General features: G+C 48.2%; 2 protein-coding genes across 2 annotated transcripts; both read left to right on the plus strand.

Annotated features, from left to right (window-relative positions):
• The first annotated feature begins 184 nt into the window (after positions 1-184).
• LOC137562013 (zona pellucida sperm-binding protein 3-like) lies at positions 185-11,097 on the plus strand. The gene is made up of 8 exons (XM_068273356.1): positions 185-747; positions 4,482-4,594; positions 6,028-6,131; positions 6,202-6,379; positions 6,913-7,033; positions 7,114-7,205; positions 9,859-9,992; positions 10,862-11,097. Exons 1-8 carry the CDS (start codon positions 268-270, stop codon positions 11,095-11,097), a joined length of 1,458 nt encoding a protein of 485 aa, XP_068129457.1. The 5' UTR covers positions 185-267.
• Positions 11,098-16,858: 5,761 nt separating this feature from the next.
• Positions 16,859-44,643, plus strand: LOC137562534 (platelet glycoprotein Ib alpha chain-like). The gene is made up of 3 exons (XM_068273964.1): positions 16,859-16,868; positions 40,689-41,197; positions 43,127-44,643. Exons 2-3 carry the CDS (start codon positions 40,706-40,708, stop codon positions 43,676-43,678), a joined length of 1,044 nt encoding a protein of 347 aa, XP_068130065.1. The 5' UTR covers positions 16,859-16,868; positions 40,689-40,705; the 3' UTR covers positions 43,679-44,643.
• Positions 44,644-60,948: the final 16,305 nt, after the last annotated feature.

A 60,948-nucleotide genomic window follows, 5' to 3' on the forward strand; every position in this document is an offset into this window, starting at 1 on the left:
CTAGCGCTAGGCTAGCTACATGAATTAAGAAAAAATTAAAATAAAAAAAAAAGTGCTGCACCGCCCCCTTGCCGTCAGAATTGGAACGGCAAGGGGGTTAAACTGAATTGTTTGCATGTCAATTACCATCTCCAATTAGGAGAGCAATGCCAAGAAAGGCCTTCAGCTAGATGTGATGAGCTGGGGGAGGGGTAATCAGCTGCTGGGAGGGGTATAAAGAGAAGGTCTCTGCTCCTCCCTCATTGTGCTGTTTCTCCTGCAGTCAGAATGGGTCTGGGTGGAAGTAGATGGTGCAGTTGGCTGCTGGTCCTGACTCTGGTCTATGGGCCGGGGTATGGCAGTGCTAGGGATGGGGGCTTGGCCAGAGACAGGCGGCAGCAGGATTGGTGGAGGGAGTACCAGAGGTTCTCACCTGCTCAGGGCTCTGCTAGAGCTTCTGCTAGGGACTTTGCTCGCCCAGTGGTTGGGTTTGGCTCCAGAAGAGGTGGTTCTCCCTCTGGGTGGGGGGCTAGCTTTGGTGGTCTCCCCAGGCAAGCAGTGCAGCAAGTGTCCCAGTCTTCTCCCATCAGCCTCCAGTGTGGAGAGGATGTCATGGTGGTCAGTGTGAGCAGGAATTTCTATGGCAATGGGAAGCTGGTGAAGCCCTCTGATCTGACTCTGGGACCCCAATCCTGCCAGCCCACCTCCCAGACTGCTGATACTGTCGTCTTCCAGAACGCCCTGCAGGACTGCAGCAACCCTGTCCAGGTAATGGTCAGCTGACTTATCTTCTATTCCTGTCAGGGAAGAGACTGAGCCCTGATAGAGGCAGTGTCTAAAGAGGCCCTGTAGTGATCTATAGTCAACTATTCTGGATGCCCTTTTTATGGTAATTTTCCTGGTTTTCCCCATCAGAAATCCTTCCTATGTTTTTTATATATTGAATGTATCCTGGCACTCCCAGTGATACTTAGCCTATGCTGACTAGCTATGTGGAATTCTCTTCTGACCAGCACCTGACAGAAATAAAGATGTCACCACACATGTACTAAATGTCAGTAAGGGCTTTTTCACACCACAAGAGCTTTTTAAAAGTTACAGATCTTAAAAGCTCTTGCTAATGATCCAATCTTTTTCATCCAATCTTACCAAATCTATGTAGTAGAAGGGTAAATTGAGTGAATATACTGAATGTATACTTCAGGCAGTTACATTATATTACATAGAAATAGAAAGATTGGATTATTAGTGGCCAGCTTAATGCAATGCTATGGGGGATTTTTACAAAATCCCATCGCTCCAGTATGAGCACACACATAGGATAACATTAGCTGAAGCTTTTAAAATCACAAAGCGTTCAGAAAAGCTCTTCTGGCGTGCGCCGGCCCTTAGTGATGGTCAATTAGATGCAAATTTTTAGTTGATGCAGCATCATGTGAATTTTGTATGCAAATTTTATGCAGTTTGAAAAGGACTAATTGAATTTTTACCTCAGCAGGGTTTGATTAGTTGCTTTAGGCCTCTTTTTCCAGACTGTTAATAGGCAGTGAAAATGCCTCTCAAACTCTCACAACAGGTAACTGCTTGCTGAGCACACAGCTCAACAGTCCATGGAAAAGAGGCCTAAGCAAGCTGCCTCAACTTGCAATTATTTACATCTCATTGATCACTAGTCAGAATGTAAATTGGAGTGAGGAAGCAGGAAAATTCTAACTAATTTTCCTTTCCTGTTGATGCTCTATGGCAGCCTACAGATGGGCAGTTCTATACCCACATGTATCCTGCCATGGAGTCATGAGGGAAAGGCTTTTCAGTGGGCAAGAGAGGGTGTGATGTGACAAAAACCCAAATAGTGCAATATGCCAAAGGTGCATGAGAGGCAACCAGCCACTTGATGCAGAAAACCGTCTCCACTCTGTGTCCAGAGCATCCTGGATGTGGTCACTCTCTGGGGGCGGGAACAAAACTGCCAGCAGATGTGGCAGAGCTACAATGGGCAAACTACAATTTATAAATGCTTGTATGTAGTTTGAAATGTAGAAGTGGGGTGCCCCCAAATTCTGAACTACATACAATCTACATTGAAACAGGAAATTACCTCCTGAGTATCCTGGTTTTCTTAATAAGTATAGCATGAGGCTGGGGTTCATTACATATATTGCACATCTGAGCAGAGGAGTAGCTATGGGGGGCGGGGGGGCACATGTCCCCAGGTACAGCACTGTAAGGGGGCTCAGCCTCAGCATGGCCGCTGCATCTCCACAAGCATGAGGCAGCTTGCTGGCTGCCCAAAGTGCCCCTGCTTCTCTCCCTGCCTCTGCAGAGGAGTGCATAAGTGTTAACAGCAATAGGAAAACTGGGGCACATCTGGCTATTTATAGGGGGCACATCTGGCTATTTATAGGGCCACATCTGGCTATATAATTTGGTTATTTGAAGGGTGGCACATGTGGCTGTTTAGAATAAGTGTGCCCCTTCCCCCTGTTCAAACAGCATTTCCTCATTGAAGCCACCAAAGAGTGTGACCACATTCTGATGCATGGCCACGCCCATTTCATCTGGGGGTTGCAAAAACCTGTCTTTGGCCCAGTGCACACCAAAAACATCTAGCAGATCTGCAAAACATTAGTGGTTTTTGAAGCAGATTTTCAGAGCGCTACTAGGCATGTTTAAAGGTCTTCTAAACATGCCAAGTGTTTTTTGGAGCAGATTTCATATATTTTTACAGTAAAATTGTTATTAAACAGCTTCTGTAACAAACGCCTGAAAACTGCTGATCTAGAGTTTTTTCAGAGCGGTTTTCCACTTTCCTATACTTTAACATTGAGGCAGAAATGCCTCAGATCATAAAAATGGTACAGCCCTCGAGTTTGCGTCTTGTGGAAAATGAATCGCTCTGGTTTGCTCCATCCCACCATCCCATTCACTTTCATTACCCAAGCGGTTTTCCCCTTGCATAGTTTTAAAACCGCTCTGGTGTGCACTAGCCCTTGTCCCTGGGCGCTGAAAACCCTAGATGCGCCTCTGCAGTTTGCATCAGCAGAAATGGAATCTTGTGTGGAGCTGATCAGCTTCAAACTGACCTTGTAAACTTTGAGTTCTGTTGAATGGATCAGAATCAGATTTCTAGCTCATCACTTCTAAGTCAACCTTCCTGGTGGTAACGTAGTTCGGGGTAAGCCGCGCAGGAGGTTTTCTCCGTCCCTGCTTGGCCGAGTTTTTTTTTTTTTTTTTTTTTTCTGGACGCAGCTAACACTTTGCTAGCTGCGCCAGCACACCGGTCGCCGCTATCCATCGCGGCGCGTGCCCCCCCCCCCAGACCCCGTGCGCTGCCTGGCCAATCAGTACCAGGCAGCGGCGAGGGGTGGATCGGGACTCCCAATGACGGGGGAAGCCCTCCAGGAAATCCCGTTCTTTGAACGGGATTTCCTGATCGAAGCGGGGGGATGCCGCTGAACTGCCGCACTGCCTCTTGGCGGAATTTTTCATACCGCCAGGAGGGTTAACACTTACAGCTTTTTTTAGTGTTACTGTAGACAGTAAAGGTGACCATATGTCACTTCACTTGGCCAATCGAACATCCCATTCAATTAGTTTTGGATCAGATGAGAATCGGTGCCACCAAGCGCATACCTTATTGACCGTGACCAATTCTGAGCTGAAATTGATCACATAGCAACTGGACATTAGAGTTGGGCGAACTGTTAGCGCAACTGCAGCCGAACTGTTCGGCTGCCCAACCTGTCATGTGGCTGTGGCTCTTACTACTTCCGGGTCGCAGTGACCCGGAGTAGTACGTCTGCGCTGGCCCGGTGGAGCGTGTCCTAGATCGCGCTCCCGTTGCCGGGCACTCTCTGCGCATGTGTGACGTCACACATGCACAGAGTGCCCGGCAACGGGAGCGCAATCTAGGACGCGCTCCGCCGGGCCAGCGCAGACGTACTACTCCGGGTCATTGCGACCCGGATGTAGTAAGAGCCACAGCCACATGACAGGTTGGGCAGCCGAACAGTTCGGCTGCAGTTGCGCTAACAGTTCGCCCAACTGTACTGGACATGCTGGGCTGATGTGCATAGCGGTAACAGTGTGTGACTTCAGGCAGAATGTGGTGGAATCCCTGGTGGTCCCTTAGTGTAAATATGCCTGCCCTGTATATGAATTTATACTTCATCCGTTTGGTGTCCCCTCGCTGCAGTACTCATCCGTCTTCCACAGCTTATATACACTGACATACAGAGGAGAAACATGTTTCTCCTCTGTATGTCAGTGTATATAAAAGCTGTGTTTTTCAGTTCTGGCCAGGAACCAGTCCGACGAAGGCTTTTTATAAGTCGAAAGCTCACTGTTTATCCATCTCTAAGTTAGCCAATAAATGGTATCATCCTGATTCAAAACTTCTTGCCAGAGAGTCCAGATGTGCATCTTGGGAAAGTGACCCAATTCTGCTTTTGGTAGAACAGTGGCGTCATAATCTAAGCTTGTGATCTGGTTTGGCTCCACAGATGACTTCAGATTTCCTGATCTACTCCACCAGCCTGCTGTACAACCCTACCTCTAATGTCCCAATTATTAGGACCAACTCAGCTGTTGTGCCCATCACCTGCTACTACTTCCGGTAAGTCTGTGCTCAGTTTCCTCAATTGTTGAAGGTCCTTTATTATAAGGCCAAATTGAAGTGAGAAGAACACGGAGGCTGCAATCATTTTCTCATTTTAAACATAACAGTTGCCTGGCAGCCCTGCTGGTCTATTTGGCTGCAGTAATGTCAGAATAAGGCTCCATTTCCACTAGCAATTAGGATGCAAGGTGGTGGCTATGGGGGCTCTGATGCTATCCATGATTTCCCTGCATCACACCAAATCGCGTAGGTAAATTCACATCAATGGAAACTACTCCATTGACATGAATTGGTTGTGGTTTCCGCAATGCATCTAGTGGAAACGGGCCCTAATTCCAGAGACTAGCATGCAGCTAACCTCAGATCTGACAATGTCAAATGCCTGATCTGCTGCATGCTTGTTCAGGGTCTATGGCTAAAAGTATTAGAGGCAGAGGATCAGCAGGACAGCCAAAGATGTTAAAAAAATGGATCAAGAAATATTCGCCATGTAATTCATTTGTTTGAGCCTACAGGTCATCTTTACTATCCTAGCCAACTACTGGCAAACAAGAGAAGCTAGACAGTACAAACTGCCATATATAACCACACCCCCTAACAATGCAATAGGCTAAAAGGTTTAGATCTACTTATGCAGAGGGAGATACTGGTTGCTTGGCACTTTGAAACGGATCCATCTGAAAATGGCACCTGCGAATAATGGCGCACGGTGTTGCTGCTAATCCGTTTGTCGCTTATCGCTATTTAATGTTAAAGCCTTATCGTTTAGCATTAACACACAGAACCCTCTCTGTACCTATCCCTAACCCCTAGACTCCCCTGGTGGTGCCTAACCTTGACAGTGTTACATTAAAGAGGAACTCCAGTGAAAATAATGTAGTAAAAAAAGTGCTTCATTTTTTTTACCATAATGATGTATAAATTATTTAGTCAGTGTTTGCTCATTGTAAAATCTTTCCTCTCCCAGATTCACATTCTGACATTTATTACATGGTGACATTGTTACTGTGGGCAGGTTATGTAGCTGCTCCTAGCTGTTTTGGCTGTTAGAGACAGCTGTAAACAGCTAATTCCTGTCTGTGAACCTTGTTACATTGTGGCAGTTTGCCCAGAGTACCGCTGTACTCAGAGCTTCTTGTGGGAGGGGTTTCAGCACAAAATCAGACTGATTTTGAGGAAACTGAAGGTAGACTTGATGTCAGTGTTTAGCATACATTGAAACCTACCAAACTCTGAAGATAGAGGAGCACAAGGACATGAAGTGCTGCCAACACTCTGTAGCTACTAACTGCAGATGGCCAGGTCTGAAAACTGTGCCAGAGGGAACTTTTCCATAGCTTCAGGTTGGGTACTGTGACACTGAATGTTACAAATGCACAAAGTTTTTAATCCCAACCCTGAACACTTAATTTTTTTATTTTTTATTTTAGACATGACAATGTGAGCAGCAAAGCAATCAGGCCTACATGGTCTCCATTCAGCACCACCATCTCCACAGAAGAGAAGTTGTCCTTTAACTTGCAGCTAATGACTGGTAAGTGGAACTAGCTAAAGGGGAACTCTGACAAGCTTGGCCTCTCCTAATCTTTGTGTTTTCTCCACAGATGACTGGTCAGGCCCCAGAAATTCCATTGTCTACCAGCTGGGAGATACTTTCAACATAGAGGCCTCAGTGCAAACTCAGAACCATATTGGTCTGATCCTGTTTGTTGACAGCTGTGTGGCCACCCAGTCTCCTGATCCCACCTCCAAGCCAAGCTATGACATTATCTCAGCAAATGGGTATGTTCTAGGCAAGGACTGTGGGTCACAAACTGGATTAAAAGATAGGACAAGTGTCCAAGCAAACCTGAACAGGGTCATCAAGTCATAGATGGGAAAAGTGGTAACTACTTAAACCATAGCTCCCAACTGTCCCTCTTTGGGAGCCCTGTCTCTCTGCCCCTTTCCTCCTCTATTGTCCCTCTTGCAGGACTTTGTCCCGCTTTCTATGTAAATATATATTTCTCTACTGAAAAGTTTGACTAAACTTTATTCCAATCCTTCAAATAAATATATTACTAATTTTAAAATGTTAGCATGAAGGAAAATAATCCGGGATAGAAAGGACCAGTGTAATTTGAATTATAAAACATATTTTTCCATAGGAAAGCTTTATGGTATGCGATGGGGTGTGGCTTAAGTGTCTGTCTTTGAAAAAGTTGGGAGATATGTTTAAAGAGGAACTCCAGTGAAAATAATGTAGAAAAGTGCTTCACTTTTCCAATTATGAGCTCTAGTTCTGCTTTTAGTTACAATGTTGCGCTTTTCTGCAGGTGCCTCATGGATGGGATGCTGGAGGACTCCTCTTCATCATTTGTATCTCCAAGAATCCAACCAGACAAGCTGCAGTTTACTGTGGATGCCTTCCTCTTTGTAGATGCTGCTCAGTCTGAGGTGAGGACTGGAAGTTTCCTGTACTGGGTTTTGGCTCAAAGTCTAAGATCAGACTTTTCTAATGTTACAATCCCTCTTAGGTCTACATCACCTGTAATCTGAGAGCTGCACCAGCAACTCAGGTCCCTGACTCCATGAACAAGGCCTGCTCCTTCAACAAGGCCACTAACAGGTAAGATGTGGATGGAAGCAAGTCTAATGGAGCCTGTCACAACAGGGATGGCACAAACTGGTATGTCACTGAGTAAATTCTTAAGATTTGGTAGTAAGGTCTTGTATACAAGGGCAGTGCTGTTCCTCCAGCTAGATAATTTGCTACAGTTGTCTAAACTTCACCTGTGAGTGTTGCTAATGCGACAGATGTTAGTGCCAAAGCTACTAGGCTGTTTTTGTGGATTTTTTTTTTTTTTTTTTTTTTTTTTTTAACCTGAAATTGATGTAAAAGACTTTCACTTTACCTGGGGCTTCTGCCAGCCACCCTGTGCCCACAGTTTTCATTGTCAACATCCACTGGACCCAGCCACGTGCAGTTATTAACTCTCCTGTTGCCAGGAGCATCCTGCTCAGTAAGGCCTAGTGCACACCGGAGCGTTTCCGCTGCGGTTTGCAATCTGCTTGCGGGTGCGGATCCGCTAGGGTAATGTATTTCAATGGGCTGGTGCACACCCGAGCTGGAGGTGTTTTGCAGAAACGCATACTCCCGGGCTGCTGCAGATTTTGGATTGCGGATGCGTTTCTGCCTCAATGTTAAAGAGAACCCGAGGTGGGAATTACTAATACTATTGGGGCACAGAGGCTGGTTGCGCACACTAAGACCAGCCTCTGTTGCCCCATCGTATGCCTCCATGTCCCATCTGCTCGCCGCTATAGACCCCACAGTGCTGGCAACACGCAGCGTGTCGCCAGCACAATGTTTACCTTAGCGCTGTCTGTCAGCGCCGCTCCCCCGCCTCCTCCGCATCGCCGCTACCCGCCCGTGTCACTTCCCTCCTATCAGCGGGAGGGAAGGGACACGGGCGGGTGCGCCGATGCGGGGGAGCATCGCTGACAGACAGCGCTAAGGTAAACATTGTGCTGGCGACACGCTGCATGTCGCCAGCACTGCGGGGTCTATAGCGGCGAGCAGGGGGGACATGGAGGCATACGATGGGGCAACAGAGGCTGGTCTTAGTGTGCGCAACCAGCCTCTGTGCCCCAATAGTATTAGTAATTCCCACCTCGGGTTCTCTAAGTATAGGAAAACCGCAAACCGCTCTGAAACTGCACTTCAGAGCGGTTTTGCAGGCGTTCTTTGTTACAGTAGCTGTTCAGTAACAGCTTTACTGTAACAATATATAACACGTTACAGATAAAATTCAAACAGTGTAGTTCCACCCCTAGTTAAACATACAAATTGCAAACATGACAAAGTGGGGCTTTAAATGAACCAATATTCGTCTTATTTATTTCTTCATATCAAAAGGTCTTCATAACGGATACACAGACATAACTTCCAGAACTCTCAGTAAAACCACAACGACTGCCTGACACGTGTTTCACGATCAAAGATCGCTTCCTCAGAGGCATACAGTATACATGTATATCACTAGAGTCCAAAAAAACGAACCCCGACCACAATCTGTAGAGATATGAAGATAAACACATGGACCAAGGTCCAGAGATAACCAGCGGCTGCCTGATCCGCTTAGCCCTGTGGATCAGGTAGGGTTTTTGTTTGTTCCACCCACTGTTTTAATCTAGTGGCAGTAAAGCTGAATCTCTCATGGACCAATCAAGTGCAGAGAGAACCTTGAATTTGCCAGCTGTGATTTCACTCATCCGAAGTCCATTACTGGAGACTTGTGTGCCACTTGGGCAGCTGAAGATGTTTTGTCTAAGTGGTTCTGCAGGTTACTAATCGGTAGTAAATGCAGAGGGGGGTCAGTGAGATGCAAGTTTTGTATACAAGTTGCATGCAGCTCAGAACTGGACTAATGCCCTTCATGTCTTCATTGGCCAAGTTCCGTCAAAACATCAGTTCCCAGGGGCGTAGCAATAGGGGGTGCAGAGGTAGCGACCACATAGGGGCCCCAAAGGGCCCTCCCACAACTACAGTATTAGCTCTTTATTGGTCCTATGCTCATAATATCTTCTAGAGATACTTTGAATAGTGGTAATCATTAACAAACTGTTCCCCATCCCCTTCTTGCACCCCTGACACTGTAGTTGCCATTGGCAGATTTTGATGCGCCGTATCAATTGTATAGAGTGCTATATTATATATAATATATATATTGTATAGAGTGCTTGGGGGGCCCCATTGTAAAACTTGCATAGGGGCCCACAGCTCCTTAGCTACGCCACTGTCAGTTCCCATCTCGAGGTAGAACTCTAGTGATGACCACCTGGTGACCCATTATGTAGACTTAGGTATGCAGTTTTGAGCTGTAAAAGAGGAACTTCAGCCTAAACATACTGACATTAGTTGTTAATTAAAATAGGTCATATAATCTCTTACCCACCCAGTTTAAAAAGAACAGGCAAAGGTTTGATTTCATGGGGCTGCCATCTTTTTGGTTGAAAGGAGGTGAAGGGGAGCATGAGACACAGTTCCAACTGTTCTGTGTCCTGATCGCCCCTCCCAGCTGCACACTAGGAAACGAGAACACCAGAAATCCCATCATGCTTTGCACAGAATCAGGGGAAACATGCCCAGGCAGATTACTTTGATAGGAAGAGCTTAGCTTTTGCAGCTAAAAATGAAACTTGTGGAAGACAAAGTTCTGATGCTGTGAAACTGAACAAAGCCTTTAGTCTGGATGTTCACTTTAATCTTCTTCCTACAGCTGGTCTCCAGTGGAAGGCTCTAATAGCATCTGCCAATGCTGCACTGCCGGGCTCTGTAGCATGCCTTCCGGTCAGGCCAGAGGATGGGGCTCTGTACAAGGAAGACCACGAGGATTTGGCAAGCGAGAAGCTGGTGAGTCTACTCCATCCAGTAATGGTCTCCAACTAGAACCTGAATACAACTGAGGGGCTAAATCTAAATTCTTTCCCAGCAACCAGAGATGGCGGCTGGCCAGCAGGATAATTCCAGATTGGGACAATCCCCAGGAAGTGCATATGGCAAAATTCCTGCTGCAGCATGGATGGGCAATTGGCCACCAGTGGAGGGATAGGCAAGGATGTGTCATGAGTTAGAATTGGAGTCTGACAGCCCATGCTGTGTTGGTGCTTCATAGTTACTACAGTCTATAAAAACCCAACACCTTCATATTATGCAGAATAGATGAATGGGGAGACTCTGCATAATGCAATGGAGCTAAAGTCTTACACCACCTAGTTCTAGTCAGTCTGCAGGAAGGATACCTCAGTTCATCAGAGCCGGTACAAGGTCCGCCAGCACCCAAGGCTGAGACACCTAAGTGTGCCCCTCCATCTCTCACCCCAGCTGTCACATACTGATTGCTATTAGACTAAGAGGCACCCCAGGGCCCCCAACGCCTTAATCTCTAGTTATCTGGATTGCAGTCACTGCTATATATCCCTTTTAATTTATCTCTGCTTCAAAAACAATAGGGGAATGATAGCTGAGTGAGTTGTGCCCCTCCTACACTTCGCCCTGAAGCTGGAGCCTCTCTAGCCTCTGCCTGGCCCTCCGGATCATGATCAAAGACGGATGCTGTAGGGGGAGGGCCCTGCCAGAGGCTCACTCTAAAGGGAGGGAATCTCCAAGCTGTTGCATAAGTTTGAAGAAATTAAATCCACTCTGAATTCTCTAATGGCTAATTGTGACCTTGTTACAATTTCTCAATGGCTGGCCCATACACTTAACCCTTTATATTTCAGTTCCTGCAGGTCTTCAGTCTGAAGTGGTCCGCCAGGCTGTCCTTGGTCCCCTCCTCATAGCTGGAGAAGAGTCTCGCCTGTATCGTCGCAATCTGTCCTCCAGAATGTCTCCTCCTGAAGCCCAGCCCTTGGAGCTGTGGGTGTTGGTGGCCGTGGCCTCAGTCAGTTTAGTGGTTGTCATTGCTGGTGTTGCTATGACTGCAAAAAGTATTATGAACAAGTTCTGTAACAAGTAAAAGAATAAATTAACATTTTGTAAACTGGGTTTTCTTCTTTTTTTTTTTTTTTTTTTAAATTCAGAACTTGGTATCTGAAGCTGCTGTCACTAGTGTCAGATTGGAAATGTTGGTAATAACCCCCTGATCTCTATGGGTGAAAAACCTGAGGCATGCCAGTGAGAATGGGGAGACTGACCAGCACAATCCTACCTGTCAGTCTTGGGGAGCTTGTGCCAATTCCACCACCCTGTAGGCTTGTTATAGGTGGGTTTACAACACCTCTACTGGCTAAATTTGTGCAGAAGCCCAGGCCTTGGGTGGCTGGAGATGGGAGGATTTGATGCAGATGGAAACAAGAGGCTGCAAATCTGTTAGGACAACCGGGCACAATGATCAGCAAGCTTCTATTAGACACCTGTGTTCATTTTCAGTAATTGGGTGACTAGGTGGTCATTAGAGTGCCTGATATTGGCTAGTAGCTGATCAGCTATGTATAGTTTGGAAGCCCAATTTCTAGGCTTGTCTTGGGCACTTACCAAGGGTGGTGGGGGGAGTAAGGCTTTCCACTTACAGGGAGGGCTAGACACTGGGGAAGGGGGGGGGGGGGGGAATTAGGCACTTAAAAGGGTTAAAGAGAACCTGTCACAAAGAAGCTCCCCTTGTGGGTACTCGCCTCAGGAGGGGGAAGTCTCTGGATCCTATTGCAGTGGCAAAAAAGCTCAAACAGCAGGGATGAAAATTTACCTTCCCGGCTCCAGCACAGGCGCAGTATCTGCTCTCTGCTCAGATGGTCTCCTGTGTCTGCATAGTAGAGCGGACCTGACAGACCTGCTATTTCCACATGACAGCCCAGGGGCCCCAGGTCTCTCTCACTCACTGGGGCCCCCAGACCACCATGCGACACCTAGAGGGAAGTGCGGGCAAGCCCTGGACCTCTCACCTCCAGGGAACTCACCCCACCACCTCTAAACTGAATGCCAACTGCAACAAACACAATTGCTAACTTCCAGTCAGAGCAATATCCTGCCTCTATCTGGCCAGCAGACGCTTGTCAGCCAATCAGGTGCACTCAGGCTCGGACAGAGCCGCCGAACCACCGACGGTCCCATCGGTGGGCCCCGACTGCCCCTCCTCCTGGGGGCCCCTAGAAGGCGTGCGCTGCATGGGAGAGCCGGGGAGGGCAGCCCGACTGTTTTTTTTTTTTTTATGTCCCTTAAAAAAAACTATTTTCCCCGGGGGGGCCCCCTCCTATCCTCCCCCTCCCTCACCTCGGAGGGCCCCCCTCCTGTTACCGGCGGCGGCGGTTACAGCAAAGTTCCTGCGAGGTATAGCAGAAGATAGAGGTCCAGCTGCCTCCCGGGCTACGCTGTCTCCTCTATGCCGCTCGCACTGCTTCCTGGTTTAGTGCGAGCGGCATAGAGGAGACAGCGACTGGGAGGCAGCTGGACCTCTATCTTCTGCCTTACCTCCCCGGAAGTTTGCTGTACCCGCCGGCGCCGCTCGTAACAGGAGGGGGCCCTCCGAGTCCGAGGTGAGGGAGGGGGAGGATAGGAGGGGGCCCCCGGGGAAAATAGTTTTTTTTAAGGGAAAAAAAACAAAAAAAAAAACAGTCGGGCTGCCCTCCCCGCGGCTTGTAAGGAGGGGGGACACCCAGGTGAGGGGGAGCATAGGAGTCGGGGCCCCCACTGGCTACCCACTCGGCTACCTAACTGCCCACCCTCCCACCTGGCTACCTAACTGCCCACCCGGCTACCTATCTGCCTACCCTCCCACCCGGCTACCTATCTGCCCACCCGGCTACCTATCTGCCCACCCGGCTACCTATCTACCCACCCAGCTACCTATCTGCCTACCCTCCCACCCGGCTACCTATCTACCCACCCGGCTACCTAACTGGCTGCCCACCCGGCTACCTATCTACCCACCCAGCTACCTCCCACCCGGCTACCTATCTGCCCACCCGGCTACCTATCTACCCACCCGGCTGCCTATCTACCCACCCAGCTACCTATCTGCCTACCCTCCCACCCGGCTACCTAACTGCCCACCCGGCTACCTAACTGCCTACCCTCCCACCCGGCTACCTATCTACCCACCCAGCTACCTATCTGCCTACCCTCCCACCCGGCTACCTAATTGCCCACCCGGCTACCTATCTGCCCACCTGGATACCTATCTACCCACCTGGATACCTATCTACCCACCCAGCTACCTATCTGCCCACCCGGCTACCTAACTGCCTACCCTCCCACCTGGCTACCTAACTGCCCACCCGGCTACCTATCTACCCACCCAGCTACCGATCTGCCTACCCTCCCACCCGGCTACCTATCTGCCCACCCGGCTACCTATCTACCCACCCAGCTACCTATCTGCCTACCCTCCCACCTGGCTACCTAACTGCCCACCCGGCTACCTAACTGCCCACCCAGCTACCTATCTGCCCACCTGGCTACCTAACTGCCTACCCTCCCACCCGGCTACCTAACTGCCCACCCAGCTACCTATCTGCCCACCTGGCTACCTAACTGCCTACCCTCCCACCCGGCTACCTAACTGCCCACCCAGCTACCTATCTGCCTACCCTCCCACCCGGCTACATAACTGCCTACCCGGCTACCTATCTGCCCACCATGCCATGGGCGTCCCTACATAGGGCAAAATGGGGCATGCGCGCTCCCCTGGCTAGCTGCTGCCCCCCCCTAGCTACCCGGACGTGGCTGGCCCGCCCGCCCTGGGGTGGCAGCGGAGAGAGAAAAGAAGCGGCAGGCACAGCGGCGCTGCCTGCCACATCACTTAATTCTAAAGGGGGGAGCGAGAGAGGGGGAGCCCCAAGGTGAGGGAAGGGGGAGGGGGAAACGTCCTCCCTTCCCCACCGCTTCTCTTCTCTCTCCGCTGCCACTGAGGACACCTATAGATCTGGCTATTTAAACTGGGGACACCTATAGACCTGTCTATCTATACTGGGGGGCCCTGTCACTACCTAAACTAGGGGCTCCTGTCACTATATACACTGGGGGGGGGTCCCTGTCACTGCATACACTGGGGGGCTCCTGTCATACCTAAACTGGGGGTACCTGTCACTAACTGAACTGGGGGGGCGCCTGTCAATACCTGAACTGGGGGCACCTGTCACTACCTAAACTGGGGGCACCTGTCACTACATACCCTGGGGGGCACCTGTCACTACAAACACTGGGGGCTCCTGTCACTACATACCCTGGGGGGCACCTGTTACTACCTTAACTGGGGGGCACCTGTCACTACAAACACTGGGGGCTCCTGTCACTACCTAAACTGGGGGGTATCTGTCACTAACTAAACTGGGGGGCTCCTGTCGCTACCTAAACTTGGGGGTCCTGTCACTACCTAAGCTGGGAGGCTCCTGGTGCTACCTAAACTAGGGTGCACCTGTCACTACCTAAACTATCCAGGCCAGCCCAGCATCACCACCAGCCAACCAGCCCAGAATCACTGTCAAAAAGGCCACAGCATCACCACCAACAGTCAGGCCAACATTTACTTCAACCAGCCAAGTACAGCCCAGCATCACCGCCAGGCCGGCCACAGCATCACCGCCAGGCCTTTCAGCCCACACATCATCCCCAATCCAGCCAAAAACAGTATTGCCTGGCACAGCAGCCAGTAGAGGAGAATTCAGAATCCAGGTGAGAGGTGTCTACCATATTAAGTGGGCATTCTGCCTATTTATGTGAAATGCTGTTTATTTATGTGCCTCATGACTGCTGAATTTGTCTTGTTGGGCGCCTCATGGTTACTGAATGTCTTGTTGGGGGCCTCATGATTGCTGAATTTGTCTTGTTGGGGGCCTCAAGATTGCTGAATTTGTCATGTTGTCATATTTGTCATATCTAACCTATGCTGAGGGAAACTATTCTGGCTACCTATATTAGCCCACTGCCTTACTGTTACAGTTACATTACAATTACCCCCCACCCATGTGATGTCATGTCCACACCCATTTTTTTTGTCGCTGCGCGCTTTGCTTTTTTTGGGGGGGGGGGGGGTGTTGGTAAATTATCCGCACCTGGTGTCAAACACCCTAGCTACGCCACTGGAGGGGGGCACAGCTTGGAAGGGGGGGAATTGGGCACAGAGCGGCGGGGAGGGGGGGAAGCGTCCCCCCCTCCCTCACCTAGGGCCCCCCCCTTCCGCGCACCCCCCTCCTCCAGAAGTGCAGCCAGCAGCGAGCGGAGAATAGCTACAGAGATGATGCTATCTCCGCTCCGAGTCCGCATGCCGCTGCCCTGCTGGTCTCTGACTGTAGTGTGTGACGCTGTCCAATCACGTTCTCGCAGTACTTCCTGCTAGAGCGTGATTGGACAGCGTCACTACAGGAGACAGAGACCAGCAGGGCAGCAGCGGCATGCGGAGCGGAGCGGAGATAGCATCATCTGAAGCTGGTAAGCTATACTCCGCTCGCTGCTGGCTGCACTTCTCGAGGAGGGGGGGTGCGCGGAAGGGGGGGCCCTAGGTGAGGGAGGGGGGGGAGGCTTCCCCGCTGATCTGTGCCCTCTGCCCCCCCTTCCAAGCTGGGGGGGACTTGCATTGTGTGGGGGTATCTCTGCCACCAACCTGATTGCATTGTGTGGGGGTATCTGCAGCCAACCTGATTGCATTGTGTGGGGGTATCTGCAGCCAAACTGATTGCATTTTGTGGGGGTATCTGCAGCCAAACTGATTGCATTTTGTGGGGGTATCTGCCATCAACCTGATTGCATTTTGTGGGGGTATCTGCCGTTAACCTGATTGCATTGTGTGGGGGTATCTGCCGTCAACCTGATTGCATTTTGTGGGGGTATCTGCTGCCATTTGACTACTTGATGAATTATCATGAGGCATGTAACTACTTGAATATACAATGTATCTGGTCGGACCTAATCTCTGTGAATAACGCCGCTACTTATTTTGTGTTTTGTATTTTTTTTTTTTAAGTCTGCCCATGACTCATCATGACCACGCCGATGTTCCAGTGCGTGGTGACACCCATTTAGTTTTGCATTTAGACATATCCCTATTGGAGACTGTCCTCAGAATTGCTCACAATCTATTCCCTACCATAAAGTCATGCAAAATTTCTAGAGTACATGTGTTTGTGAGCCCAAAATGGGGGGGGGGGGGGAGGGAGGAGGAGGAGAGGGGGGTGGGCCCCTGGCTGAAACTTCCTCGGTGGGCCCTTGGTGTCCCAGTCCGACCCTGGGTGCACTGTCATACACCCTTTGCCTGCTGTACCATACCTAGCAGGAATTACATAGATTAGCATTCAGGTGGGAGGCTTTGGTTGGACGCAATCGTGAATTGCGTCGTTTAAACAGGGACGCCCCGTGTAGGCACATCTCTCACACGGTCCCCTCAGTGGGGACGTGTTAAACGACGCAATTCACGATTGCGTCCAACCGAAGCCTCCCACCTGAATGCTAATCTATGTAATTCCTGCTAGGTATGGTACAGCAGGCAAAGGGTGTATGACAGTGCACCTGATTGGCTGACAAGCGTCTGCTGGCCAGATAGAAGCAGGAGATTGCTCTGACTGGAAGTTAACAATTGTGTGTGTTGCAGACCTGCTATTTCCGCCTATCTCTATGCTGAGAGCCACAAGCTCCTCCCACTGGAGCTGGGGAAGGTAAATATATCACGCCTTGTCAGGCTTACCAATCACTGATTGCCAGACATCAGGGGAGCCAGCACTGGACTGCCTGCAGCTACAGGGGAGGGGGAAGCCTCATTTGGGGACCCTGAGACTTCCTCCCCCCCCCTCCCTTCCCAAGGTGAGTACCCCCAGGGGAACTTTTTTGGGGATGGGAATCTCTTTGCCTGTTCAGTGGGCACTGGGCACTTGTGTACAGCCCCAGCCTCTCCACCCCCTCCCCAAGAGCTCTGGAGTCTGCAGAGCCAGTCCTGCTCTATCAGAGCTGGACAGTGTAAGCTGAGGCTGGGAGCACACTGTCTGTTTTCTGTATACATTTTCTGCACACCACCATGTGTGCAGTGGCGTAGCTAAGGAGCTTTGGGCCCCGATGCAAGTTTTACAATGGGGCCCCCTAAGCACTCTATACATAACAATTAATATGGCGCAACAAAACCTGCCAATGTCAACTACAGTGTCAGAGGTGCAAGAAGGGGATGGGGAACAGTTTGTTAATGGTTACTACTATTCAAAGTATCTATAGAAGTGTGTTTTTTTTTTTGTTTTTTTTTTTAGCACAGGATCAATAGACAGCTAATACTGTAGTTGAGGGAGGGCCCCGATGCGGTCGCTACCTCTGCACCCCCTATTGCTACACCCCTGCATGTGTGCCTGAAACTATACACATTTTTATCCAGAAGCTAATGTAATAGAGAAAATGCCTGCAGTGGGTTTTTTTTAATGGGGAAAATATTCAAGTGTGCACTAGCCAATTAACATTGGTCCTCAGTTTAACTGGGCAGAAAGCAGAGCAGCCCTATCCAGTTTCATAGGGGACCTATTGTGTTCTAGTTCTGCCCCTGCTGAAGGCCTTCAAAGAGAATCTGTAAGGGCCCGTTCACACTGCAAGCGTTTCCAGCCGCGTTTTGGAAACGCGTGCAGGTGGCCGATACGCACGACATCAGACATTGCATAGAGTGCAATGTCTGATGTTCACACTGCATGCGTTCCGGACCTGTGCGGTCCGGGAACGCATGCTGCATGCAGATTTTGCTAAAACGCGTGGCTGTCCCATTCACTTTTCAGTGATGGGATCAGCCACGCAACGCACACAAACGCGGATGGCCATGCGGTCGGACACGTTGCGTTCCACGCGCGTGGCCATCCGCATTTGTGATCTGAACGGGCCCTAACATCAAAATGTCCGTCAGCATCAATTCAGCAGATTGCAGTAAGGGCCCATTTCCACTATCGCAAATTTGCATGTGTTTTTCGCATGCAAATTCGCATAGCAATACAAGTGAATGGGACTGTTTCCACTTGTCAGGATTCCTTTGCGTTTTTCTGTGCAGAAAAAATTCGTATGGCAGAGCCATCAGAATTCGCATACCGCTATGCGAATCGCGTACAATGTATATAATAGGAAATTCGCATGTGGTTTGGGTATGCAAATTTTCATGCAAAATGTGTGGTGTTGGATCATTCTAGCCCCCTGGACATTCACATAGCTTTACAGGTTCAAATGCCCCACCCCAGCAGCTCGTGATCACATGATGTGCATTTGGAGTCAGAAGTATGTCATAGCTCCCAACTGTCCCTCTTTGGGAGCCCTGTCCCTCTTTCCTCCTCATTTGTCCCTCTTTCAGAACTTTGTCCCTCGTTCTATGCAAATATATGTATTACTCTACTAAAAGTTTGACTCTAAACTTTATGCCTATCCTTTAAATTGATCTATTACTAATTTTAAAATGTTAAAATAAAGGAATGAGCGAGGATAGAAAGGACCAGTGTGGTTTGAATTATAAAACATTTTTTTTTTATAAAACCTTGATAGTTTTAGTGACTAGGGGCATGGCTTAAATGTCCCTCTTTCTCGTCTCAAAGTTGGGAGGTATGGTATGTAGCAGTGTGGCTGCTGAGGACAGAGGAGACCCGCAGCCGCACTGGAGTGTGTAAATATTACATTGCTACTCTGCCTGTAACCTACACGGTTTTAGATTGTGGCCCATTATGTGACTGAGTATGACACCCCTGCTTTAAGCCACTGCAATGTTTAACAGTTTAAAGGACCTATAACAAACTGTAAAATTTTAAGTTGATGCATTTTGTCCCAGAGTAAAAAATGCATTTTTTTTTAATGCACACAAAAGCAGCTCCCCAGGAAGAAAATCCCCAGGAGCTGAGCTTTAGCATAGGAGATAGGGGAGCATGACTGGTGGGCCCAGGGATAGAATGAGGGATTGTGGGAAGAATTGCAGGTCTAGCTAGGTGTTGAAAAAGGGTGACCCAGGTAGGGGGGACGGGGACTGTGCAGACAGCCTTTTGAATGAGAACTCCCAATTTGCGCACTGGGCATCAAGGGTGACCCCCTCATCTGGAGGGAAATCCCAAGACTCAGGTCCAGTCACCCCAGGAGTAATGAACAGCACCACAATAAAGACAGAAGCATTATCTACAAGCTAGGGGGATAACTACACCATAGGCTGCTGGAAAGGCCCCCTGGAAAATCCGGAGGTGACGGGGTGCACCTCAACGGGAACAACATTTTTGTATTTGGTCTGAGGGAAGTGTTGGAAGCCGTGCTTGGTAGGTGGGTGAGTATTTGGCCCTGAGGGTCAGGCCTGAAGTGCTGTGGCGGGTCGTTGACTATGCCGGCTTTCTTGTGTTCAGGGAAGTACCCACTGAGCCAATTCAGCCAACATCAGATGGCAGAATGGAATAAATGATGGATTACGGTAATAAGGAATTTGGTAGGCTAGTGGCTGGTAGTGTTTTAAAATCAAGGAAAGGAGAGGCATTTGTCAAGGGACTTGCAGTGCACATGCTTTTATACTACTGTTAACTGGTGAGTGTTTTTGTTGGTGTTTTGGTACAAATGGATGGCAGGCCCTCCCAATTGGTTCTTGCCCCGGTCAAGAGTCTAGAAAAAGATGCTGTCCAGCTTCCCAATAGTTTGCACACTATTGTTGCTGTTGGACTGAGCAACTGCTTTTTAGTAAGACTTTTGTAAATAAACACTTAAGAATTCCCCCCCCCCCCCCCCCCCCATGACCAGTTGGACTAGTCCAAAACTTGTCAGATGTTTGCTACTTGGTGAGCAGTATAGGATAAAGGTCATTCATAGTGCATTTTATTCTGGGAGACATCTACATTTTGTAGTTAAAGGACAACTGAAGTGGCAACATGGAGGCTGCCATATTGATTTCCTTTTAAACAATACCAGTTGCCTGGCAGCACTTCTGATCTATTCAGCTGCAGTAGTGCCTGCAGCTAATCTCGCCAGATCTGACAATGTCCGAAACGCCTGATCTGCTGCATGTCCATCATGAATGCAGCACAAAAACAGTTTGAGCACAATAATGGTACAATAAAGTAAATCCATGTTCATGGACCAACCAAACACTAAAGTACAAAACAAAGGTCCATACTGAACCAAGCAGTAACAAAGAATGGGTGCAGCTCCATATACAATTGATAATAAACTTTATTTAAGGAATGCACATAAAAACAATTAAAGGACTTCCGGTTCCGGCGCCTGGATGGAAGGAGGCTGACTCAGGAGCTCCGCTAGCCGAGTCCGCAGCCAGTGATCCGCAGAGCCTGCACAGCGCCCCCGCTCTTTGGCAAACTTCTCTGGAAGCCACCCAGACTCGCCAACCGCCCGTCTCATGGACCGCTATCTTACGCGGTCCACAACAAAACAGGCCCCAGTTGTGGAAGAAGCCGCTCCCAACATGGCTGCCGCCCCTCCTCCCCGGCAGCATGATCAACCGCAGTCTCCCGTGATGGACCATGAGTCCCAGCGCCTACAAGCCTCCGAACATCCAGAGGACTCTCAGATGCCAAACCAAGGTGAGAGAGGACAGGGGGGCATTGATTATCAGCAACTGGCCGCGGCGGTGGTGGAGAGGCTGGCGCCAGAGCTGCACTCAGTTATACAGGCAGCCATAGATCATTCACTGGGGGAAATAAAACAGACTGCAGTCCCATGATCAGCGGTTAGATCAAGCTGAGACTCGCATACAAAAGTTAGAGGAAAGAGCCAACGAGGAGAAAGGAAATAAAAAGATGCAAGCAGAACATAAGCAAATGCAGGAAAAGCTGCAGGATCTGGAAAACCGCTCACGACGTAACAATCTCAGAGTGGTGGGCCTCCCTGAGTCCATGACAGCCCAAGCTTTGCGAGATTTCTGCGCCTCCACACTCCCCAAAATGCTAGGCTTTAAAAGAGGATGCAAAGTGGAACGTGCCCACAGAGTGGGACCCCCACGATCCCTCTCAGATAAACTAGGGTGACCATATTTTGATTTCCAAAAAAGAGGACGATCACAACAGCATGTGGGCGTGGTCATGGGTGGGGCCAAATATACAAGACCTTAGCAGTGTGCTGTCCAACTTCGCAGGCATGGAGGGCCTTAATTTCCCAGACCACATGGTAAGGGGCTGGCTGACCACAAAATGCAATCAGATTCGCAGAAGATTTCCCCACAAAATGCAATCTTATTGGCAGCAGATTTCCCCACAAATGCAATGTTATTGGCAGCTTTCCCCACAAATGCAATCTTATTGGCAGCAGATTTCCCCACAAATGCAATCATATTGGCAGCAGATTTCCCCACAAATGCAATCTTATTGGCAGCAGATTTCCCCACAAATGCAATCATATTGGCAGCAGATTTCCCCACAAATGCAATCTTATTGGCAGCAGATTTCCCCACAAATGCAATCTTATTGGCGGCACATTTCCCCACACATGCCATGAGATTGGCAGCATACACACCCAGGGCCGGATTTACAGCTCTGGAGCCTATAGGCACAAAAGCTCTGGCGCTCTAAACTCCACCCCTTAACTCAGGCCACGCCTTCACATCACACCCACTTTTTCATTTTAAATAAAACCACAAAGGATAATGCATATATTACCAAAGACAATACATGCATATATTACCAAAGAATGCCAACAATGTGCAGATGTTTCCAATGACACATAGAATTGACCAAATATATGCTGATATTTCCAACAACAAGCAGATTATACATGTCACAAGGGCAATAATATATACAAATACAAATCAAACCACTACGTCACCGTGCTGCTCACTGAAGATGTCACCTCCTGAGCAGTATGCCCGACACTCAGTGGCGGACACAGCCAGCAGTGGGCCCCTGTGCAAAATTGTAATTGTGGGCCCCCTATGACCTGCGGCGCGCGTGGCTACAACCTGCGCCGCGGCAAAAAATAGTGGATAGAGGCAAAAAAATGGGCGTGGCAATGACCGGATGAGGGCGGAGCTAACTGTAACTTAAAGCGAACCCGGGGTGAGGGTTTATTTCCTTTTAAACAATACTAGTTGCCTGGCGGCCCTGCTGATCTATTTGGCTGCAGTAATAAACTGAATTACACCAGCAACAAGCATGCAGCTAATCTTCTCAGTTCTGACAATATTGTCAGAAACCCCTGACCTGCTGCATGCTTGTTCAGGGTCTATGGTTGAAAGAATAAGAGGCAGAGGACCAGCACGGCAACCAGGCAACTGGTATTGCTTAAAAGGAGAGAAATATGGCAGCCTCAATATTATTCTCACCTCCGGTTCCCTTGAAAAGTGCAACGCAAAGACAGTGGGCACAAGTTTTGGTGACCCTTTCCCCAGAAAATTCACATAATTGTGCAGGTTTTCTCAAGAAAATACACATATATGCCCAGAAAATACGTGCAATCATGTCGGCAGATATGCCCAGAAAATACGTGCAATCATGTCGGCAGATATGCCCAGAAAATACGTGCAATCAAGTCGGCAGATATGCCCAGAAAATACGTGCAATCAAGTCGGCAGATATGCCCAGAAAATACGTGCAAACAAGTCGGCAGATATGCCCAGAAAATACATGCAATCAAGTCGGCAGATATGCCCAGAAAATACGTGCAAACAAGTCGGCAGATATGCCCAGAAAATACGTGCAATCATGTCGGCAGATATGCCCAGAAAATACATGCAATCATGTGGCAGACCTGCCCAGAACATACACCTGCTAATATAAATAAAACAAAAACATTTACTCACCTGCAGCAGCAGACCTCCTGTCCCAGCCTCCATCCGGCGCGCAGCTCCCATGGGTGGTTGGGTGGATAGGTAGCCTAGTGGGTGGGTGAGTGGGTGGGTGGGTTGGTAGCCTGGTGGGTGGGTGGGTAGGTAGCCTGGTGGGTAGGTAGCCTGGTGGGTGGGTGGGTAACTAGCCCGGTAGGTAGGTAGGTAGCCCGGTGGGTGGGTAGGTAGGTAGCCTGGTGGGTGGGTGGGTGGGTAGGTAGGTAGCCTGGTGGGTGGGTTGGTAACTAGCCCGGAAGGTAGCCGGGTGGGTGGTTAGGTAGGTAGTCTGGTGGGTGGGTAGGTAGGTAGCCTGGTGGGTTGGTAACTAGCCCGGTAGGTAGCCGGGTGGGTGGTTAGGTAGGTAGCCTGGTGGGTGTGTGGGTAGCCGGGTGGGTGGGTAGGTAGCCTGGTGGGTGGGTTGGTAACTAGCCCGGTAGGTAGCCGGGTGGGTGGTTAGGTAGGTAGCCAGGGGGGTGGTTAGGTAGGTAGCCGGGTGGGTAGGTAGGTAGCCGGGTGGGTAGGTAGGAAGCCTGGTGGGTGGGTAGGTAGCCTGGTGGGTGGGTAGGTAGGTAGCCTGGTGGGTGGGTAGGTAGCCTGGTGGGTGGGTTGGTAACTAGCCCGGTAGGTAGCCGGGTGGGTGGTTAGGTAGGTAGCCGGGTGGGTGGTTAGGTAGGTAGCCGGGTGGGTGGTTAGGTAGGTAGCCGGGTGGGTAGGTAGGTAGGTAGCCTGGTGGGTGGGTGGGTAGCCGGGTGGGTGGGTAGGTAGCCTGGTGGGTGGGTTGGTAACTAGCCCGGTAGGTAGCCGGGTGGGTGGTTAGGTAGGTAGCCGGGTGGGTGATTAGGTAGGTAGCCGGGTGGGTGATTAGGTAGGTAGCCGGGTGGGTAGGTAGGTAGGTAGCCGGGTGGGTAGGTAGCCGGGTGGGTAGGTGGGTAGGTAGCCGGGTGGGTGGTTAGGTAGTTGGGTGGGTGGTTAGGTAGGAAGCCTGGTGGGTGGGTAGGTAGCCGGGTGGGTAGGTAGCCGGTGGGTGGTTAGGTAGGTAGCCGGGTGGGTGGTTAGGTAGGTAGCCGGATGGGTGGTTAGGTAGGTAGCTGGGTGGGTAGGTAGCCGGGTGGGTAGGTAGCCGGGTGGATAGGTGGGTAGGTAGCCGGGTGGGTGGTTAGGTAGTTGGGTGGGTGGTTAGGTAGGAAGCCTGGTGGGTGGGTAGGTAGCCGGGTGGGTAGGTAGCCGGTGGGTGGTTAGGTAGTTGGGTGGGTGGTTAGGTAGGAAGCCTGGTGGGTGGGTAGGTAGCCGGGTGGGTAGGTAGCCGGTGGGTGGTTAGGTAGTTGGGTGGGTGGTTAGGTAGGAAGCCTGGTGGGTGGGTAGGTAGCCGGGTGGGTAGGTAGCCGGTGGGTGGTTAGGTAGTTGGGTGGGTGGTTAGGTAGGAAGCCTGGTGGGTGGGTAGGTAGCCGGGTGGGTAGGTAGGTAGGAAACCTGGTGGGTGGTTAGGTAGTCGGGTGGGTAGGTAGGAAGCCTGGTGGGTGGGTAGGTAGGTAGCCGGGTGGGTAGGTGGTTAGGTAGCCGGGTGGGTAGCTATCTGGGTGGGGGGCCCGACTCCTATCCTCCCTCCCTCCCTTCCTCACCTCGGGGGGCCCCCTCCCGATATGCGCGGCGGGAGAGCGAGCGGCAAATGCAGGAAGTCTTCAGGGCTCTCCAGGCATCCGCTAGAGGCCCAGCCGCTGAGTCTCCAATATGTCTCCAACTGGAGACATATTGGAGACTAAGCGGCTGGGCCTCTAGCGGATGCCTGGAGAGCCCTGAAGACTTCCTGCATTTGCCGCTCGCTCGCTCGCTCTCCCGCCGCGCATATCGGGAGGGGGGCCCCCCGAGGGGAGGGAGGGAGGATAGGAGTCGGGGGGCCCCCGGGGGAATAAAATAATAAAAAAAAAATATAAAAAAAAAAAAAATACTTAATGGGCCCCTGAAGAAAACGGAACTTCAGGGGCCCTTGTGCGGCGGCACGGCCTGAACGGCCGTATGTCCGCCACTGCCGACACTGTTTTAGGCATGTCGCACAAGAGGTTTTTCTGGCCTCAGGAGTCTCCCCCTATAAAACTAGTAGGATATCCGGTTGTATAAGATGTAAGCTAGCACTAGGCTAATTAGTACATGTGGCCACAACCCCCCAATTGCCTTCGATCCCCCCGATCTATCCGCTTACACATTACTCAGCCTGGTTCCAGTGATCGGCACAGCCTCCCGCACACAGCTACGGTCTTCTCTATGGGGAGGATCGGGTCTGCGCATGATGTCGTGTACGTTTGTTCCCATAGAGGAGACAGAAGAGCAGAGCTGTGCGGGGAGGCTGCGTGGATCGCTGGAACCAGGCTGGGTAATGTATAAGCGGCTGCATGGGGGGCAATCAGGGGGTTGTGGCCACATTAACTAGCTAGCCTAGTGCTAGTTAACATCTTATTCAGCCGGATAACCTAATAGTTTTATAGGGGGAGACTCAGGCTAGCAAAACCTGAGCCGCGTAACGCTCAGTTGATAAATTAGCAGTTATACAGTAGTTTCACTTGAGTATTGCAGATGCTAGGAGCTGCAGTGCAAGTCTCTGGCAGCCTGAAAGCCGTCCAGCTGTTGGAGCACTACAAGTCCCAGACAGCATAAAAAAATGCCTATACCTATGCCCTGAAGCTTTCTTTGAAGCCTGAAGCAGTTCCTGGTGTTTAGGTGTCAGGGATGCTTGCCAGAAGTGACTTCAGTGAAGTAGCAAGCCTGCAGTGCTAAACCCATGCTTGCTCAAATTCACAATTAATATCCTGCACCCCTTGTGAGTAAGCTGGGCTAATATGTACTATAGGGTGCTCTGCTGCCATTCTCCGTTGTGAAAACTAGACATGGCCCATAAGAAAGCTGCTACACATCTCCTTGTGTAAGCAGAGCCCCTCTAGTAGTTAGGAATGTGAGCCCCCCTCACCTCCTCCTCCCTCTCACCACCTCTGCTCCTGGAAAGTGCACAGCCGCTGCCTAGGGAGTGACTCTGACTGTCCCGTGCTGGATGTGGAGATGAATCCCTGCCGCCTGTGTTGGAGAGGAGAGCGCTGGGAGTCGCTGTTTTTTGTTTTTTTTTCTCTTTTCTTTTACAGACAGAGCGGGCTCACCTGCAGCCTGAGCGGCTCCCTCTCAGATACACAAGCCTGGAAGGAGGGAGCCGCTGCACACCAGCCCGCACTGTCTGCCTCTATATACCCACACATCTTCCCCCTGCACTTATTTCCAGAGCCGCTCGGCTCCCTTAAAGAGCCGGCTCGTGTTCGGCTCCGAAAGGCTCTTCCCCGGACTTTTCTAAAAACCGGCCGGACACCCCGGACAGGTCTGAAAAAGAGGACCTGTCCGGGGAAAAGAGGACGCATGGTCACCCTAAGATAAACGCCCTCCACGCCTAGTCCTTGCTCGATACCTAGACTTTGCAGAAAAAAACGAGCTACTGCGATCATACAGGGAGCTAGATCACCCCTTGGAGCATCAAAATACCCAGGTCCGAATATTCAACGACTATTCAGTTGAAGTCTCTAAGAAACGCCAGGCTTTTAATCCAGCATGCGCACTATGCATTGAAAAAAAATGGAAGTTTGCTTTACAATATCCAGCTATTTTGAGAGTTACAGATGACACTGAGGAAACTCATGTATTTCATTCAGTCACTGAGGCCCTTACTTTTCTGCGAAGAAATAATGCTGATCCGGACTGATCCTGTGAGCTCCTTTTTTGTTCACTACAATGTTCAAATTTAACAGGCAGGGGGCGCTGCCACACTTTTTAGTTTGCTCACCCTTCAAAATTCAGAAGTCATGTTGACTTTTCTTTTTCACACAGCTCAGAGACTGTTTTCTCTCGCTGAAAACTTTCTATTTCGATTGGAGGTTCGAGCTCTATAATATTATTTACAGCTAAGGACAGGACGTTGGCTGGAATATCGGCATGGAGCAAAGAAGAAAGGACGACGTCCAGGTTAGAAGTGAAGTCACGTAGCTATGTTCTTTGTTGCTTCTTTTTTTGTGTTTTTTTAATTGTTTTCTTTTTTTCCTCGAAAGGCATTGACATTACTCCTGACAGTGAAGCCATGGAGTAGTTTAACTCCTGCATGTCAATTTCTGCTAAGAGGGGAGGGGGTTAGGGATGAAGGGAGGGAAACTTTGGGAGGGTTCTGTCACCTCGGAAATGAGAGCATTTTCAAATCATTTAGTATATGTATACTGCCATCCGGCCTGATCCATGGTACAGCTCCCCCATGACGCTGAATGTTACATCCTGGAATGTCAAAGGCTTACGCTCTCCAGGGAAGCGCTCTATAGTGCTTCGCCACCTTAAAGGGAACCAGAGACGAAGCACCCTTGTGTATTTTACCATGTATATCAGTAAGAACATTAGAGAAAACACTTACCATGCTCTCTTGTTTCCTCCTCACTGCTAAAAGTGTCTGTTATCAGCAGTCACAAGAATCCCAGACTGAGCAATTAAATCTGGCTTTGCTGGGAATGATTATAGCTGAGTCATTATAGCAAAGCCACAAGGGGGCAGGCTTGGGCTTGAAATAACACCACAGAATACAGACTTAGCTATAATCTTTCTGTAGCAAAGCTAGACGGAGCAGCCTGACTTCTCAGTCGGGGATTCTTATCAGACGTGATAACAGTCAGATTACACAGAGAACAATGAAACAAAGGGCAGATTAGGTGTTTACTGTCATGTTCCCACTGATTTATAAGGTAAAATACAAGAGGGTGCTTCATCTCTGGTTCTCTTTAAAAAGATAAAAACTGACATAGCAATGCTCCAAGAATGCCACCTAGCACAGGACCAGTTTAAATACATGGCCAAATCATGGGTGGGACAAGTCTTTGGTTCCCCAGCCCAGGGATGTAAAGCTGGAGTGCTAATCCTACTTCATAAATCCCTGCAGGGACAAATTGTGAATCACAAGTCGGACGATGGGGGAAGGTGGATATGGATAAGGTTGCGTTTGGCTGGGGAGGAATTGGTTCTCTTTAATGTATATGCCCCAAATGAGGAGGATAAATCATTCTATAATGAAGTTAAAAAAGAGGTGTTGGTGCTGGGGGAAGCTAAAATAATACAAGGGGGAGATTTTAATGCCATCATGAACACTTATGAAGATAGATCCAAGAGAGTTCCAGCGAGTAAACTCACTACCTCCAAATCATTGATCTTGAACGATTATATAGACTCCACGTTCCTTTGCGATAGCTGGAGAGTATTACACCCAGATAGTGAAGAGTTCACTTTCCACTCTAACCCCCATGATATCTGGTCTCGCTTGGACTACCTCTTTGTTACACCCTCAGCTCTATCACAGATAACACGAACAGAGATTCTAGATCTAGTGATTTCTGACCATGCCCCCATACAATTAACATACTCTCCCACAATCCCCAGGGGCACTGACATCATCTGGCGTTTTCCATCATATCTCTATGAAGACGAGGGTTTCACTCAGCTGCTTTTGCAGTGGTGGTTGGAATATAAAGATGATAATGCTTTACACGCTAAAGATATCTTCTTATTTTGGGAAGCAGCCAAACCCACGCTCAGAGGGAGAATAATTAGTTATGTAGCAGGCAAAAAGAAGAAATCCCACGAATCATATATCTATTCTATGGTGGAACTGCGTTCCGCTCACAAAAAATTCCTTAGCAACCCCACCCCGGAGTCACGGTTACAATGGCTTACAGCTAAAAAGAAATCTGACACAGACTTTAAAATCAGAGAAAGGTATCTAAAATCCTATAGGGACCTATACTACTATAAATTCGGGAATAAGATGGGGAATCTCCTCTCGAGAATAGCGAGACCACCTCAACTGACCACAGTTATTACCAGCCTTAAATCCCCTTCAGGCCAAATTCTAAACGACCCCAAATCCATAAATACCGCCTTTAGCAACTTTTATAAAAGCTTGTATAAGCAAACCCAAAGCCATAACTCAGAGAATCCCATCCCTCCCTGGTTTGATAAACTATCTATACCAACTCTTTCGGAGGAAGATCTTTCCTTCTTAAATGCAACCATCACCCCAGACGAAGTTAAAGGCACAATCAAAGCTTTATCTAATAAAAAAGCTCCGGGCCCAGACGGGTTTACCCCGGAGTTTTATAAAATACTGAAGCAGGAGTTGGCACCATATCTTGCCTCCCTATTCAACAAGATCTTAGAACTGGGGCAATATCCTTCGTCAGCGAACATGGCCTATCAAACTGATCCCAAAACCAGGTAAAGATTTGCTAGACCCGGGCTCCTACCGACCCATCTCTCTAATAAATCAAGACCTCAAAATTTTATCAAAAATAATGGCTGACAGGTTGGCAGACCTGCTCCCCAAACTGGTGAGCCCTAACCAGGTGGGGTTTGTACGACAACGATCTGCTATAGCTAATATCCGTAAAGTTCTGATAGCTCAAGACCACGTGAGAGCCTATCCTAAATCATGTAGCACCTATGCGCTACTGCTGATTGACGCGGAAAAGGCCTTTGATAATGTTAACTGGGATTGGTTGGAGAAAATTCTAGACAAAATGAATTTCCAGGGGGGCATTAGACGACTACTTAAAGCAATGCATATCAACCCGAAAGCGCGGATATATACCCCGGGATTCCTATCAGACGAAATTGCGCTCGAAAAGGGAACTAGACAAGGCTGCCCTTTGTCTCCCCTCCTGTTTAACCTAGCATTGGAACCTCTAACCCAGATGCTTAACAGAAATATAGATGGGATGGAAATAGGGGATGCAGTGATCTCTCAGGCCATGTTCGCTGACGATATCTTACTATTTTTGAGGAACCCGGAGTCCCAGCTTGAAAAGGCTTTTGACATCATTCAAGAAGTGGGATCATTTAGCGCCTAGGTTCTCAACATGCGGTACGCGTACCCCAGGGGGTACTTCTGATGGTTCCAGTCGGTACTTCGGCTTGATATAATTAACCAAGTATAACAAATTTAGAGTTTTAGAAAATGATAAATCCTATATAAACAACACCAAATTAGTATTATAGCTAATTAAAACCAATAGTAAATGCTTGATAATTGTTTAGAACAAATTATTATGTACTAGGATTAAAAATATATTTGTCAAGGGGTACTTGAGATAATGTTTACTATGCTAGGGGGTACTTGGTGAGTACAGGGTTTTAAAAGGGGTACATACCAATAAAATGTTGAGAAACACTGATTTTAGCGGATTCAAAGTTAATATTACTAAATGTGAACTGTTATACCTTTCTCCCTGTGCACCCAAACACACTTTGTCACATCTTCCTGTCAAACTTAGATCAGTGATCACGTATCTAGGCATCAAGATACATAAAGACCCGACCATGCTATATTCCCTGAACTATGCCCCACTAATTGCAAGCCTAAAAAGGCAATTAATCAGTTGGGAGAATTAGCCTATCAATCTCCCGGGAAGAGCTGCTTTAACCGCTCGGAGACTGAAGGCGGGGCGGAGCTCCGCCCCCCAAGCAGGAGATGCGCGCGCAGCCTGCGCGCGATCTCCTGCAAAACAGAGCCCCAGGACTTTACGCCAATTGGCGTTAGGCGGTCCTGGGGCTGCCGCCGCGGCCACGCCTACTGGCGTGACGCGGTCGGCAAGAGGTTAAAGAGTAACTGTCAGGCTGCAGAAGCTAATTTAAACCTCTATTCTCCTGTGTTAAACAGTTTAGAAGGAAGCTCAAAAGCCATTAGTGAAGATAAACATTTCAGTTACCTTTGATGTGTGCTTATCTTAGTCTGTTATAGACCCATAAAGACGCAAGCCGCAGCTAAACTGCAAAGCATTCTGGGGCCCTCCCCTCGGCTGCTAATGAGACGGTACAGCAGCTTGTGTAATCAGTCCAGAGCGTAGCACTGATAAATCTCCGGGCAGAGTGCACTGCAGGAGTCAGCTATTGTTCCTAGCCACATGGCTCATTAATATTCACTGCACACCGTGTTGTTCAAGAACGAGCTTATCTGTGACCAGAAGCAGGCAGGACATGACGACACATTTGGCTTCACAAACATGGAGCCTGCCATGAGCTGTCAGGAGCATCTATCTCTGCATATACTATATACAAATTCTGTGAAATCCAAACGTGGACAGTGAAATGCATATGTAATGTAAGTACAGCCAATCTTTAGCTACTGATATATGTGTTTATTTTCTCTGAGACCCTATACCTAACAGCTCCTCTTTAATTAAATCGATCACTTTTGGTAGGTTGCTATATCCACTACAGACAATTCCTCTGCTAAAACATACAGATATACAGGACATAAATAGAGCCCTGACTAGATTCCTATGGAAAAATAAAAAGCCGAGGATAGCACTCTCGAAATTGACACTTCCTAGACTATGGGGGGGCCTAGCAATCCCAGACATTCGGCGATATAACCTAGCATGTCTGAGTAGACATATCAGAGACTGGCTGAACAAGACCAGCAATCATTCAAATTATTACGTAGAAGCATCTTTCTCTGACCCATGGTCGCTGCCTGGTCTTCTCCATACCACACAAAAATATATGCCCCCAAAACTCAAAACCAGTAGAGTAATTAGAGACACAGTGATGGCCTGGAGAGCCCTTAGGGAGGTATTCTATGTACCCCAGCAAATATCTAAGTACATGCCATTATGGGGTCTAGCAAGCTTCTCAGCCAGTCTGGCTCACGTGGGTTTCCTAACCTGGAAAGCAAAAGGAATTGAATGTCTGGGACATCTTTATGATATGCGCAGGGGGAGGCTGTTGACATTTCCCGAGATTAGAGCAAAATTTGGGATACCTAGAGGCCACTTTCTATACCTCGGACAACTACAATCATATATAAGAAGCAAAATAAAAGATTTGTCAGTGGTAGCCTGCTTGGACTCCTTTGATAAGTTTATTTCCCCTCACCGCCCCCAATTATCTTTATCAGAAATTCACGCTAGACTACAAGAAATTAACTTGGAGACCAAAGCTCAGAACAATTTCATTAAATGGAAAAAAGACATAACATGTGAAAACCTAGAAAAAAAAATACTGGCGGGATATAGAGTGATCCACAACATAGTACCGGGGGAAACATGGAGGGAATCACAGCTTAAATTGATCCACAGGGCAAAATTTGCCTTCAACATAAAGTATCAAACCCCTCCTGCGCATTACTCACCGAGATGTCCTAAATGCTCCCTGCAAAATGCGGATTTGTTCCATTGTTTGTATTCCTGTCCGTCAATAGTAAAATTTTGGGATGATATCTTGGTATATATCAAACGGGTATGTAACCTAAACTTGACTCCATGCCCGCTTATGCTCCTGTTTAACTATGTGGAATCCGACAAGACAGATCCCAATGCAAAAAATAGCCAAAACTTTAGTAAGTTAGCACATCTGATCATTATCGCTTCTCGAAAAGTGATTGGACTTCCGTCCTTCGTCGTTCATCATGAATGCGGCAGCCAGAATTATCCACTGCTCCCATCGCTCCACCATGGCGGATCCCCTCCTTGAATCCCTCCACTGGCTTCCTATCCAGTCCAGAATCAGATTCAAGATACTGACCTACAAATCTGTCCACAAAACCTGTCCAACCTACATTTCCGATCTTACTCAGAGGTACACACCTAGCTGCTCACTCCGCTCTTCCAATGAACTTCGCCTAACCGCCCCTCGCATCACCCAGTCCCATGCACGCCTCCAGGACTTCTCAAGAGCTGCTCCAACACTATGGAACTCCCTACCTTCACCCATTAGGGCAGCCCCCTCCTTCAACATCTTCAAGAAAGCCCTCAAAACTCACCTTTTCACTCTGGCCTACATACTACCCCTCACAAGTGCTCTAAACCCACAGCTGAACTCTGGTCCCCTACCTTTCGTGTCCCTACCTCTCCCTTTAGATTGTAAGCCTTTGGGCAGGGTCCTCCTCCTTTTGTGTCCTACCTGATCTTGCACCTCCATTACTGTGAACCCATGCTATGCATCTGAGTGTACCTAACTTGCCTAATCTTCATGCTCCCATTCAGTGACTGACTAAGCATTGCCTTGTACTCATACTGTGCTGTGTGATCTGGTTTTCTTGTATTCCTGTATTGTCATATTGCTGTATGTCACCCCTAAATATTGTCTGTAACCTAAACTAATGTCCAGCGCTGCGTAATATGTTGGCGCTTTATAAATACAATAAATAAATAATGCTTGTTCAGGGTCTATAGCTAAAAGTATTTGAGGCAGAGGATCAGCAGGGCAGCCAGGAAACTCGTATTGCTTAAAAATAAATATGGCAGCCTCCATATAACATTAGCTTCAGTTGTCCTTAAAGGACACCTGAGATGGTAAATATTGCTGTATTTATTCTTACCTGGGGCTTTGGGGCGCATGCAGTTGCGCATGACATATCTTCAAGGCTACGCAGCTAACAGAAGCACCAGCAGGAAAAAACGGAGGGAGCCCAGAGGACGCTGAGGGACCTAATGGACTATGAGGGCTGGAGGAAGCCCCAGGTAAGTCCAGTATTGCATTTTTTTTTCTAGTTGTGTTCAGGGCTTCTTTAAAGGGAACCTAAACTTAGGCTATGGATTTTTCCTTTTAAAGTATTACCAGTTGCCTGAATCTCCTGCTGATCCTGTGTCTCTAATGCTTTTAGCCACAGCCCCTGAACAAGCATGCAGATCAGGTGCTCTGACTGAAGTCAGACTGGATTAGCTGCATGCTTGTTTCAGGTGCGATATTCAGACACCACTGCAGCCAAAGAGATCAGCACGACTGCCAGGCAACTGGTATTGTTTAAAAGGAAACCTCCATATCCCTCTCAGTTAAAGAAAACTGTAATGAGAAAAAACTCCCATGGGGGGTACTCACCTGGGGTGGGGGAAGTTACTGGATCCTATTGAGGCTTCCCCCGTCTTGTGTCCCACGACGGCGGCGATAAGGCTCCCCGAACAGTGGGATGTAAATATTTACCTTCCCCGCTCCAGCGCAGGCGCATTATCGGCTCTCCGCTCGGAGATAGGCGGAAATAGCCGATCGCTGTCGGGGCACTCTACTGCGCAGGTGCAAGTCTCCTGCGTCTGAGCAGTACAGCGGACCCAACAGAGATCGGCTATTTTCGCCTATCTTCGTGCGGAGAGCTGCAACAGCGCCCCCACTGGAGGCAGGGAAGGTAAATAAATCAGCGCTTGTCAGGGGAGGATTCCAGGACACTTCGGGGAGCCAGTGCTGGACTGCCTGCAGCTACAGGGGAGGGGGAAGCCTCATTGGGACCCTGAGGCTTCCCCCACCCGAAGTGAGTACCCCCCAGAGAAACCTTTTTTTTGTTACAGGTTCTCTTCTAAGGTTCCCTTTAAGTTTCCAGAAGGCATCATTGTACTCTGCAGCATTGGCAGAAGTTGGGAAACATTCTGAGCCTCAGGAATAGAGCAGCTCCCACCCCACAGACAGTGATAGAAGATGCAGGAAACAGCAGAGACTAAAGATAATTGTTTGGAAGCTATAAGAAGAGGCAAACAGGAATTACTGCCGACACTGCACGGCGTCTTCTGAAGGAGGTGAGTGCAAAAACTGCTGCGGCTTTCTAAACTCTTAAAGGGAACCTGGAGTGAGGGATATGGAGGCTGCCATATTTATTTCCATTTAAGGAACACCAGTTGCCTGGCAGCCCTGCTGATCCTCTGCCCCTTATGTGTACTTTTATCAATAGACCCTGAACATGCATGCATGTGAGATGTTCAACTGCAGTGTGACTGGGTTAGCTGCCTGTATGCTTGTTTCGGGTGTGTGATTCAGACACTTCTGCAGCCAAAGATCAGGAGGATTACCAGGCAACTGGTATTATTCAAAAGGGTATAAATATGGCAGCCTCCATATCTCTCTCACTTGAGGTTCCTTTTAAAGTACTTCTGAACTGAGGGCTGTGGAGGCTGCCATATGTATTTCCATTTAAACAATATATTTTTCAACTTTTTCACATAAAAAAAAAAAATAGGGAATTTTTTATGCAAATATATGCAGCTTGAAAGTGGACCAGTCAATTAAAAATGTGTGCTTAAATTGCGCTGCATGTATTTGCATACAAATTTGCATAAACTTGGAAGCATTTGCATCTCTTTGATCACCCCTAATAAAAAAGAGGGACAATTAAGCCACACCCCTAATCACGGCACCGCCCCTCTCTTTGTCATTTAAGCCACACTGGTCCTTTCTATCCTGGTTCATTTTCCTTCACATTAACATTTGAAAATGAGAACTCTGAACTTTATTCCCATCCTTTACATTGATAGTCAATTCAACATATTTTCAGTAGAACATACATACATTTCCATACAGTAGATCTGTACATCAGTCCTGAAACAGGGATAAAGGAGGAAGATGGACTGGGTTCCCAGTGAGGGACCATTTGGAGCTATGAAACCATACCAGTTGCCTGGCAGCCCTGCTGATCTCTTTGGCTGCAGTAGTGTCTGATTCAAACATGATTATGTAAAATTGTGATGAGGCTTAAAAGTGATGGTCTCCATTGCAAGTATCATATTGGAGGTTATGCTTGGTTCTCCTGCTACTGTAGGGGACCCAGCAGGAAACCTTATAGGGAACACTTCTCCGATCAGAGCACCCTCTACACAGCACAAAGCATTGTGATTGGCTAAATAGTGTGGGTGGAGTTTACTACAACCTATCTGTAACCTAGCGGTTTGAGAGGGTGGCGCACACCCAATCACATTGGCTGAACTTCCCTATGAGGTTTCCTGCTGGGTCCCCTAAACTAGACTAGCGCCAAAAAAGATGATATGGTGGGCAGGGCTACTCAAAACCGGATCCAGGAGATATCCGGATATCTCCGTTACCTGGGCGGGGGGGGAGGGGGGTGTCATTCTTACCTGTCTGTCTTCTCCGGTCAGTCCCTTGGCACCTCCCCCGATGCGGTCACGTGATTACAAACACTTCCTCCTTCCGGGTTGAAGGAGGAAGTGTTTGTAATCACGTGACGCGCGTGGAGCGCATCGTGGGAGGCGCCGAGGGACGGACGAAGAAGACGCCAGGCAGGTAAAATTGACCCTCCCGCCCACCCCGCACAGGTAACAGGGAGATATGCGGATAGCAACTATCCAGGTATCACCCGGATCCGGATTTGAGCAGCCCTAATGGTGAGTGCTCTAAGCACTTCTAGTGAATGACGCCGCCAAGATAATTTAAGCTCCAGAACTACAAAGTAGTGTCAGCATTTTTTGTAATTATTTTATTACCTGAAGAAACTAGTGTTTTGAGATCGCCTGGGTCCCTTTCTCAAGGTAACAATTGCAGAATGATGTCCCTGGCCTTCTGGACATAAGTCACACATTGGTGCTGTTAGGTTTTGTTCACATCTAAAATTAAAATCGTTGATGGCCGCGTTTAGCGATTTTGAGAGTGTTTTCTTTTTTTCTCCCTCCTGGCGCATACCAGCGCGCTTTTCAAAGCGCTTTTTCAGAGCAATTTTTTTTTCACTTTCTGACGCAAGTCAGTAAGTGAACTCTTTGACCTGGAAAATAATAAATACAATGTATTCATTCTTAAAAGCGTGAACGCAATCGCCGCAAAAGTGATTTTGTGAGCGTTTTTCCTATACCTTCCATTGTAGCAAAATCGCCCCAAAAAATGGTGCAGGCAGCGCTTTGGTCAGCGGAAAGCTGACAAAACGCGCAGATATAAACAGTCCCATAAGGATTCATTGCACAAGCGCTTTTAGGCCTCCTCCACACTACATGCGATTCCCATTTCTGATTTTTAATCGGTACAGCATGCTGTGTTTTTTTTTCTGCATTTTTCTTTTGATAGCATCCAGGGTAAAAAGGAAACGCAAATCGGATTTGCAGTGTGCAGGGAGCTTTAACCTCCCTGGCGGTAAGCCCGAGCTGAGCTCGGGCTATGCCGCGCAGGAGGATATCTCAGGCCCTGCTGGGCCGATTTACTTACTTTTTTTTGCAACACGCAGCTAGCACTTTGCTAGCTGCGTGTGCATTCCGATCGCCGCCGCTCCGCGTTCGATCGCCGCTGTTCGCCTCGCCGCTGAGGGGTGGATCAGGACTCCCTTAGACTCCCTTCAGGAAATCCCGTTCTTTGAACGGGATTTCCTGATCAAAGATCGCCGGAGGCGATCAAAGCAGGCGGGGGGATGCCGCTGTACAGCGGCTATCATGTAGCGAGCCCTAGGCTCGCTACATGATATAAAAAATTTTTTTTAAAATAGTGTTGCGCTGCCCCCTGGCGGTTCCTAATAGACCGCCAGGGAGGTTAAAGGAGTCATCAGGGAAATTGTAATAAAATAAGTGCTACTTACCGGGGGCTTCCTCCAGCCCCAAGCTCCCAGCACGTCCCTCGCCGCAGCTCTGCAGTCAGCCGTTCGATGCAGCTCCGTCCCGGTCCCCGGCGATGACGTCAGGGCGACCTCCAGGTCGGCCTGTACTGTGCCTGCGCGAGTGGTGCTGTCAATCACCGCCACGTGGGCCGGAGCGGACTGCGCAGGTGGTAGTAGTTCTGCGCCTGCGCGGTCCGCTCCGGCCCATGTGGTGGTGATTGACAGCACCGCTCGCGCAGGCACAGTACAGGCCGACCTGGAGGTCGCCCTGGCGTCATCGCCGGGGACCGGGACGGAGCTGCATCGAACGGCTGCGGGGAGAGCTGCGGCGAGGGACGTGCTGGGAGCTTGGGGCTGGAGGAAGCCCCCGGTAAGTAGCACTTATTTTATTACAATTTCCCTGATGACTCCTTTAAGGCGATTTTCAAAATCGCCGGCGCTTAAAAAAAAGGGAAAACGCCCTAGGTGTGAAGTGAACAAGTCCTCATGGCGGTGGCTGCTGCACGAGTGCCAATTCACCTTTTTTTTTTTTTTTTTTTCATTGAATCCTAATTTCAAGTATGGTGATTAAAAAAAAAATTGTCCTTTGACACAAATCCTGTATGTGCCTGATGGGTGAAGTACAGATCATTCTGCAGAGAGTGGGGAGAAGAGCTGTGATGTCCGGGGAGGGGTGAAGAGTTTGCAGTGGAAATTAGGTAGAGGGTAATCAATGTATTGGCTGTTTTAGGGCCCTTCTCTACCAGCGACGCTTGCGATCTTGCTTTCGAGATCACCGCAATTTTCTGAACACAAGGGCACCGTGATTAACATGGTAATTTCAGTGTCCCTTTTCCACCGATGCACTTCGATTTTTGGCCGATCACAAAAGCGCTGCATGCTGCATTCTCTGCGCGATTGCCATTGGCCTGTATTAGGTTTTAAAATAGCCGCAGCGAATCATCGGTAACACACTTGTTTAAATGCTGAAGACAACAATCGGCATTGCAGCACTTTGCACCGCCAATCACGATTTTCAGGCGTAAAAAGGCCCTAAAGGACACATCCAAGCACTATAAAAATAAAAAAATCCTTACTTACCAGGGGCTTCCTCCAGCCCCTGCCAGACATCCTGTGCCCTCCCTGCAGCTCCACTCACCGATGGTGGCCCGGGGTCCCCTCCGACGCAAGATCCCCACTGCACATGCGCAAGCGGCTCTCAGAGCCGCACTGACATCATTCGGCCGTCTGGATGACGTCAGCGCGACCAGTGAGCCGCATGCTGGAGCGCAGAAGAAGCTGACCTGGAAGCCAACCTGGCGAGGTCGGCATCTCCACCAGAGGGGACCTGGAGCCACCGCAGCTCCGGTATAGGCACCAGGGGCTGGAGGAACCCCGAGGTAAGTGAATTTTTTATTTTCCGGTTGCTCGACCTTCCCTTTAAGTCATGGAGATTTAAAACCATTAATATTTTTGTATTGAGACAAATTAAGTAAAGCAGTAATCACGTTAGTTTTAAAAAATGGTTATCTAAGCACTAGGTTCTAAACGTGTGGTACGCGCACCCTGGGGGGGGGGGGGTACTTCTGATGGTTCCAGGAGGTACTCGGGCTTGATATACTTAACCAAGAATAACAAACTTAGAGTTTTAGACAATGATAAATCTTATTTAAACACCAAGTTAGTATTTTAGCTAATTGAAAGCAATAGTAAATGTTTGGAAATGGCTTAGAACCAATTATCATGTCCTACGATTAAATTATATATTTGTCAAGGGGTACGTGTGATAATGTTTACTATGCTACGGGGTACTTGATGAGTACAGGTAAAAGGGGTACATACCAATAAAATGTTGAGAAACACTGATCTAAGCAACCTGTGCTACCCAGTGTCATTTGTGATTTTCCACCAAAGTCATTTTCACATTGAAAAAGCTATTTTCGATTTCAAGAAAAATGTGAAAAATTGTTATTTTACTGGAAAAAATCACAAAGTGCAAAATCTTTTATTATTTTAACCTCCTGAGCGGTATGGACGAGCTCAGCTCGTCCATTACCGCCGGAGGGTGCCGCTCATGCCCTGCTGGGCCGATTTTCTCCAAATAAAAAGGTGCACACGCAGCCAGCACTTTGCCAGCCGCGTGTGCTACCTGATCGCCGCCGCTTTGCGGCGATCCACCGCGAGCAGCGGCAAAAGAGGGTCCCCCCAGCCGCCCGAGCCCAGCGCAGCCGGACCAATCAGTTCCGGCCAGCGCTAAGGGCTGGATCAGAGGCGACGTCACTCCGCTCGTCGCCATGTCGATGAGGAAAGCCAAACAAGGAAGGCCGCTCATCGCGGCCTTCCTTGTTACTTCTGATCGCCAGAGGCGATCAGAAGTACGCATCAGGAACGCCCTCTAGAGGGCTTTCATAGCGTCAGGAGCGCCCTCTGGAGGGCTTTCATAGATTTTTTATTTTTTTTTATTGAAAAAAAAAAACCTCCCGCAGCCGCCCTGGCGATCTTAATAGAAAGCCAGGGAGGTTAAATTACAAATTGATTTCCGGTGGTATTTTCACTCTTAAAGAGTAACTGTCAGGCTGCAGAAGCTAATTTAAACCTCTATTCTCCTGTGTTAAACAGTTTAGACAGAAGCCAAAAGACATTACTAAAGATAAAAATCTTTCTTACATTTAATGTGTGCTTATCACCAAAGCTAAGCTCCTAAGGAGGACGCAAGCCGCATTCCATACTGCAAAGCATTCTGGGGCCCTCCCCTCGGCTGCTAAGGAGAAGACGGGATCAAGTTTCAGCAGCTTCTAAACTCACAGCACAGATAAATCTCCGGGAAGATTACTCTGCAGGAGTCCGCTATTGTTCCTAGCCACATGGCTCATTAATATTCACTGCACACTGTGTTATTCTGTACGAGCTGTTCTGTGATCAGAAGCAGGCAGGACATGACGACACATTTGGCTTCACAAACATGGAACCTGCCATGGGCTGTCAGGAGCATCATTCTCTGCATATACTATATACAAATTCTGTGAAATCCAAACGTGGACAGTGAAATGCATATGTAATGTAAGTACAGCCAATCTTTAGCTACTGATATATGTGTTTATTTTCTCTGAGACCTTATACCTAACAGCTCCTCTTTAAGTTAAATTTAACATTTTTGCAGAAATTAATGTGGAAACAATATTGGTATTTTCACTCATCACTGGTTCTGTCATATGGAGAGGAAGAGGAGGAGCAGAAGGCCTCTCACCGCTACTTGCAGCAGGAAATACAATAGAGGTCAGCCAAGCTACCGTAAGTGTTACACAACTATGTGAATCACTGAAGAGTAGCCCACCAACCAAGGGACACACTTGTATTCACACTAGATTGTGACACTAAACTATCCCAAATTCTTGTTTTGGGCAATGAAAATCTAGCATGAGTTGGTAGTTTAAGACTTGGCTGTTATTACAGTAGAACTTTGAGGATTCATTTTATTACAATTACAAAGTTTTTTTTAACAATTTTGACCAATGAATCTATTCCTTTTTCTTACAATAATTTTTTTTAGCCTACTTGATCCTCACCATGGCCATCATGAATTTGGTCCTGCCTTACATGTTAGTTGGCCTCCTATTTGCATCCAAAGTCTTCTCTCAGTCATCTTGTGTCACAAAGAAGGACAAGAACATGCAAGAGACATCTTGCGTCCATCTTGGCTTAACTGATGTACCCTTAAAGGAAATACCCCCGGACACCGCTGTCCTCGTCCTGAGTTTTAACGCCTTGAAGGCAGTCTCCACCTCAAGCTTTAAGAACATGAGGAAGCTGGTACGGCTGGACTTGTCTGACAATTCTTTGACCAGTTTTCAGGTGGACTTTCCAGTCATGTTACAAGAACTCATCCTGGCCAACAATTCACTGAAGAGTGTCCCAGATCTGTCTCGCCTCTCCAGCCTGACCAAGCTTGACTTGTCCAACAACCACATCTCCAGCCTCCAGGATACAGATTTTAAAGGACTTAAAAAACTAAAATCCCTGGAGCTCCAGAAGAACAGAATTGATTCTGTTTCAGAAAAGGTAATCTTAAGTAAACTTTGCTAACTTTTTTAATTGTGCACGTCGTGTCTTTACCTCTAAACATTATAGTTAAAGTGGGATGAAACTCCATATCAACTGAAAAAAAAAATAATAATCCCATGAGAAATTAATTAAGACTACCTATCCTGTTTTTTGTTGTTTTTTTGGGAGAAACGGGATATGAAAAAATAATTATATACAGTATATATATTTGGGGCGATAACAATTCTTAACATTTTATTTTTGGAGGTTACAGCCCCCTTTATCTATCCATGGGGCTGAACCAATAAGCTCTTAATGAGAACTTTAATAGGAATGATATGCATAATTGGAACCTCCATTTAGATTAGATCTGTAGATGAATCCCTTCTCTCCACCATTCCATGGGCCTCAGCAGAGATTGAGATTGGTTGGACCCCACCTCTCCATCTTGACCAAATCTCAAGAATCCAACAATCTCCCCCCCCCCCCCCCCCACGAACCCCAACCCCCCCATCATTCCTGACACAGAAGAGCAGAAGAACAGAGTCACCTTTCTTTCTGAAAAAGGTGTTTTCATTTATACTTTCTATAATAAGGAGTGTCCAAACCAAATAAAGTAATTAAACCTTCAAAATATCCCCTTTAGGGATGTAACACAATATGGGGTAAGTACAAGCAATTCTCATTAGGCAGACATGATGCATTTTGTGGGTATACTCTTGTTTCCTCAGCTTCATCTTCACATGCCCACACAGTGGCAAATTGTGAAGCAATTTTTATCATTTGAAAATGTTGTGGTTTGTTAGGTATATCCAGGGCTGTTTTTAGATATAGGCAGACCAGGCAGCTGTCTAGGATGACACCTGCTGTAGGGGCACCACAGGGTCATTATTATCATCACGCTGTGCTTAGGGGAATTCTTATACACAGCTGCTAGTTCCATGAAGAAAGAGATGGGTGGCAGTTTTATCGCCCAAATGGGCTCTTCTGACAGCATAAAAGGCCTGAATAGCATAACAATGAAGTAAAGGCCATCCTTTACTAGCACATTCATTGTTATGCTATTCAGGCAGTTACAGTTGGCATGCCGGTTGCAACCACTAGCCACCCTATTGCATACATTTCAATGGTGAGGGTGTGACCATGAGCAGTGAGCAAAGGGCATTCCAATGCGGCACTGCTGTTTCTAGGGTGTGCTGAGACGTCAGCTGACTACCTGGGCAGTCTGCACCACTCAACACCTTTCCAGCTCTGTTTAGAAAAGACACAGTCTGGCCAACATAAGTAGTATGACCCAGGACTGTGGAGTTGGAGCAATTTTTGGGTACCTGAAGTCGTTGTCGGGGGTTGAGGAGTAAGAGTTGGAGTCGGATGAGTTTTGTACCCACTCTACAGCCCTGGTATTATTATTATTAATATTATTTATATAGAGCCGACATCTTCCGCAGCGCTGTACAGAGTATATATAGTCTTGTCACTAACTGTCCCTCGAAGGAGCTCACAATCTAGTCCCTACCATAGTCATATGTCTATATTGTGTAGTATATGTACTGTAGTCTAGGGCCAATTTTTAGGGGGGTGCCAATTAACTTATCTGTATGTTTTTGGGATGTGGGAGGAAACCGGAGTACCCATAGGAAACCCACGCAGACACAGTGAGAACATACAAATTCCTTGCAGATAGTGCCCTGGCTGGGATTCGAACCAGGGGACTCAGCGCTGCAAGGCAAGAGCACTAACCACTATGCCACCGTGACCTACGGTATATACCACCGGGGCTGGAAGCACATTTTCTATACCAATATTTTGGAATCTGAGGCAATATCTAGTTGGCCAACAAATTATGAGAGAGTTCATAACTGTCCTCCAGTCTATCGTTATGTATCAATATATTTTTGTGAACCAATGTTTGCTAAATAAGTGAGCAATCTCATATTTTCATTTCAGGCTTTTAGGGACTTGTCGAGCTTAAACCATCTGGATCTTTCGCACAATCAACTGTGGCAACTCCCGAATGTCCTTATCTCTGAACTTGTGCAACTCGGAAGTTTTTCCTTGATGGGAAACCGGCTGACAAACATTCCAGACAGCTTCTTTGATGGCTTGGATTCTCTTGAGAAGGTCTACCTTGACAAGAACCCATGGATCTGTAACTGTGCCTTGCACTATTTTAAGGAATGGCTAGTGGACAATGCATACAATGTCTATCATCTGGCCAATGGCATTCCTGTAAATGATGAGCTAAGCGTAGTCTGTGCTGGCGGCACGCCTCTTTACAATTACCATATGGACACGTGCTTGGGAAATGAGGGTGGTGGAGGGCACAAAAATATAATGCTAAAACTACCAAATGTTCTAAAGGATAACAGCTTAGTATCAGAATTTCCAATCATTATGGAGGAAACCTCAACAGTTCCGAATTCAGAGACAATTCCAAATGCATCCATAGACACCTGGGTAATAACTATAGCGGTGGTCATGGACAAACTATACTCATGACCACTGATGAACAAGGACGGCCATTGGGATGCTAATAGTTCTGCTTGGAACTGGGCCAATGCAATGCAGATTTTGATTGGCCCAATTTCAGGCTGCATTCAATCTGCATAAAATGTTAGTGCAAGCCAGAATTATTACTTTGTCAATAAGCATTACTAGTGAAGAACACCCAACATCAAGTCATTATAAATCGCTTCTGTCTTTAAGGGGATCCAAGCAGTTTTTTATTTTTTTTTTTATTCAGTTTGTCCTCGTTTCTAATAGCTGCAGGGGCTGCCATTCTACCCGCCTCTTCTACCCCTTCCTTTGCCCTTATTTATCCAGGGGAAGGTGTGAAGGTAATTAAGTGTGACTTCTCCAAACTGTTGGAAGTACAGTGTCATATCTCCCCACTCTCCTGCCGATGAAAGCATTTGTTTGCTCATTGTTACTGCTAATTACAGCAATGCACATCTGCCTGCTCTTTCTATAGACAGCAGTGTCAAGCCGCAGAAGCAGAGCAATAAAAGCCTCTAGCAAACAATTAAATGTAAAAAAGGTAGAACTGAACTGCTTTTTTTTTTTTTTTTTTAAGTAACGAGCCACATTGTTAGGATGCATTTGTAATGTGCTATTAAGTTGCCCTGGGGGCTAAAAATAGTGTTTTGTTCACGTTAACCTCTCCAGCTGAAAAACCTCATTTAAGTAAAATCTTAAGTGTCCTAAAGAAGTTCAGTTTAACCTACCTGGCGCCTCTACCAGTCCCCTGTAGTCCGTCATGTCCCTCGCTGACCTGATCCGTTCTGCTGGTGTGCCACATGCTGAAATCAATCCGGAATCGGCCTTGTGACGCCTCTTCCGTCCGCCTCGCTCCCCCGACGCTGAACCCTAATGATAAATCAACCACCGACCTGTCCACGGCCTCTGCTTGTCCCTCCACTGCACTGACTCCTCTTCTGGACAGCGACGTGCGCCTGGAGCAGCAGAGGGACAAGTGGAGGCTGCAGACAGGTAATGTATGTATGCCTTGTACTGGGCACCGGGCGGGGGACATTTAACATTAGGGGGGGACAGCGCCGGGGGTTTCTCCGCATTCGTCGATCATCGCAAAATTACATGCCGTTACCGCTGCGATCCCGATCAATCAAGTCGGCACAACATCTTGCAGCATGCGTGATTGGTCGCATTGTCGGTCAGGTATGCACTTGGCTGCAGCAATTTTCATCCAATTTGATTATAATCTAATTGAATGGTCGATCGGCCGCCGGGTCGCCTGCTGTATTGGCCACCTTAATGCAGCCAAATAGATCAGCAAGACTGCCGGGCAACTGGTATTTATTAACAGGAAATAAATATGGCAGCCTCCATATTCTAATAGTGTATGGTCTGCTGTACTACGAGTCTTACAGCCGTTCAACTGGCAAATCTGGTGTGAGGGTTTTAATACAGAGGCGTAAGATAAATAAAACATCCAGACACCACCTTGATTAGAATTGCTGCATGCTCATGATGCTAGTGGAAGATACAAAGCATGGATCAATGAGGAAAGAAACAAGTTCCATCACAGGTGGATCAGCCTCGGAAGAAGCACCGCCGTGCAAAACGGCTTTTAGGCTATCGTTTTTGCCCTGCACCCACCACCACCACCACCCTCTGATATGGTACGACATTCATCTTACTTAGAAATGTTGACTGTGTCATCTTAGCAAGTTGTTTTGCTTATGACTTCTGTACCTACCAATGAACACAAGAAATCTACACGCTGGGGTTCACACTACATTGGAACCGTGAATAAATTTGAACCCTGAATAAATTTGAATCAACTGCAGTGCCTGATGGAACTTGTTTCTTTCCTCATTGATCCAAGCCTCCATATTCTGCCACTTCATGATGGGATTTCTGATGTGTATGTTCTCCTTCTGCTGTTTTGGCGCAAATTTGTTTTTTTTTTTCTATTTTGAATTTAAGATTTGAAAGCCTAGCGTGTGCAGCTGGGAGGGGTAATCAGGACACAGGACAGTTGGAACTGTGTCTCATGCTCCCTGCCACCTCCTTTCAATAAAAAAGATGGCTGCCCCCATGAAATCACAAACATTTACCTGTTCTTTTAAAACCGGGTGGGTAAGAGATTATATTACTTATCTATTTTAATTACATAACTAATGTAACTTAAAGAGACTCTGAAGTCTCTTAAAAATCCTCTTTTTATTACAGAATCGTGTTTAACATTGCTGCCCTACCTAAACCGCCGCATCCCCGCTGCTGTAATCTAACTAAATCCCCCCCCTAACTCCCCGGGGGGTAAACCGGGCAGCCCTTCCGTGAGAGGCAGAGCTATGAGCCATCAGTAGGTAGAGGGGGAGGTGCACAAGACTCAGGGCCCAACAACACTCCGGAGTGCTCCAAGCCAAAACAAGTTCCAGCAGGTGAGGACAGTGTGAAGGCACAAAGCGGCTAGGCACATCCAGTAAAAACAGGCGTTTATTGTAATTCCATTAAAAAGCAATGCATAAGACCAGAGCAATAGTCAGTCAGGAGAGAGGGTAACAAGCATGTGAAAGACGTCTACAGCTGTTTTGCACTCAGCACGGAGTGCTTCATCAGGACACTGAGCCCCCCTGCTATCCCCCCTTAAATACTTACAGTTAGGATAACGGAGGGAGGAGGACGCCACTGGCAGCGCATCCACACTGTCCGCGTGTGGTACTTCCGGGACGCCGTCTGCGTACCAAATACCGGAAGAAGTGGACCGGAAGTCGTCATCTACAGAGCCAGGATGCTTGAGCGCATGCGTATGCAGCGTCTCATTCTAACTAGTCGCCCCACACTGTCTAATCCATATAGGGAAGTCCCACCCCCCACACCAGCCAGGGAACGCTGAGAGGCCAACCCTCCCACGTAACCAGGCAAAGATGCGGATGTGAAAGGGAGGCGAGAAGCGTCTCCCCTCACCTAGCAACAGGCGGGCACAGGCTAGCAATTGTAAAAATATCAGGCAGGAAGAGTAAATGTGAAATTCAAACTCTATTTGACAGGGACAATAAGCTAAGCTACCTGACCAAGATGAACGATTCCACTATTGGATAAGGCTGCAGGCGAGCTCCTCCCCCTTACATTCAACCTGTAACAGGGAGGAAAGAAGAAAAAAGAGAAGAGAGAGAAAAACAGACAGATTTCATTATAAAACATCAAGAAAAATTAAAATTAATACTGCTCAAATAAACAAAGTACAGGCAAAATATCACAGATTACAAAAATACTGATAGGTCATTACGTTCATTTAATCCCAAGGGACCTACCGCCTCAAAAAAAGAAATCCAATAACTTTCCCTACGTTGCAAATTTTTGACCCATTTACCACCCCTAAAATCCCTTTTGACTGTTTCTAAACCGAAGAACCTAAGCTGTGAGGCATCTCCCAAATGCACAGAGCTCATGTGTTCCATGACCCTGGGACAGCCCTTGGCCCGTGGGTTCCCCAATGATCTGCAATGTTCTTGGTATCTATCCTGCATCATACGGGTGGATAAACCAACATATATGTATTGGCACGGGCAAATGAGCGCATAAACAATACCCTTGGTTTTGCAGTTGATAAATTCCCTGAATTTTACAGATTTACCAAATCTATGGAACTCCCTGCCTGTTATCAAAAAGTTACAGCAAGAGCATGAGCCACATCTGTAGTTGCCAGGAGGTCTACTTCTACCTAGCCAACTCTGCGTTCTCACACTAACAAACTCACTGTGTGACAGTTGATCTTTAAGATTAGGGACTTTTTTATAGGAGATACATGGAGTCTGGCGGCATTTATCTGGGGTGAGGACAAGATCGAGTTTTTGGATCTAAATATTGATGTGAGCAGGGGGTCTGTGGTCACCAAAACTCATAGAAAGCCTACGGCGGTTAACTCTATGTTACATTCATCCAGTTTCCACCCCCCCTCAACGATTAGATCTTTGCCCTTTAGTCAGTTCCTTCGTCTTAGAAGGAATGCGAGTACCATGGAGGACTTCATTGATCAGGCGGAGGAACTCAGAGAGAGATTATTGGCCAGGGGTTATAAGGAGGAAATTATAGCAGAAGCTTTTCAAAAAGCTGCTAATAAAAGTAAAGAAGCATTAATGACCCCAAAGGTAAAAACACCACAAAATAGATTCTTCATGCACTTTACATATTCGCCCATGTTTGATAAAATTAAAAAATCTATCTTGAACAATTGGTGGATTTTACAGGAAGATAGACTGTTAGCAGATAAATGCCGCCAGACTCCATGTATCTCCTATAAAAAAGTCCCTAATCTTAAAGATCAACTGTCACACAGTGAGTTTGTTAGTGTGAGAACGCAGAGTTGGCTAGGTAGAAGTAGACCTCCTGGCAACTACAGATGTGGCTCATGCTCTTGCTGTAACTTTTTGATAACAGGCAGGGAGTTCCATAGATTTGGTAAATCTGTAAAATTCAGGGAATTTATCAACTGCAAAACCAAGGGTATTGTTTATGCGCTCATTTGCCCGTGCCAATACATATATGTTGGTTTATCCACCCGTATGATGCAGGATAGATACCAAGAACATTGCAGATCATTGGGGAACCCACGGGCCAAGGGCTGTCCCAGGGTCATGGAACACATGAGCTCTGTGCATTTGGGAGATGCCTCACAGCTTAGGTTCTTCGGTTTAGAAACAGTCAAAAGGGATTTTAGGGGTGGTAATTGGGTCAAAAAATTGCAACGTAGGGAAAGTTATTGGATTTCTTTTTTTGAGGCGGTAGGTCCCTTGGGATTAAATGAACGTAATGACCTATCAGTATTTTTGTAATCTGTGATATTTTGCCTGTACTTTGTTTATTTGAGCAGTATTAATTTTAATTTTTCTTGATGTTTTATAATGAAATCTGTCTGTTTTTCTCTCTCTTCTCTTTTTTCTTCTTTCCTCCCTGTTACTGGTTGAATGCAAGGGGGAGGAGCTCGCCTGCAGCCTTATCCAATAGTGGAATCGTTCATCTTGGTCAGGTAGCTTAGCTTATTGTCCCTGTCAAATAGAGTTTGAATTTCACATTTACTCTTCCTGCCTGATATTTTTACAATTGCTAGCCTGTGCCCGCCTGTTGCTAGGTGAGGGGAGACGCTTCTCGCGTCCCTTTCACATCCGCATCTTTGCCTGGTTACGTGGGAGGGTTGGCCTCTCAGCGTTTCCTGGCTGGTGTGGGGGGTGGGACTTCCCTATATGGATTAGACAGTGTGGGGCGACTAGTTAGAATGAGACGCTGCATACGCATGCGCTCAAGCATCCTGGCTCTGTAGATGACGACTTCCGGTCCACTTCTTCCGGTATTTGGTACGCAGACGGCGTCCCGGAAGTACCACACGCGGACAGTGTGGATGCGCTGCCAGTGGCGTCCTCCTCCCTCCGTTATCCTAACTGTAAGTATTTAAGGGGGGATAGCAGGGGGGCTCAGTGTCCTGATGAAGCACTCCGTGCTGAGTGCAAAACAGCTGTAGACGTCTTTCACATGCTTGTTACCCTCTCTCCTGACTGACTATTGCTCTGGTCTAATGCATTGCTTTTTAATGGAATTACAATAAACGCCTGTTTTTACTGGATGTGCCTAGCCGCTTTGTGCCTTCACACTGTCCTCGCAGAGCTATGAGCCGCAGCTCTGCCTCTCAGCGCGTCTGTCCAGTGGTGCTCAACAGAGCTCGAATATTCGAGTAGCTCGAATATTCGAGCTCTTTTTCAGCTATTCGAGCTCGGTATTCGAGCTCCGAATAGCTGGAGCTATTCGAATGGGCTATCCGAGTACACTCGAATAGCCCATTCACTATTCGAGCTATTCGAGCAACTCGGCGCTATTCGAGCTCGGTACCGAGCTCGAATAGCGTCATAGCCCAGATTGATGTCCTTAGAGCCAATCAGAGGGCTCCCAGGCCCTCTGACGGCAGCCAATCACAGAGGGGGACCCTGGCCAGCCCCTACCCTATAAATAGCGGCCGCCATGTTCCGTTTCTCCATGCTTGCCTGAGACTTGTACAGAGAGAGAGTTGCTCCTTTGTGCTTTGGCTTAGCAAGTGCTCTATTGTGATCATTTACCTAGCGTTTTTGCTCACCTACACCTGCCATATACACCTATATTGTTGTTAGTTAGATAGACATTGTATTTTAGTTAGTAGCTTGTGTGTTACATTAGAGACAGGCAGCTGCTGCAAGCTTACAGGTTTAGGCCTCAGGGGGGCCTTGCCTCTGTGGGCAGCTGTCCTCTGTTTATTTCTCTCATCTATACCAGTATTTCTGCTGTCCTTTACTAATAGTATTGTAGTTATACTGTACTAGGAGTAGGACACTCACTGACTGTCACTGTTTATAGGCTACTAGCTAGCTCCTGCGTGTGTGCACTCACTCACTGTCTGTGTGTACACACACTCTATTTCCTTCTGATTACTGATAGATTATTGTTAGTTAGTTGTACTTACTTACTACTTACTCTTACTGTACCCGTAGGGACACTCACTGTCACTGTTCATATAGGCTACTAGCTCCTGCGTGTGCGCACTGCACTCACTGTCTGAGTGTACACACACAACACACACTCTATTTCCTTCTGATCGCTGATTGATTATCGTAATTAGTTAGTTCTACTTACTGTTACTACTTACTCTTACTGTACTAGGAGTCTAGGACACTCAGTCACTGTCCATAGGCTACTAGCTCCTGCGTGCGTGCACTCACTGTCTGAGTGTACACACACCCACACTCCATTTCCTTCTGATCGCTGATTGATTATTGTAATTAGTTAGTTCTACTTACTGTTACTACTTACTCTTACTGTACTAGGAGTCTAGGACACTCAGTCACTGTGTTCATAGGCTACTAGCTCCTGCGTGCGTGCACTCACTGTCTGAGTGTACACACACCCACACTCCATTTCCTTCTGATCGCTGATTGATTATTGTAATTAGTTAGTTCTACTTACTGTTACTACTTACTCTTACTGTACTAGGAGTCTAGGACACTCAGTCACTGTCCATAGGCTACTAGCTCCTGCGTGCGTGAACTCACTGTCTGAGTGTACACACACCCACACTCCATTTCCTTCTGATCGCTGATTGATTATTGTAATTAGTTAGTTCTACTTACTGTTACTACTTACTCTTACTGTACTAGGAGTCTAGGACACTCAGTCACTGTCCATAGGCTACTAGCTCCTGCGTGCGTGAACTCACTGTCTGAGTGTACACACACCCACACTCCATTTCCTTCTGATCGCTGATTGATTATCGTAATTAGTTAGTTGTACTTACTGTTACTACTTACTCTTACTGTACTAGGAGTCTAGGACACTCAGTCACTGTGTTCATAGGCTACTAGCTCCTGCGTGCGTGCACTCACTGTCTGAGTGTACACACACCCACACTCCATTTCCTTCTGATCGCTGATTGATTATTGTAATTAGTTAGTTCTACTTATTGTTACTACTTACTCTTACTGTACTAGGAGTCTAGGACACTCAGTCACTGTGTTCATAGGCTACTAGCTCCTGCGTGCGTGCACTCACTGTCTGAGTGTACACACACCCACACTCCATTTCCTTCTGATCGCTGATTGATTATTGTAATTAGTTAGTTCTACTTACTGTTACTACTTACTCTTACTGTACTAGGAGTCTAGGACACTCAGTCACTGTCCATAGGCTACTAGCTCCTGCGTGCGTGCACTCACTGTCTGAGTGTACACACACCCACACTCCATTTCCTTCTGATCGCTGATTGATTATCGTAATTAGTTAGTTCTACTTACTGTTACTACTTACTCTTACTGTACTAGGAGTCTAGGACACTCAGTCACTGAGTTCATAGGCTACTAGCTCCTGCGTGCGTGCACTCACTGTCTGAGTGTACACACACCCACACTCCATTTCCATCTGATCGCTGATTGATTATTGTAATTAGTTAGTTCTACTTACTGTTACTACTTACTCTTACTGTACTAGGAGTCTAGGACACTCAGTCACTGTGTTCATAGGCTACTAGCTCCTGCGTGCGTGCACTCACTGTCTGAGTGTACACACACTAAATTTACTTGTGATTACTACTGATTATTGTAACTGCTAGTTGTACTTCCTGACTGTTACTACTTACTTACTGTACTAGGGGACACTCACTCAGTCACCTCACCAACCAACCCACTCCATTAAAGTACCCCACTTTTCACCCGCCCTTTTACAAAACTTTTGTCTATACGCCCAAAACATTTAAGATGTCTGGAAGTGGCAGCCAGCGCGGTTTGGGCAAGGGGAAGGGCAGCAAGGGAATCAGGAGGAGAGGGAGCAGCATTGTGGCAAGCCGCGGCCGCGGGCGCGCCACCATGCACAGTTCCGCAGCAGCAGCAGCAGCGTCAGTGGCTAACATTCCTCCCATATCCACTGGCCGTGGACTCCTTGGGCGCCGCCCAGCAGGAGCATCTGCAACTCACGCTGCAGAGACACAGCAGCAGCAGCGTGTAGCACCTGCTCCCATTTTCCTCCAGCCGGGTCGGAAACGTCCCATTGAGGAAAAGGATGCAGACACTGTGGTGCAACTCATGACGGAGGATGAGCAGCCCGCCATCAGCTCTGCATCCGAGGCCTCCACCCTCACCACCACCACCACCCCTGTTCGCAGCACCCGCCCAGCAGGGTCTGGGGAGGAGGCCAGTTCACCGTCACTCGCCGACCTGTCATTCAGCAGTCTTTTGACCCCAGGCATCATGAGTAAATTGTCTGCTGTTGTTGGCGATCTTGAGGAGGAGATGCTGATGGGCACTTTGGGGGATGAGGGATTGGACAGCAAGACTGTGGCGACAGTCAAGCAGCCCATACATGCATCAGGAGAGGAGTTTGGGGGGTCCTCATCCCAGCAGGACATGTTTCAGGAGGGGGAGGATGATGATGACCCGGTGACAGACAGAGACTGGGTGCCACCACCTCCAGGGGATGTCGTCCTCAGCAGCTCTGAGGAGGAGGAGGAGGATGCGCTTGTGGGCCTTGCAAGGAGGCGCATCATTGCAAGCATTGGCAGCGTCCCACAGCCTGCTGGTGTCTCAGGCTCAGCAGCAGCAGCAGCAGCAGCAGCCAGTACCACCCCCAGCCGCACCCAAGCCCCCCCCCCCAACCACCACAGGGAGACAGGCAGCAGCGCTTCCATGCCGTAGGGGGAAGTTTCTGTCACCAATCTGGCGGTTTTTCACCATGCCCACTGTGTACAGCAAGTACGCCACTTGCAACCACTGTCAGCGGAAGTTGAGCAGAGGTGCAGACCCCTTAAAGTTCAGCACCAGCTCGCTCATCAACCACCTTGCGGCTAAACATTTCCACCAGCATGAGGAGTTCCAGAGGCTGAAGGCATCTGCTGCTGGCAGTGGCACCACACCCATCACTGCACAGCCTTCAGCAGCAGCAGCAGCAACAGCAGCCACCCGCCCTCCTGCTCCTCCAGCAGCACCAGCAGGAGTGCGGAGACGCACTGCTCCTCCCCCCTCTGCAACTCCTGCCGCCGACACTGAGGCCTGTTCTGGCAGCCAGTCCTCAGTGGCCTCCTCTGCTGTGTCTGCTGATTCCCGTGTCAGCAAAAGGCCACGCCAGAGCCTTTTGAGCGAGTCCTTCCAGGGGGTGGTTAGGGCTCTGCCTCCCAGCAGCCGTCGCGTGCGGCAGCTGAACGGCTTGCTGGCACGGGCCATGTGCTCCCAACTCCTGCCGTACACGCTCGTGCAGGAGGGGAGCGACATTCGTGCGCTGCTTGCTTGCGCAGCCCCAGACTGGCAGCTCCCCAGCAGACACTTCTTTGCCCGCAAGGCCATTCCTGCACTGCACCGCTTTGTGATGGCCAATGTGGAGCGAGGGCTGGAGCACGCGGTTGGTGAAAGGGTCCACGTCACCATGGACTCCTGGAGCAGCCGCTTCGGGACAGGCCGCTACCTGTCCTTCACTGTCCACTGGGTCAGCTTGGTGGAAGGGGGTGAGGATGGGAGAGCAGCAGCGGGCACAGCAGCAGCAGCAACACAGTGGGTGGTGCCACCCCGCAGGCTCAGGGGAACTGCAGCAGGTTCCTCCGATCCTCTGCCATCCTCCGGCACACCTGGCCAAACCCCCCGCCTCAGCAGCAGCGTGAAGGCCCGCCACTGCCAAGCGCTGCTGCACTTGGTCAGCCTTGGGAAGACCAAGCTGACGGCAACCCATGTGTTGGCCAAACTCCAGGAGCAGGAGAGGATTTGGCTGACCCCCAGAGGCCTCAGAGTCGGAGAGGTGGTGGCCGACAATGGGGCCAATCTGGTTGCCGCAATAGACAGGGGAAACCTGACCCACATCCCCTGTCTTGCCCACGTGCTGAACCTGGTGGTGCAGAAGTTCCTGCGCACCTACCAGGGGATGGGCGAACTGCTGGAAACGGCAAGGAATGTTGTGCGTCACTTCCGGCGCTCGGCTGCAGCCTGTGCGAGCCTGGAAGACGTGCAAAAGGAGCTGGATCTGCCACGCCATCGGCTGATCCTTGACGTTCCGACTCGCTGGAACTCCACCCTGGCGATGTTGGAGCGTCTGGTTGAACAGAGGCGCGCTGTCAAACAGTACCTTGCCCTGGCCACTGTTTCCGCAGCTCAGAGAAGGGACAAGACCAGCAACTTCCCGTCCATCGTCCCCGATGATGACTGGAGGCACATGCAGCAGGTGTGCTTAGTGCTGGCTCCCTTCCTGCAGGCCACAAACATGGTGAGCAGGGACCATGCTATGGTCTGCGAGTGGGTGCCCCTGGTTTCTCTGCTGAACAGGGCCCTCGATGCTTTGCTGGAACAGGGAGCGGCAGCCTTGGACCAGCAGGAGCGGCAACCAGCTGCGCAGTCCACCTCTGAGGGGGAGGAGGAGGAGGACTTGGTGGAGGTCCCTGACCTGGCTGCTGATGAGGGGGATCAGCACAGCGCAGCTGAGTTGGTGCAGGGGTGGAGAGAGGATGAGGCGGCAGAGGAGGAGGATGAGGACAGCACTGACGTCGATGTGCCAGCAGACGTGGCCCGCCTCTTCCCAATGGCAGCGCACATGCTGACGTGCCTGCGCAGGGACCCCAGGGTGATCCAGATGAAGCAGAGGGAGGACATCTGGATCAGCATGATGTTGGACCCACGCCTCAAGGGGAAGTTGAGCCAGTTCCTGCCGCCTGCAGGAGGAGACCCAGCGCAACAAATAAGGAGCTTGCAGCAGGCCCTTGTTGAGCGCTTGGAGGAAGCCTTCCCCCAGCCTTCCACCCCCACTGTCCAGCAGCCAGCACAGAGGCAGCAGCAGGTGCCTGCATCCAGCAGCAGCAAGCGCCCCACAGACCTGCTGTCTCTCAGCCACGAGCTCTACAGGACTGTAGAGGCTCCGGCAGCAGTGACTAGAGAGGAGATGCATGCAGCAGCATCCTCCTCCGGTCACAGCCAGCGCCTGACCCGCATGGTGGCTGACTACATGGGGTCGTACAGCGGGCTTGACAGCGATGCCCCTGTTGATCCCATGGAGTATTGGGTCAAGCGCATGGAGATCTGGAGCGAGCTGGCGCAGTACGCCCTGGAAGTGCTGTCCTGCCCCCCTTCCAGCGTGCTGTCCGAGCGCTGCTTCAGTGCAGCTGGTGGCGTGGTCACCGAGAAACGCTCACGTCTGTCTCACAAGTCTGTGGACAGACTGACGTTTCTCAAGATGAACCAGGCGTGGGTGGAAGGCGAGTTCCTGGCCCCTGTTGTCGGCGAGAGGGGTACATGAACTGGCTGCCGGAACCATCGTTAATGTGCCTTACCACCCTTTACCACCTCCTGGCTCCTGCTCACTAAGCCAGCCTGGTTCACTTTGACTATTACGTCGCCTGCAGCCACACATTTTACACCTACAGTGGGCTGCTGTGTACTGCCCTTCTGCTGTCTGTCTGTGTTTCCCACTGCCAGGGTACACAGAATTACCTTCTTCTGCTGCCACTCTGCCACCAGCTATTACGTCAAACAATAGCTATATTGGTTGCAAAACCAAAAACCAAAAAACCATAAAAAAAAAAAAAAAGGTTTAATTTTTCTGAGGTGCCCGGGTTGAAAACTGTGTTGTCCCAGTTGTGTATTGGACACAATGTGGGCTGCACGACCGCTGTCTGGGACCTCCTGTTGTGTTTATTTACAGCCCTGGTATCACCGCTAGGTACCAGGGCTATTATGTCACGCTGCCTACCTGCTGCCACACTCACACTGCTCCTCCATACCTCCTCCTGCTGCTGCTGCTGCTGTCTGTCTGTGTTTCCCACTGCCAGGGTACACAGATGATTTACCTTCTGCTGCCACTCTGCCACCAGCTATTACGTCAAACAATAGCTGCTCGCCTACTCCTCCATTCCTCCTCCTGCTGCTGCTGTCTGTCTGTGTTTCCCACTGCCAGGGTACACAGATGATTTACCTTCTGCTGCCACTCTGCCACCAGCTATTACGTCAAACAATAGCTATATTGGTTGCAAAACCAAAAACCAAAAAACCATAAAAAAAAAAAAAAGATTTAATTTTTCTGACTTGCCCGGGTTGAAAACTGTGTTGTCCCAGTTGTGTATTGGACACAATGTGGGCTGCACGACCGCTGTCTGGGACCTCCTGTTGTGTTTATTTACAGCCCTGGTATCACCGCTAGGTACCAGGGCTATTATGTCACGCTGCCTACCTGCTGCCACACTCACACTGCTCCTCCATACCTCCTCCTGCTGCTGCTGCTGCTGCTGTCTGTCTGTGTTTCCCACTGCCAGGGTACACAGATGATTTACCTTCTGCTGCCACTCTGCCACCAGCTATTACGTCAAACAATAGCTGCTCGCCTACTCCTCCATTCCTCCTCCTGCTGCTGCTGTCTGTCTGTGTTTCCCACTGCCAGGGTACACAGAATTAACTTCTGCTGCCACTCTGCCACCAGCTATTACGTCAAACAATAGCTATATTGGTTGCAAAACCAAAACCAAACAAACCATTAAAAAAAAAAAAAAAGGTTTAATTTTTCTGAGGTGCCCGGGTTGAAAACTGTGTTGTCCCAGTTGTGTATTGGACACAATGTGGGCTGCACGACCGCTGTCTGGGACCTCCTGTTGTGTTTATTTACAGCCCTGGTATCACCGCTAGGTACCAGGGCTATTATGTCACGCTGCCTACCTGCTGCCACACTCACACTGCTCCTCCATACCTCCTCCTGCTGCTGCTGCTGCTGTCTGTCTGTGTTTCCCACTGCCAGGGTACACAGATGATTTACCTTCTGCTGCCACTCTGCCACCAGCTATTACGTCAAACAATAGCTGCTCGCCTACTCCTCCATTCCTCCTCCTGCTGCTGCTGTCTGTCTGTGTTTCCCACTGCCAGGGTACACAGATGATTTACCTTCTGCTGCCACTCTGCCACCAGCTATTACGTCAAACAATAGCTGCTCGCCTACTCCTCCATTCCTCCTCCTGCTGCTGCTGTCTGTCTGTGTTTCCCACTGCCAGGGTACACAGAATTACCTTCTGCTGCCACTCTGCCACCAGCTATTACGTCAAACAATAGCTATATTGGTTGCAAAACCAAAACCAAACAAACCATTAAAAAAAAAAAAAAGGTTTAATTTTTCTGAGGTGCCCAGGTTGAAAACTGTGTTGTCCCAGTTGTGTATTGGACACAATGTGGGCTGCACGACCGCTGTCTGGGACCTCCTGTTGTGTTTATTTACAGCCCTGGTATCACCGCTAGGTACCAGGGCTATTATGTCACGGCGAGCTGCCTGCCTCATTGACTGCCTGCTGCCACACACTCATCCTCCTCCTCCTCCTGCTGCTGAATTTACCTCCTGCTGTCTTTGTGTTTCCACTGCCAGGGAGCACATACAATGGCGCTTCCAACATGCGTGCGCCCACCAGCTATTTGTTACGCTCAAAAATAGCTGCATTTCTTTAAAAAAAAAAATTGAAAAGAGAAATACGTGAAGAAGAAGAAGACGATATTGAAAAGGAAGGAGAAGATGAAGATGAAGAAGAAGAAGAAGAAGAAGAAGAAGATGAAGAAGAAGAAGAAGAAGAAGAAGAAGAAGAAGAAGAAGAAGATGAAGAAGAAGAAGAAGAAGATGAAGAAGAAGAAGAAGAAGAAGAAGAAGATGAAGAAGAAGAAGATGAAGAAGAAGAAGAAGAAGAAGAAGAAGAAGAAGAAGATGAAGAAGAAGATGAAGAAGAAGAAGAAGAAGATGAAGAAGAAGATGAAGATGAAGAAGAAGATGAAGAAGAAGAAGAAGAAGATGAAGAAGAAGATGAAGAAGAAGAAGAAGAAGAAGAAGAAGAAGAAGAAGAAGAAGAAGATGAAGAAGAAGAAGAAGAAGAAGAAGAAGAAGATGAAGAAGAAGAAGAAGAAGAAGAAGAAGAAGAAGAAGATGAAGAAGAAGAAGAAGAAGAAGAAGAAGAAGAAGAAGAAGAAGAAGAAGAAGAAGAAGAAGAAGAAGAAGAAGAAGAAGAAGAAGAAGAAGAAGAAGAAGAAGAAGAAGAAGAAGATGAAGAAGAAGAAGAAGAAGAAGAAGAAGAAGAAGAAGAAGAAGAAGAAGAAGAAGAAGAAGAAGAAGAAGAAGAAGAAGAAGAAGAAGAAGAAGAAGAAGATGAAGAAGAAGAAGAAGAAGAAGAAGATGAAGAAGAAGATGAAGAAGAAGATGAAGAAGAAGAAGAAGAAGAAGAAGAAGATGAAGAAGAAGATGAAGAAGAAGAAGAAGAAGAAGAAGAAGAAGAAGAAGAAGAAGAAGAAGAAGAAGAAGAAGAAGAAGAAGAAGACAATATAGAAGAAGAAGAAGAAAGATAAAGAAGAAGAAGAACAAGTATATACAGTAACACTACTGAACAAAATTAAGGACACAACTTCTCTTTCCACATTTTTTTTTTAAAGGAACATCCCCACATAATCACTTGCTGTTGTTACTTGGAAAAAAAGAGGTTTCTTGCATCATTCACCCTCAAAACAAGTGTTGGAAGCTATTTAAGGCCAATTCGAATAGTCAGCTCGAATAGTTAGCTCGAATACCGACTCGAATAGTGAGCTCGAAGTCCGAGGTCGAATCGAATAGTAAAAATTATTCGACTCGAATATTCGACTGACCTCGAATAATTTACTATTCGAATTCGACCAAACTCGAATTTTAAAAAAGGGTATTTGAGCATCACTACGTCTGTCAACCCGGATCACCACCTTGCCCCTCAGCCTTTCTTCACTGAGAGGGGCGGGGAAGAGGCGGGGATATGCGGCTGATCGACTCGAATGGAGGCAGAGCTGCGGCTCATAGCTCTGCCTCCAACAGCAGCAAAATTCATGACCAAGAAAGTCGTGGATTTTGTGGGGGAGAGGGAGGTGGGATTTAGTGAGATTACTGCGGCGGAGATGCGGCGGTTTAGGTAGGGCAATAATGTTAAACACAATTTTGTAATACAAAGAGGATTTTAAAGAGACTTCAGTGTCTCTTTAATGACAGTATGTTTGTTTAGGCTGAAGTTCCCCTTTAAAAGACTTAACTCGTGATTTACCTCTCCTTATCTAACTTAAATCATGGTTTAGCTGTCCTTATTTGCCATAACTCATGGCTTAGCTCTCCTTATTTGGCATAACTCATGGCTTAGCTCTACTTATTTGCCATAACTCATGGTTTAGCTCTCCTTATTTGGCATAACTCATGGTTTTGCTCTCCTTATTTGACATAAATCATGCTTTAGCTCTCCTTATTTGACATCATTAAGGTGAAAAATAAGTAACTATTGTTAATCTGGCTGGATAGGGTAATGGTTAAGGGCTCTGCCTCTAACACAGGAGACCTGGGTTCAAATCTCGGCTCTGCCTGTTCAGTAAGCCAGCACCTATTTCAGTAAGGAGTTTCTTGGGCAAGTCTCCTTAACTGCTACTGCCTACTGAGTGCGCTCTAGTGGCTGCCTCGCAAGCGCTTTGAGTCCGACAGGAGAAAGGCGCTATACAAATACTGCAATTATTATTATTAATCAACCCCGAAGTCTTTCTGGAGTTGTGAAGGAAGAAGGAAATTTGGGCGCCGGCGGCTAGTGGACGATTTGGGCGCCCCATAGGTGCTAATGTAAATATCATTAATGCACCGCCCAAAGCAGAAAATTGGGTGGGGGGGTCTTAGGTTTAGGCACCACCAGGAGAGTTAGGTTTAGGCACCACCAGGAGAGTCTTCGGTTTAGGCACCACCAGGAGAGTCTTAGGGGTTAAGGCACCACCAGGGAGGGGGGGGGGGGGTTAGGATTATGCATCACCAGTAGTGTTGGGCGAACATCTAGATGTTCGGGTTCGGGCCGAATAGGCCGAACATGGCCGCGATGTTCGGGTGTTCGACCCGAACTCCGAACATAATGGAAGTCAATGGGGACCCGAACTTTTGTGCTTTGTAAAGCCTCCTTACATGCTACATACCCCAAATTTACAGGGTATGTGCACCTTGGGAGTGGGTACAAGAGGGAAAAAAATTTAGCAAAAAGAGCTTATAGTTTTTGAGAAAATCGATTTTAAAGTTTCAAAGGGAAAACTGTCTTTTAAATGCAGGAAATGTCTGTTTTCTTTGCACAGGTAACATGCTTTTTGTCGGCATGCAGTCATAAATGTAATACATATAAGAGGTTCCAGGAAAAGGGACCGGTAATGCTAACCCAGCAGCAGCACACGTGATGGAACAGGAGGAGGGTGGCGCAGGAGGAGAAGGCCACGCTTTGAGACACAACAACCCAGGCCTTGCATGAGGACAAGAAGCGTGCGGATAGCATGCTTTGTACCACCATGCAGTCATAAATGTAATAAAGATAAGAGGTTCCATAAACAGGGACCGGCAACGGTAACCCAGCAGCAGCAGCAACAGCAGCACACGTGATGGAACAGGAGGAGGCGCAGGAGGAGAAGGCCACGCTTTGTGAGACACAACAACCCAGGCCTTGCATGAGGACAAAAAGCATGCGGATAGCATGCTTTGTACCGCCATGCAGTCATAAATGTAATAAAGATAAGAGGTTCCATAAACAGGGACCGGCAACGGTAACCCAGCAGCAGCAGCAGCAGCAGCAGCACACGTGATGGAACAGGAGGAGGCGCAGGAGGAGAAGGCCACGCTTTGTGAGACACAACAACCCAGGCCTTGCATGAGGACAAAAAGCGTGCGGATATAGCAGCAATGCTTTTTGCCGCCATGCAGTCATAAATGTAATACAGATGAGAGGTTCAATAAACAGGGACCGGAAACGCTAAACCATCCCAGATGTTCATCGGTCATGT

The sequence above is a fragment of the Hyperolius riggenbachi genome, chromosome 3 (genome assembly GCF_040937935.1).
Source record: "Hyperolius riggenbachi isolate aHypRig1 chromosome 3, aHypRig1.pri, whole genome shotgun sequence".
Lineage (NCBI taxonomy): Eukaryota > Metazoa > Chordata > Amphibia > Anura > Hyperoliidae > Hyperolius > Hyperolius riggenbachi.

Bases quoted from the DNA above. Each gene is read 5' to 3' on its own strand.
- LOC137562013 (XM_068273356.1), top strand. From the start codon at position 268: ATGGGTCTGGGTGGAAGTAGATGGTGCAGTTGGCTGCTGGTCCTGACT. The intron at 4,595-6,027 runs GTAAGTCTGTGC...TTTTTATTTTAG, and splicing joins ATCACCTGCTACTACTTCCG to ACATGACAATGTGAGCAGCA. The intron at 6,380-6,912 runs GTATGTTCTAGG...GCTTTTCTGCAG, and splicing joins GACATTATCTCAGCAAATGG to GTGCCTCATGGATGGGATGC.
- LOC137562534 (XM_068273964.1), top strand. From the start codon at position 40,706: ATGGCCATCATGAATTTGGTCCTGCCTTACATGTTAGTTGGCCTCCTA. The intron at 41,198-43,126 runs GTAATCTTAAGT...TTTTCATTTCAG, and splicing joins TTGATTCTGTTTCAGAAAAG to GCTTTTAGGGACTTGTCGAG.